Genomic DNA, 72,089 nt, shown 5'->3' on the forward strand with positions numbered 1-72,089 from the left:
AGAACAGTGTGGAGATTCCTTAAAAAACTGGAAATAGAACTGCCTTATGACCCAGCAATCCCACTGCTGGGCATTCACACCGAGGAAACCAGAATAGAAAGAGACACATGTACCCCAATGTTCATTGCAGCACTGTTTATAATAGCTAGGACATGGAAACAACCTAGATGTCCATCAGCAGATGAATGGATAAGAAAGCTGTGGTACATATACACAATGGAGTAGCCATTAAAAAGAATACATTTGAATCAGTTCTAATGAGGTGGATGAAACTGGAGCCAATTATACAGAGTGAAGTAAGCCAGAAAGAAAAACACCAATACAGTATACTAACACATATATATGGAATTTAGAAAGATGGTAATGATAACCCTATATGCAAGACAGCAAAAGAGACACAGATGTGTAGAGCGGAATTTTGGACTCTGTGGGAGAGGGAGAGGGTGGGATGATTTGGGAGAATGGCATTGTAACATGTATACTATCATGTTAGAAAAGTCGCCAGTCTGTGTTCGATGCAGGATACAGGATGCTTGGGGCTGGTGGACGGGGATGATCCAGAGAGATGATATAGGGTGGGAAGTGGGACGGGGGTTCATGTTTGGGAACTCACGTACACCCGTGGTGGATTCATGTCAATGTATGGCAAAACCAATACAGTATTGCAAAGTAAAATAAAGTAAAAATAAAAATTAAAAAATAATAGATTTCAATAATATATCTGTAGGATTAAATGGAGGGATTCTCTTTTTTAACAGTGTACTTCAGGATGAGAAAAATCTGATATTATGCCTTGTTATTTTTACATATGCATATTTAGGCCATATAAATAATAATATATATGTTACTAATTCCATCATATTTCTGTTCTTTCCAAGTGTAAATTTAAAATTTTTCGTTTTGCTTTAATGTTGTATACTTTTCTGCAAAACAGAAGATTTGAGACATGAACTTTTATATGTTAACTACTTACTACAGAGCTTGCAAGAATGTGTGCTGAGTGTTAGTATGGTTATTGGGAAGGAATTTAGAAAGAATTAAGCATTTCATTAATTTAAAACATTTGACAATACCACTTGTATCTTGTTTTGATCAAATATATTTTCTTTCCAATATGGTGAAAATGCAATGGGGTCATAATCAAATCTCCCTCTTTTTTGTTTTTGTTCTTTCCAAAGCTGTGAAACAGATAAGGGGAAAGGAGTGCCAAAGCTGCTCTTAATACTTACTTCAAAATGGCCAATGGGACTGTTGTCAAGCAGTTTCAGAGCTGACTGTCATTTTTGCTCTGGAACCAATGAGAGGGTGTATCTTTCTATTCATTTGCTTTGCTTTTGTTTATTTTTTTAGCAGCTTTATTGAGTTATTTATTCTCATACTATTCAACTCACCAATTTGAATTATGTAATTCAGCATTTTTCAGTATACTCATGAGTTGTGTAACCATCATCAGGATCAGTTTTAGAGCATTTTCATCACCCTTACAAAGACCTGGAACTCACTAGAAGTCACTCTCGACTGCCTCCCTGTCCTTTCCAACTCCCCAGTCCTGGGCAATGTGTAATCGTTCTGTCTTTATGTTTTTTTTTTTTTGTTGTTGTTGTTCTATTGTGGACATTTCATGTAAGCGCAGCTACACAATAAGTAATCTTCTGTGACTTGCTCCTCTCATTTAGAGTAATGCTTTCACAGATCATCTGTGTTGGAGCCTGTATCAAGTTCCTCACTCCTTTTTGTGGCTGAATATACTTCATTATACAGCCATGTCACCTTTGGTTTCTCTGTTCACCAGATGACAGAGATTTGGGTTGTTTCCACTGTTTGCCTATTGTGACTTACACTGCTCTGAACATTCATGTGTGGGTTTTTGGTGTGGGCATTTGTTTTCATTCCTCTAGGATATACACTTAGGAATGGGAATTAAGGGTCTTATGGTTACTCTGTGTCACAGTTTTGAGGAACTGCCAAACTATTTTTCTGAAGTGACTGAATCTGATTTATTTTAAAATTTACCATGATCCACCTTCCAAAAGAGTGAATCAACTTGTGATAGGTACTGGAGTTGGCTCTGCCTTTCTCTGCGTCTTCGAGATAACACATTTCTTCAGCTCATGCTTTATTTTTTCTGCAAAAATACATGATTAAGATAGTTGGAGATTTTGTCTCATCTTAGGGTTATATGCCAGAATTTGACATTGGTGACTTTTAAAAAACGGACTCTGTGGGAGAGGGCAAGGGTGGGATGATATCAGAGAATGGCATTGAAACATGTAAATTATCATATGTGAAACAAATCACCAGTCCAGGTTTGATGCATGATACAGGATGCTCGGGGCTGGTGCACTGGGATAACCCAGAGGGATGGGATAGGGAGGGAGGTGGGAGGGGGGTTCAGGATGGGGAACACATGTACACCCATGGTGGATTCATGTCACTGTATGGCAAAACCAATACAATATTGTAAAGTAAACAAACAAACAAACAAACAAAAAACCCTGAGATTAAAAAAATTTAAAAAAAGACAAAACTTAAAAAAAATGGAAATATAGGTGATTTATAATGTTACATTAGTTTCAGGTGTACAACATGGCAAATAATATTTTTATAGATTGTACTTTGTTTAAAGTTACTATGAAATATTGGTTGTTTTCCATGTGCTGTACATTGCATCCTTTTATCTTATTTAATTTAGGCCTAGTAGCCTGTACCTCTTACTCTGTTCCCTTTCTGTGCCCCTCCCCCACCCTTCATGTGTTACTAACTTGTGTCAAGGTGGTGCCCTAGTTACTGAGATCTTGCCCAAATTTCAATATCTTGTTCTGTTGCCCCCAGTAGTGAGAGTTTGCTTAGTCCAAGCAAGGATTTCAGGCTGAAGAAATGGTTTGTTGCCACAGACTCAGACTTCTGATTCTTCCTTGCAGATTTAATATGAATATTATTTCCTGACAAAGTGTGGGTTATCCAGGGATATGTTTATGGCCTGACTTGCAGGTGTGCTATTTTGCCCTTCAAGGAGATGTATAAGGAGACTGGGGGTTCTGGATAAGTCTTTTGAAGTCCTGAGATGAGACAGACCGAGGCCTTGCACAGAGCTTTCCCTGGACCACACCCTGGAATTCCAGGAGCTGTCCTCCCAGGATGACTGTGGGATGTCAAGAAAGATCATTGAAAGGATTCAAAGCCCTCCAGATGGGGCAGGGCAGCTGGTCTCTGTAGCACGTGTAACTGCTGCTCAGCCTCTCACCTCCACACAGATTTCATTTTTGTAGTGGGATTGTGACAGATTCCTCTCACTGCCGTCATCCAGGAAGCAGGAGAAACCCAGTGACAGCTGTCGCAGACAGCTGGTGAGGGCCCCTGGGGCTGCTGCTGGCAGGAATGGCTGATGGGACAAGTAGCATCTCGGGGGTTGTTTTCTGGGAACTCTGTCCAGAGTTGCTGCCCTTGGCATCTTCTCCTGGGATGAGCAAATTAAGTATCAGTTTGGAGAGGATTCATTTTTCGCTAGTATCTCCCAGACTCTGCCAACTGACATGAATTATTGAAGGGAAAATGTGCTGGGGGTACACTTTGCAATTGCCAAGCTACCCCTGGGTTTTTATTATTTACTGAGACGAAAGAGTTAACAATTTCTAGGAAACATCAAAGGATACTGAGCCTCCCAGAGACACCTGTTTTATGAACCAGTTATCAGATTTCTGGTGATGAATGCACTGCAGAAGGAGAAGAGCACATAAAGAATAAAATACCTGTGTCAAGGCTCCAGAACTTGTTTAAGTGGTTTCAGAAAAGATAAAATAAAATTCTGAGCGCACAGAATAGAAACTTTACACTTCAAATATATGTGTTCTGCATTGATTGGTTTGTCTACCACAGGACAATTTCCTCCAACTTTTTGTCCAGCTGTGCTGCTGTTAGAATGTTTCCTGTTTGTTTGTTTACAATGAGGGCAAAGCACAATATTGCTTCCTGTTATAGTTATCAGGAGGGGCATTAGGATTTGGAGTTAGATCTGAGTTAGAACTCTACTCCAGCACACAATAATTTTAAATGTGGAACAGAACACTTGATTTTCTCTGAACCACACGTTCTTCAGATGTTGAATGTGGAGAATACGTGTAATAGGAACATTTTCATCTGAGCATGTATTCTGATGGTCATGAGCTTTTGTTTTTCACTCAGATCCCCAGCTGAGAGGCCTATTTTTGTGTCCAATGTGGGTTTAGAGCTGTAGTTCCCAGCGGGGGGAGATTCTGCCCCCAGGGTAGAGCGGGTGAGGCCTGGAGACACCTTTGGTTCTGGGCTTGACCTGGGTATGCTGGACTGTGCTTGTGGCATCCAGGGGTATGGGCCAGGGAGACGGCTCCATGTCCTGCACAGGATGACTCCCCTCCCCTCAATACAGATGTGTCTGGCCCAGATGTCAACTGTGTGAGCTAGAGGAGCCCTGCTTAGGGGAGGGGAAGGGACAGAGCTTCTACGGGGCCAAGTCCTGCCTAAAGGGAGACTGTAGGGATGTCTGTGGCAAAATATCCCTCTTCTAAAGGGATGATGGTGAGGAACTGAGAACATGGCATTGTCTCAGTATTGGGTTTTAAGTATCTGAGCTACTTGACCAGATGAGAATTGTTAATATCTAAGAAGAATATATTGTAAATCTATCAAAAGGAATGTCTTGAAATGTGTTTTTGTTTTCATCAAAGAAATTGAGCCTTGTAGATACTGTTATGAGTGGGAAAAACAAAACAAGAACCTAGAAGCCACTCATGACTGGGTTCCATTGCCACTTTTAATATTTTTTTCTGTGTGACCTTGAGGGAGTGGCTAAACCTCTCTGAGCCTTCCATTTCTTCACTGCAAAGTATAAATAATATTCATCTTGGAAGATCATAAATTTTGGATTTTATTAGGATAAATGAAGTGATAAAATGTCTAGTATATCATATAAGATGAACCAGTGTCAATTTCTTCTTTCCAATGATGAAGATTGGGAATTAGAGTTGGTGGATTTGAAGATGTTTTTCATAATAGGAAAAGTTTTATTTGGGGAAGAAAATTGGCAAAGGGTACCAGAACGAGCCAGAAAGATCCAGGGTGGGATGCACAATGCAGTGACCAGTCTGCCTGGAGATGAGTGTGACGTCACTAGCTGGACAAAAGTGAGGAAACACATTTCATGGAAGAGTAATAACGTGGCACAGACACTATCTGGGTGCCCCAGATGGGTCTGGACAGTGTGCTAGAGGCAGGGACACCTATGGGGGGAGATGGAGGTGGCTCAAGCCTGGATGTTGTTATGGGTTTGCCTCAGGAGATAGCAGCGTGATAGCGACGATGAATAAAAATATGTTACGAGTAAAGGATTAACACACATGAATCTGAAGCATGAAGAGGGATTGGGAAGCTAGAGGAGTGGGGAAAAAGAAAAAACACACAACAGATTTCAAGCATGGATGGTGACGTGCCGGGAGCCAGCGTGAGGAATTCCACCCGTGACAAGGTCATGAGGCAAGAGCTCTGATGGCAAGGCTAATCAGACCCCAGGTTTTCCCCCTGGAATTTCCTGAGCATCCACCCCCCAAAAAATAAGAATCTGCCTGCTTTTCCACTTTTCTAATATTCTCTAGAAAAAGTCAACTCAGGGCTTTAGTCTTCTGCATTTGAAAGGGATGTTTCAGTTAACCCCCTCTGATTGCTCTCTAGCTTGCCTAACAGGTTCCCCAGACCTCTTATAGCCTGTGAATTGCTACAGCCCCCAACCTCGAGAGGCACAAAGCTTAAAAGCATCTTAAAGATACAGAGCCTTTTCTAAAGAGTTAAAAATCATATTGGTGACGGGTTTTCACTGTTGACTCAATGACTGCTGCCAGACCTCCATATTCTTTATCTTTTAGGCACCTGGAAGGATGTTACTCAATGTAAGCAGGATGTAGAAAAAGATACATAGTAGTTTTGATGTTAGCAACACTAGACTTTTGAGTTAATTGCTTCTCTTTTGCTGTAAATCACTGTACTCCCTCTACTTGTTATAAGTTGCTGTATCTTTGCTGTGTAAGAATGTAACTTTATTTAGTGCTTTCTGAGAATGGCACCAGACTTTGGGAAGATCAACACAAATAAGTCTTCTGGTTGACAAACCCTTATCAGAAAAAAGGCTGTAAAATGTTAATTGGCCCTTTCGGCTGGAAGATGATGTAAATTATCTAAGACTTGTGTGTACAATTAGGTATGCAGAGAGAAAAGCCTGGTTTTGATAAGAGTCTGGACAGCTAACGCTGCATAACTTTGTGTTACCCATTGATCTCCATGTTTTATCAAAAGTATAAAAGGCCTTCTGAACAATAGAGGCTGGAGCCAGTCGCTGGACTGGTTTCCCCCGTGTCTCTCTCTCTCCTTTTTTCCCTTTCCCTCCCTCTGCTCTTTACTTTAATTTCAGGCTGAATTTCCATCTGGGGCACGGAGGCTCACCAAGTCTACTTACTTGTCCTGGCTGTTAAGACCCACGTGAAAGGGAGCCTAAGGCGAGGCACCCTTAGATATTCAAGCGAGCGCCGGTGGCCCAGCGTAGATGGTGCAAATTCCTTGTCTGGAATTTTATTGGTCTATCGCGTAATCCAAGCTATTCAGCCCTCTTCCTCCACTCAATTCTCCTACTACACTATTTCTTCCTAATCTAATCTTATATTTCTTATATCAATCAATAAATAAGTTTTCCTCGCTGACTCCGTCCACCCTTCGAATTCCCTGGATCCACCAGGGCTGGACTCCGGCAGTGATGGGGAAACACCCTTTGTCTAGAGAATACGGAAGCTGTCTAGACTAAGTTTATTTTGAAAGAGGTTTTATATACCTTACTTGAACGGCTTGTTTCCGCTGATGGGTGGTGAGGTTTCTACAATTAAATTGCATCATGTGTATATGTGTAAGACCTAGAGGTGTTCCTTATGTGGCATGACCTTTGTGTTTTATCCATTTCCTACACTAATAGGTGAGGTCCTTGAAGAAGAGGGCTGTGTATTTCCAACCTGGTCCCCAGGAACATGGCATGGTGCATTGTGTATGCACATGATCAAAGGTTAAATGAACTCGGGTGTGAACAGCACACTCTTAAGTTCAATGATGACTCTTCACTTTTACATGACAAAGCTCTAATATTCATGCTCAGTCTAATCTAACTGATATAACACCATTTTCCCTGGATGTCAGGAAACTTTTTAAAACCAGCTTCTGAGATTTCAAGGGAAAAGGTTTCCTTTATTTAATACTCCTGGACTCTGACCCTGTGTCTCCTCCCTGGAGTGAAGAAGTGGATTCTGGTGGGAAGTGCTCAGCTTCTCTCTTGTCACCTGCTTTTGGGTGACATCTGGTCCTTTGTAAATGAAACCACACAACTCAGACTGGGACTTGAATCCACAGTCTTATAATTGAGATCACACATCTGGTCTCAGGACTTAAGGAAGCTCAAGTTCTTGATGTCTCATCACAGAAAGAATTCAGTGAGAGACAAAGTGATAGGTGAGAAGTGGGTTTATTTAGAGAGAAACATCTCTACAGACAGAGTGCGAGGCATCTCTGAAGAGAGGCCCCCAAATAAGGGGTGGTTAGTTTTGTGGACTGAGTAATTTCATAGGCTAGTGAGTAGGAGGATTATTCCAACCATTCCAGGGATGGGGCAGAATTTTCCAGGAGCCCAGGCTACTGCCTGCATTTTGATCTTTGATGATCAGTCTTGAAACTGTCTTGGTGCCTGTGGGTGTGTCATTTAGCTCATTTATTACAATGAGCTTATCATGAGACTGAAGGAAGTCATATTTTCTGCCATCTTGGACCTAGTTGGTTCTAACCAGTCTTTGTCATGTCCTACTACTTCTTTTAAAGGTTGTGCCTTGCCCGCTTCCCTCCTGTTTCAGAAACACACTCTTGCTTACTGTTCATGCTATGTAAGCCGGCCGTGGTTGTTCAGTGCTGCCTTGGCTGGCTGGGTCAATTTGTCTAATTTTGGCATGTGGAATTTGTAGGCCCTTTAGAATGGTAGTTCCAGGCACTTTAAAATTTAAATATGTTTACCTATTTTCTGACTGCATATATTTCCTTTCTCTATGAACAATGATGCTCTCCTAGTCCATCAGTGGGTTTACATTTAAATGTTTGAAAATTTGTGAAATAATTCTAATTACTTTCTTTAAGAATGAGTAAAACCTTTTTAAAAAAAAATTAATTTTTAAATTTTGGTTAGAGGCTAAGTACTTTGCAATTGTGGTGGTTTTTGCCATACATTGACATGAATCAGCCACGGGTGTACATGTGTTCCATATCCCGAAACCCCTCCCACCTCCTTCCCCATCCCATCCCTCTGGGTTGTCTCAGTGCACTGGCTTTGAGTGCCCTGTTTCATGCCTCGAACTTGGACTGGATATCACATATGCTAATATACATGTTTCGATGCTATTCTCTCAAATCAACCCCCCCTCACCTTCTACCACTGAGTCCAAAAGTTTGTTCTTTATATCTGTGTCTCTTTTGCTGTCTTGCGTATAGGGTCATCGTTACCATCTTTCTAAATTCCATATACATGTGTTAATATACTGTATTGGTGTTTTTCTTTCTGACTTACTTCACTTTGTACAATAGGCTCCAGTTTCATCCACCTCATTAGAACTGATTCAAATGCATTCTTTTTACTAGCTGAGTAATATTCCATTGTGCATATGTACCACAGCTTTCTTATCCATTCATCTGCTGATGTACATATAGATTCCTTCCATGTATCAGCTATTGTAGATAGTGCTGCAATGAACATTGTGGTACATGTGTCTTTCAATTCTGGTTTCCTTAGTGTGTATGCCCATTAGTGGGTTTGTTGGGTCATATGGCAGATCTGTTTTAAGTTTTTTAAGGAATCTCCACACTGTTCTCCATAGTGGCTGTACTAGTTTGCATCTCCACCAACAGTGTAAGAGGGTTCCCTTTTCTTCACACCCTCTCCAGCATTTATTGCTTGTAGACTTTTTGATAGCAGCCATTCTGACTAGCGTGAGATGGTACCTCACTGTGGTTTTGATTTGCATTTCTCTGATAATGAGTGATGTTGAGCATTTTTTCATGTGTTTGTAGCCATCTATATGTCTTCTTTGAAGAAATGTCTGTTTAGTTCTTTGGCCTATTTTTAACTGGGACGTTAATTTTTCTGGTATTGAGTTGCATGAGCTGTTTGTATATTTTTGAGATTAATCTTTTGTCAGTTGCTTCATTTCATTTGGTATTATTTTCTCCCACTCTGAAGGATCTTATAGTTTCCTTTGTTGTGCAAAAGCTTTTAAGTTTAATTAAGTCCCATTTGTTCATTTTTTAAAATATAAATTTATTTTAATTGGAGGTTAATTATTTTACAATATTGTATTGGTTTTGCCATACATCAACATGAATCTGCCACAGGTATACAGTATACCATTTGTTTATTTTTGCTTTTATTTCCATTACTCTGGGAGGTGGGTCATAGAGGATCTTGCTGTGACTTACATCAGAGAATGTTTTGCCTATGTTTTCCTCTAGGAGTTTTATAGTTTCTGGTCTTACATTTAGATCTTTAATCCATTTTGAGTTTATTTTTGTGTATGATGTTAGAAAGTGTTCTTGTTTCATTCTTTTACAGGTGGTTGACCAGTTTTCCCAGCACCACTTGTTAAAGAGATTGTCTATTCTCCATTGTATATTTTTGCCTCCTTTGTCAAAGATAAAGTGTCCATAGGCACGTGGATTTATTTCTGAGATTTCTATTTTGTTCCATTGATCTATACAACCTTTAAAAAAGTAGTTAATTACATCTACATGGTAGCCTCATCAACTTTTTATTAAACTAATTTTTGATTTAGCTCTAACTTTGCTGACATGTATTATATTTTTCTTTCATGTTGTAGAACAGCCTAATGTACTACAAACTATTATGTGATATAGAATGTGAGAGACCCCAAGTGAGCTGTCAGGTACAATTATTTACATCATTTTGTTATTAAGATTGGAAGTTTTCAAAAGTAATTTATTTGACAATTATATAGCCTAATGTTTTCTACCCTATAGGGAAATCAGAAAGCTTTCAGATTTCATCCTTTTCTCTGTCTTGTTCTATTTTCTTTCCTTCATTCTAATAAGCCTCCAGTGAGGTCCCCATTTTCTCTCTTTAGTGGATGTGTATTCTTACTAGTTAATCATCCACAGTCAGCTGTAGGGAGATTGCTGCTTTAAGGTTAAATTCATCAGCTTGGTGGTTGTGGTATTTTGGTGATTTATGGATGTTTATGACTCAAGTATGGATACAAATGAGGGCTGTCACAGCACCATTGTTTTCCTTTCATTTCGCTGTAGTGCTTGACCATCCATGAACCAAACCAAATGGACAAAATCTATAATTGCAAAAGCAGTCACACCTCCAGCAGGAAAGATCCCAAGATAGATTGCTGTTGGCAGCCTTAGGTAAACCAGCAAGCAGGATGGCATAGATGGCTTTGAATTCTGTTGGTTATATAAACAGGAATCAGAGAGCTAGTCAGTCACTCTCGTTACACACGTTTCCATTGTTTGGAGGCATGGTGCCAACTTGGTTTTTCTGGTTTACCTTTTCCAGACTTGGCAAAAGGGGCTGCTCGAGGGAAAGAGAGAGGGAACACAAGCATCTCTACGGGTTGGATGTTTGGCATTAGTTAATGTGTGTGTGTGTGTGTTAGTTGCTCAGTCATGTCTGACTCTTTGTGATCTCATGGGCTGTAGCCCACCAGACTCCTCTGTCCATGCGATTCTCCAGGCAAGAATAGTGGAGTGGGTTGCCGTTTCCTTCTCCAATTAGTTAATGAGGTCAACACTATTGATGGTGTGTGGGTGATGGTGATGTGGCTTGAGAATATCCAGAAAAAGAAATGTTCCCAACTCAGTTGGTGAAACTGTCCCATGGTGACAAGGACATATAAACAGGCTGGAGGGGATATGAAAGAAATTGTCCTTGGCCCATGATGTGTGTACTGTACAGGGAGCATTTAATGATGAAAATTATTGGATGCCATCAGCCTGTTACCTAATCTATTATTTCAGCCCTATTGTTTGGGAGGAGATAAAAATGACTGCTTCTAGATGAAAGAAAAGATGAAAGACAGATGGTAGTGTAGAGTAAATGAAAATATTTTTATGACAAAATCAAATAAGCACCATGTTTTAGAGGAATTAAATACACTCTTAACTGCCAGACTTCTGTCAATCATGTTAAAAATATATAGGAAATGTACATATTTAGAAGACCCAAGGGCTATTATTTAAATAACAAAAGTGATTATAGAATTTCACTCTTTAGAAAAATGTTATATTGAAATTAATTATTTGTATTATAGCTTTATTAATATTGTACTAAATATTTTGCATTTATTTCTAAAATAACATAATAAAATATTACAGCAATTTTAATTTGTGTTATGTAAGAGATGGCCTTCCTTTGGCTGGTTCACATACTTAACTGGTTTAATATATAAGAAAGTCTTCTGTAAATTGTGATATGCAATTAAGCTGTAACCCTTTCTAAAAAATAGAATGAGAATGCTTCAAAAGCTTTAGAAGGCTTCACATACTCTAAAGGTTATCTGGCATTAAAAAAGGACTTGAGAAACACCACCTCCCTACCCGCAAAATAGCAAAGTTGAATGCAATTTTCCAAAATATTGACTCTTAAATGTGAATATATATCCAAGACTTTTAATGCTTAAGAGCTTAATAAAATGATTACAAAATTCTGTTATTTCAAATACACACATGACTTTTTATTTCCAAATTTGCCTTATTGATCATTTCCTTTGGATTTTCCTACTTTCTCCCCTTGTCTTTGGAGATTATACTTTTAAATATGTCCCTCCAGACTTTGCTCATGTCTGTAAAGTGTGGTAATTTTGTATGAACTCAGAGGAAATGAAGAACATTTGACTTAACTAATGTCTGTGCTGTAATAGGACAGGGATGTGTCTGGAGGATTCACCAACACACTTCAAGGATGTAGGGGCCTTGGATGACAAAGAATACTAATGCTCACAAGACATCTAGGCATGCGGGAGACTGTGTAGTAGGGTTCAGATAGCAGGAAGGGGATCACTGGCCCCATGCAGTGTGGAGAACCTCATCTGTCTATAATCACTTCTGCAGGAAGTACAGACCCAGGAGTTGCAGGAAGGTCTGACCTGATGCTCAGGACTTTGTCCTACTGCCCTGGCCTCTCAGGGGACCCTCACCAGAAGGAACAACCTGATGACATCCCCAGAGATGGGAGTTGGTCTAGATGTTTGAGGAGTGAGTATGGTTTCCGAAACTCCACAAAAAAGTGCTACCAGCTGAGTGGCTTAGACAACAGAAATGAACTTTCATAGTTCCAAGGCCAGAAGCCCAAGATCAAAGTGTCTACAGATTGGTTTCTTCTGAGGCTCTGAGACTTTTTTCCCCCATGTGTCCTGTTTTTCTTGTCTTTCAGCAGAATGCCTAATATAGAACATAATTGCAGTATTTGGCTGTGCCAGAGATGGTAGTGCTTAAGTACACATGGGAGATGTGACTTAAAAAATAAATATTTAAACACCGCTTGAGTCCTATGAACACCTGGACCCCAGGTCTGAGGGGTGGAATTGCCTTGCCTGAGGCCCACACATCTGTCACAGGCTCTTCTCTGGCTTCTGGGGCCTTGTTAGCAGTGTCTGGGGTTCCTTTTCTGGAGACACATCACTCAGTCTTTGCCTGTATGTTCACATGTGGTGTTTGCCCCTGTGCATGTCTTTGTCCAAATTTCCCCCTTTTATAAAGACATACTGGATTAGGGGCCCACCCTGTCCCCAGCCTGATGTCCCCTGCATTTTAACTCACCATGTTTGCAATGATCATATTTCCAAACAAGGTTGCCATCTGAGACCCCATGAGTTAGGACTTGAGCATATGAATTTTTGGAAACATGCTTCCATCTGTCACAGAATACCTGGAAGGCCAATGGTTCTGGAAACCACGAATGGGGTGCACTGTGGAGGGTGTAGGGGAAGATGTTGGAGAAATATCAGCCACTAGGTTGTCTAAGGCCTATGAGTCAGTGTAACATCTAAGGTTTTTACTTTGAGGTGTATAGAGTTTTGAATGGCAGGTTGACATGACTAGTCTCAAAAAGACGATCCCACCTGGTTGGCTGAGAATGGACTGTAGGCTGGCAGGGTTAAAGGAGGGGGACTCAGCAGCTGTCATGGGTGCCCAGGGAGAGATGCCAGGGCAGAGAACTGTGATGGTGACTCAGCCAAAGATGGTGGTCAGGTTGCTGGTAGGTGCTTGTCAAGGCAGATGGGGCATGACTTGCTGAGGAGCTGCAAGAGGGGGACAAGAACCAGAGAGTCAGGTGAGATGCCCCTGTTTTGGTCTGAGAAATGGGAAGGAAGGAGAGAGTTGCCATGGAGTGAGGTATGTGGGTGTACCAGGTGCAGAGGGAGTCAGGGGTGGTCTAGGACTCCCGTGTTTACACGTTATTTCTTCTGGACCTCATGGTTTCTACTTCTTTCTGTTTTTCCTCTTTTTTTGTTGTTGATTTTATTTTTTTCCAGTTTTGTTTGAGGTTTGACAAATGAAAATTGCATATACTTGGGTGTGCGCTGTGATGGTTTGATCTAAAAGTGTTGTGGGACAGCCACCATGAAACCAAGCTGATGGACACACCCACCTTTCACATTGTTTCTGTCTGTTCTTTTATGGTGTATATACTTCACATCAGCTGTTTGTATGCAACTCACATGACACACTATTACTGATTGTGGTCAGCTTGCTGTATCTCCAATACTGGCTCATCTGGCGCCACTGAACCTTGTGCCTTTTGAGCAACATCTCCCTATTTTTTCCAATCCTCTCTGTAGTATTTCCTTCCTTAACATTTCAGGACAAAAATCCCAGTCTTGACAGGTTCTTTCTCATCTTTAATTCATTTTTACATCATGCTTTTTTTTGCTTTACAAGATTTTGTTATAGTAGGCACCCCTTTGCAAGAAAGTGATGATTACTTACTACCTTTCACAGAAATATACCTGTTTGATCTTCTGGGTTTTTAAGTCTCTGCTTTTGTCCTCTTTCTTGTCATGGTCCAGCTAAAAAAGGAAAACAATACAGTGTGGTATCATGCATTGAACACACACAAAAGACTTTTGTAGCTGTCTTATTAATATGCTTAGAAGCTTCCCTCTTCCATTTACTTGAATAGTCTTCTTTACAAACAACACACACAAGATGACTCTGCAGGGGATAAAGATAGCCTTCTTTTAAAGTCATTATACCTCTTTGCGGAAAGTAATATTTAGAAACATTCACATTGATAAGATTTTTAATGAGTATATGGATGTTTTTGTGTAGACACTTGAAGCCAGAGTTATTTGTTACATTAAACATCTAACTTATCTTGCATTAATTAATTAGTTTATTGTTCCTTCAATTGAAATTTGTTTTTGAGTTTATACATGTTTCAGAGATTGGAGGATGAACACAAAAGTTATTTTGAGTTGTTTATTTCCCTTGGGAAGCCCTTAAAATGCCTTGGAGAGAAGGCATTTTTAAACAAGACTTTTAAAACAGAACACACTAACTTCCCTGGGGCATTTGGGTATTTAAGGTTGCTTTATCATTGGTATTACAAAGCTTCTGGTCTTTGCCTTTTCTCTCAGCCATTGGTTTTCTGTCTTTTAGTTCTGGTATCTTCATCTGTCTGAGTCCCATCTTTGCTCCGCCTTCCTAGTAGACAAGTGGTGACATCCAGCTAGGAGAGCCTGGAGCCAAATCAAGTGGAGGGAGTATGGGAAGAGTAAATAGCTGAAGTGTGTCATGGATGGAGTTCCGGACAGAGAGGCAGAACCAGTGAATCACATAGAATTACTCATAATTTGGGAGACAAAGATGTACCTAATGAGAGGATATACACGGGCAGCAGACTGAGAGCAGAAGAAAGAGTCGGCAGGCTAGTTTCCACTGAATTACGAGCTAGTTTCCAGAGATGCCTGCTGCTGCTGCTAAGTCGCTTCAGTCGTGTCCGACTCTGTGTGTCCCCATAGACGGCAGCCCACCAGGCTCCTCCGTCCCTGGGATTCTCCAGGCAAGAACACTGGAGTGGGTTGCCATTTCCTTCTCCAATGCATGAAAGTGAAAAGTGAAAGGGAAGTCACTCGTGTCTGACTCTTAGCGACCCCATGGACTGCAGAGGAACTCAAAAATACTGTTATCTGTATCCCTGAGGGGGAACCAGGAACCCAGCCCCAAGGCTACACTATTGTTTCCTGACTGTTCCTTCCTTATCTCTGCCTCTCCTCCCTTCCTTGATCAGAAAGTGTTTGAACCTACCCTTTGAGACAAAGGGAAGATCGAGGAGGCTGAATGAAGCCTATTTCCTGCCAACAAGAAAATGGGAGCCATGGAAAGGCATTTGTGGCCAGGAGAGTCCCTGTTGAGTTACAATATTTTAAAATCAAATAGCAAGATAAAAATTTTTGCTGAACCATGTGTCAATTTAAATTTGATGACAGTCAATAGTGTAAATACTGCAATTTTTTCAAACCACAATTTAAGTATACTTCCCCCTCTCCTTTTTTTCCCAGATGGGACAAGTGGGTTTTTCATTGAGTTTTGAAGTGAATCAGGACTCAGGCAGAACTGGGTGTCAGGCTACAGCAAATTCTGTGTGAATTTTTCTGCCTCAAATGAGGTGATAATGTCTTCACTGTGTTTCATGGTTTTACATAAAGAAGAAGTGTAGGGTGAAATTTATTTTTATTAATAGATTTTTATCTTTGTTGAGATCATATTTTCTTTGAAAACTCCCCCATTTTATACCTTTTTCAGTAAGAAATGTTCTCAACCTGATCGTGTCCCTGAAGATGACTGTAGTGGGGTTGTGGAGAATCAAGAGGATATCAAGGAAGATTCAGTAGAGCTTATCCAAGGATTTAAGGCATTTAAAAATATTCTGAAACTATGTTAAACATCCATCATAGATATTGATATTTGGGGGTGATTAAGTAAAATAATGCTCAAAATTCTCTAAGCCAGGCTTCAGCAATACGTGAACCGTGAACTTCCATATGCTCAAGCTGGTTTTAGAAAAGGCAGAGGAACCAGAGTTCAAATTGCCAACATCCACTGGATCATCGAAAAAGCAAGGGAGTTCCAAAAAACACCTATTTCTGCTTTATTGACTGTGCCAGAGCCTTTGTGTGGATCACAATAAACTGTGGAAAATTCTAAAAGAGATGGGAATACCAGACCACCTGATCTGCCTCTTGAGAAACCTATATGCAGAACAGAAAGCAACAGTTAGAAATCGACATGGAACAATAGACTGGTTCCAAATAGGAAAAGGAGTACATCAAGGCTGTATATTGTCACCCTGCTTATTTAACTTGTACGCAGAGTGCATCATGAGAAACGCTGGGCTGGAAGAAGCACAAGCTGGAATCAAGATTGCTGGGAGAAATATCAATAACCTCAGATATGCAGATGACACCACCCTTATGGCAGAAAGTGAAGAGGAACTAAAAAGCCTCTTGATGAAAGTGAAAGAGGAGAGTGAAAAAGTTGGCTTGAGGTTCAACATTCAGAAGACAAAGATCATGGCATCTGCTCCCATCACTTCATGGGAAATAGATGGGGAAACAGTGGAAACAGCGTCAGACTTTTTTTTTTCTGGGCTCCAAAATCACTGCAGATGGTGATTGCAGCCATGAAATTGAAAGACGCTTACTCCTTGGAAGAAAAATTATAACCAACCTAGATAGCATATTAAAAAGCAGAAACATTAATTTGCTAACTAAGGTCCATCTAGTCAAGGCTATGGTTTTTCCTGTGGTCATGTATGGATGTGAGAGTTGGACTGTGAGGAAAGCTGAGCACCGAAGAATTGATGCTTTTGAACTGTGGTGTTGGAGAAGACTCTTGAGAGTCCCTTGGACTGCAAGGAGGTCCAACCAGTCCATTCTGAAGGAGATCAGTCCTGGGATTTCTTTGGAGGGAACCATGCTAAAGCTGAAAGTCCAGTACTTTGGCCACCTCATGCGAAGAGTTGACTCATTGGAAAAGACTCTGATGCTGGGAGGGATTGGGGGCAGGAGGAGAAGGGGATGACAGAGGATGAGATGGCTGGATGGCATCACTGACTCAATGGACGTGAGTCTGAGTGAACTCCGGGAGTTGCTGATGGACAGGGAGGCCTGGCGTGCTGCAGTTCATGGAGTTGCAAAGAGTCAGATGTGACTGAGTGACTGAACTGAAGGCATTTAAAAATATTCCAAAACTGTGTGAAACATGCATCATAGATATTGATATTTGGGGATGACTGCATTGTCAGTAGACAAAGGTTGTGTCAAAGGATGAGGTTGTAGTCAGCAGACTTTAGCCTGAGCTACTCAGTGCAGAAATCCCACACATTGGTAGCTACAGGGGACTTGTACCTTGCAGTATCTTTGTGGGTTGACCATTTCCTAGTGGAGAATGCCTGAAATTAGCCCCCATTTTTTTGTCTTTTATAGATTTTCAACTCTTCTTCCTTCTGATATATTCTTCTCATCTATTCCCATTCCTAGGCTTTTGAGGACACATACTAGTTTACTTATGTTTTAAAAATGAGAATTGTGACTTAATACATTTTCTAAAGTGACTATGTAAGTTAACAGTTCAGAAACTTCACATGATGGGCTAATAGCTTCCTGCTGACAAAGGACAGGGTTCCAATGGTGCAGCACTATCGCCTTAGCTGCCCAGCAGAGCCCCTTAACAAATGGAAACTTGCAGGGGCTTCCTGATGCAAAGGGAGATGTGTAGATTCTCCCCCAGCCCCTGGAGGGCAGGCTGTCTGTCCTCAACATCTTGTCTAGAGGTGCCAGTGGTCTTCCAGTGTCTTTCTCTCTCTCAGCCCGTGCAGGCTGCTGTAACCAAACACCATCAATTGGGTGACAACACTTGTTCTCATAGCTCTGGAGGCTGGAAGACTAAGATCAAGGTGCTGGTAGATTCAGAGTCTGGTGAAGCCAGCTTCCTGGTTCATAGAAGGCTGTCTTCTCACTGTGTCCTCACTTGGCAGTGGGGGCTGGGAGCGCTTTGGGGTTTCTTTCACAAGGGCATGAATCCTATTTATGAGGCCTCCACCCTTTTGACCCTCACCTCCCAAAGACCCATCTCCAAATACCATCACATGTGAGGGTTAGGTTCCAACCCCTGATTTTATATATAAACAGTCTTCCTTCCAGAAAACAGTTCATGTGAGTAGGGTTGGTATGAAATACAACATTTCCATGGGCACAGTGACCTTCAGGAATTTCTAACCAAACCAAGCTAACCTTTTAAGACTGCAGTGTGAAGGGTTCCAGAATGCTCTGGCTCCAGGTAGGGTTCTTTTGGAATCTCTTCTTTCTGTCCTAAAGGAAATACCATATCTTTTTTCCTAACTAAGACCCGAGTCTCAGTAGGGTGCACAAAACAATCATGGGACTGGAGGAATCCTTTGGAGGGAGTGAGTTTTGTAACTCAAGTCTTTGTTTCCAGATTTTATAGCCACCACATGATATCATTTTCATATACAGAATCTTTAGTGTGAAGTGTGTGAAGTCGCTCAGTTGAGTCTGACTCTTTGCGACCCCATGGGCTGTAGCCTACCAGGCTTCTCCATCCATGGGATTCTCCAGGCAAGAATACCAGAGTGGATTACCATTTCCTTCTCCAGGGGATCATTTAAAGTTGTATATCTATTTCTATGACAAATCTGTTTCAGTGATGCAGGCTCTGCTTTTAGCACAGAAGTTCTGCTGTGCTGTTCAAATGAAATCAAGCCATGTTCTTGCCCAGCCGTCTGTGGCTGCAGAGCCCAGAGCGGCTATTGCTACTCCCCGTCTTGCTGATATGAGTGCTTGTCCCTCAAGAACAGCACCAGAGGGGCCCATGTATATAGCAATCAGCAGAGATTCTCACAGAAAGACAGAAAATATAAATACTAGTCATTTGTTTGCACTCATAAAGGGAAAAGAGTTCCTTTCAAAGCTTACAAGGCCCTTTAGAAAGAAAGGGAAATCATAGAATACAGTGAAAGTGTTAGTCACTCAGTCATGTCCAGCTCTTTGCAACCCCATGGACTGTAGCCTGCCAGGCTCCTTTGTCCATGGGACTCTCCAGGCAAGAATATTGGAGTGGGTTGCTATTCTATTCTCCAGGGGAGCTTCAATCCCAGGACTCCTGCATTGCAGGCAGATTCTTTACCACTGAGCCACCAGGGAAGCCCACAGACAGTAAAATATTTGTATTACATTCAGAACTTTTGACAGGAAGGCAATGGGCACCTCACACGTGAAATTTTTATTCTATTTCCCTCATAAAACAGGTGGAAAGAAGTCTACTGTGTTTATTATTCCAGGAAAGTGGGTTTTGTTCCAAGTCCAACAAAATAGAATCTGTGGGGTCCAGTCTATTCAGTAGATTAATTTAGCTTTTCGATTGTATTTTCTGGTGAGAGCTCCTATGTGAGAAGACGTGAAATTCACTCAACAGTTGCCTCTTCCTTCTATTCTGACCATGGGGAGGGGGGTGGGGGGAGGGAGTCCCAGGCCCTCTTGAGGGTGGTGGATGTGAACTCAGGGCCCCTCCATCCCCATACCACAGTGATCCTGGACATATGGAGGGTTTTGTTTGTTTGTTTGTTTTTTTCCTGCCAAAGTTCCACGAGCGCTTGGGAAGTGCTTGCAGGAGATGCAGAAAATAAGACTGCCTGTCTTCAGGGAGCTCTTAGGCAAGTGCTGAGATGATGCTCTGTGTTCCCAGCACCAAGCAGTGCACTGATACTCAGCAGACATGGACTGAGTGTCCTACAAATGGGATTCGGTTCTAGCACCATCCATGAGGAGCAGCCTCAGGTCTGCAGGGTAAGGGGGCTCAGGCCCACGAGACTGCCCCCCTTTCAGATGCCACTCACAAGTCCAGGCTGTCACCTGTGCTTCTGACCCCCTGGGGACAAATTGGAGATTTCCATGACCCCTTCCTGGGGTTTGATTAATTTGGTCAATTCTCACAGCAGAGAAACATTTACTTACATTATGCTTTTTTTATTCTTTTTAATTTTATTTTAACCTTATTGAAGTATAGTTGACTTATGATTTTCTGTTAATTTATGCTGTACAAAAACATGACTCAGTTATACATATATATTCTTTTTCATATTTTTTTCCATTATGGTTTATCACAGGATACTGGGTGTAGTTCCCTGTGCTATACAGTAGGACTTTGTTTATTTATTCTCTATGTAATAGTTTGAATCTGCTAACCCCAAACTCCTAATCCATCCTCCCCCAACCCCCACCCTCCTTGGCCACCACAAGTCTGTTCTCTGTATCTATGAGTCTGTTTCTGTTTCATAGATAAATTCACTTTGCTGTATTTTAGATTTCACATATAAGGGATATCATATGGTACTTTAAATTGTGGAAAAATCAATAATTTTCAGTATATCAGGGAAATTATTGCTTAAATTTTCATCTAAATCTATGATAAAATAGATCACATAATATGTGAGAAAATACCTCAGATTGAAAAATCTGCAATAGTAATAAATGACTTTTTCTGTATTTTAACTCTACTTTTAGTTATCAGGAGCAGAGTAACATAATCACCTATCAACAAAGTGTGTTGGTTTCCAGCATCCCTTTGTGTACCTTGCTGCCTTCACACACATGCCCACACACATTGCTGATGATAATAGGGAGATGGTCATTCACAGGTGGGTTCTTACCTGCCTGAGAGGAGCAGTCACATAGAGGAGGGTGTGAGGATGGTCTGGGTGGACTGTTCTCAGTGATTGATAAGGCCCATCTAGGCATCCCCATTTTCACTGTCAGAGGTGGGTAAGAGTTCCTATCTTGAAAGCTGAAGCTTGCATAGCTGACCTGGAACATAGCCAGGGCTTCTGTTTCCTGCCAGTTCCCATGGAGCAGAGCACTGTGTGCTGATGGTTTGGACTGGGTGCGTCCTTGTTGTTGGGACTCATCCGCACTTCATAGTAACTTGAGCAGCATGTCTGACCCCTGCTCCCTATATACCACTGGCACCACGCCCCTAGTTACCTCCAGATGTGGCAAAATCACCTCTGGTTGCAAACCATTGTTCTAGAGGGTACAACACACTTTACTATCAATACAGATTGTCTGGGACTGTGATGAAGAGAAGGGGTGCGTCCAGGGTTCTCCACATGTGACAGGTGACCCAAGGATGGTGTGACACAACAGTGTGATGAAGGGTGAGGGCAAAGTTGAAGGCACAGCAATGTGATAAAGGGTGAGGGCAAAGATGAAGGCACAACAGTGTGATGAGGGATGTGGGCAAAGTTGAAGACACACTGATGTGATGAAGGGTGTGGGCAAAGTTGAAGGCACAACAGTGTGATGAAGGGTGTGGGCAAAGTTGAAGACACAGTAGTGCCATGAAGGATGTGTGCAAAGTAGAAGACACAACAGTGTGATGAGGGGTGTGGGAAAAGATGAAGGCACAACAGTGTGATGAAGGGTGTGAGCAAAGATGAAGGCACAACAGTGTCATGAACGGTGTGGGCAAAGATGAAGGCACAAGTGTGATGAAGGGTGTGGGCAAAGTTGAAGACACAATAGTGCCATGAAGGATGTGCGCAAAGTAGAAGACACAACAGTGTGATGAGGGTGTGGGAAAAGATGAAGGCACAACAGTGTGATGAGGGATGTGGGCAAAGTTGAAGACACACTGATGTGATGAAGGGTGTGAGCAAAGATGAAGGCACAACAGTGTGATGAAGTGTGTAGGCAAAGATGAAGGCACAACAGTGTGATGAGGGGTGTGGGCAAAGTTGAAGACACAACAGTGTGATGAAGGGTGTGAGCAAAGATGAAGGCACAACAGTGTGATGAAGGGTGTGAGCAAAGATGAAGGCACAACAGTGTGATGAGGTGTGTAGGCAAAGTTGAAGGCACAATAGTGCCATGAAGGATGAGGGAGGGTGAGGGCAAAGTTGAACATGGCAGATGAGTGAATTCTGGAGGATGGGCTGTTAGAACTTTCACTTAAATTTTCTTTTTGAATTAAACCTAAGTAAGTGCCTTTGAAATCCAACACCTTGCTCTTGAAAACTGCTCCTGAATCTATTTTGATAGCTTTCTATTTTATTCATCTCTCTTTATACATCCTATTTCCCAAGCACTTGATCACGTTGATACTTATCTTTGGATGGTCTCCAGAGTCAGCATGTCTGGGTAAAGTCTCAGGATGCTAAGAAAGGGAAGAAAAGGTTGAGGAAAAAAGGTCATCAGAGAAATTCCTGAGCTAAAGTAAGATATCAAGATATTTTGCTAATAAGTGCAATAAAGATGTGAGGAATTTGGAAGGAACAAGGATAAGACACTGACAGAGGGACCTTCTTATATCTCCTCTTGAATTTTAACAAGATGCAGTAGTGTGACATCATGACTCACAAGTTTTGAGAGTTAGTAAAGAAATAATCTATGAAATAGTATATAATTAACGTGAGCCAGTGTAGTAAGTTAGGAAAAAAATCAGTGTACTGGCATAGTTAAATTACTAATCTGATTTTTCTCTTAAGCAGAGTTTTATTTAGGTTTTGGAGTGAAAGAATTTTATGATTCTTTCATTCTCAGGGAAATGCAGTTTCATGAAGGTGTGTGTTCTCTGTCCCCTGAAATTTGATTCAGCTGTTCTAACATGTTTCTACTCTTTGCAGTGGTGCCACTTTTATGAAACTTCTGTTATTTTCTTTTTAAAAAACATTTTACTGAATATAGCTGATTAACAATGTTGTGTTAATTGTAGGTATACAGCAAAGTGATTCAGTTATACATGTACTCTGAACATACATATATTCAGTTATACATATATGTATATATGAATATACATATATTCATTCTTTTTCATATTCTTTTCCTATGTAGGTCATTACAAAATATTGAGCAGAGTTCTCTGTGCTATATAGTAGGTCCCTGTTGATCATCTATTTTATATATAGCAGTCTGTGTATGTTAACAGTTTGGGTAGTTTCCAGGTCTGGGTAAGAACATCTCAGTGTCATCGTGTTATCTGATTATCATACTTATCTTTTCCCTCTAAATTAGGATTTGTGCCTGTAATGAATTCAGCAACTTGTACTGCAAAATGTTTGCCCTCTAATGAGTTCTCAGATGACATGAAACCCTCATCTTCTGGGTCAGATAAAAATTGGTATGTCTCCACTGGTGAGCTAGTGTAATAACAAGGTTCAATCTGTGATCCCATCAAGGTAACTGGTCAAGTCCCAGAAGCGAGTATTGAGATGAGACTGGGCTTCTGCTGCTGCTGCCTCCTTCCAGCCAACACATGGGCAAGTGGTCTGGGTCTTTTATTATCCACTGTGTGCTGTCACCTGTCTCATCCAAGAGCAGTTTTATGGACTGGGGACTGGACCTGTCAAGCATTTCATTTGTCATAACTTATCTAAGCTTTCAGTGCCTGAAACTCTGCTCTGCTGGCCGAACAGGTACCCTTACACATCCCTTCAGCAGCTCCTCAGTGACTAAGGATTCTAGAAATGCAACATGGAGGGTTTCTTGCTTTCCTCTCCTTTTATTTTGTCCTGCTTTATTTAATTTATTTTTTTTAAGCAGAGGTCAACTGAAGTCATTTGCCTATCAGATATGTCTTCAACCATTTGTCATACAGCCTGTCTATTATTTTTCCTTGACTTTATTAAGAAAGCATTTGCTGTGAAGGTATTTTCTGGAAGTGATACTGAGGAAATGTGTGGTTAGTCAGCTGGTCCAGTTCTGAGGTTCATTACCTCAGCACCCCCATCATCCAATAGTGGGTGTCCCAGAGTCACTGCTCCAGAAATGAACTCAGTGCTGCCCGCCTACTGCATTCATGGAGAACTGGTTTAAATTCAAGCCATGAGGGACTGTTCAAAAAAGTATTCTTGTTTACCTGCCATTTGTATAATCCGCAGCTTTTATAAATGCTCCATGCACTGAGTTGTTATGCATCCTATATCCATTACTCACCAAAATGTTTTTAGGAAAAGCTTAACTGTAAAACAGAACAGCTCATTTCACAGAGAGATCGGCTGACATTTTAGTGACTTGTTGTAAACAGTGCAGGGGACTAAGTAAACTGAGTTTAATGACAAGTTTTACAGGGCAGTTTGTTCCTCCTCCTTCATGGGCTCTGTGTCCTTTTCCCGAGGGACAGGGATTTTGGGAAATCTCCCTCTATTTTATATTCTTCTGAACCTTGGAATCTCTAACTAGAAGCGGAGGAGCCAAGATGAAATAAAACAAACAAACAAAAAATTTGAAGGAGAGAGAGAGAACGCTTTAGCCAAGTGAAAGGAACTGACAGTATCTAGAAGACAGGTTTTCTCTGGGTGGCGTGGGCTGGGGGGATTAGAATCAGAATGTTAGGGATGAGGCGAGTGATGAGCCAGTGGAAAAGGGAGTCTAGATCCACCCACAGCCCTGTGCTCACAGTAAATGGCTCCCATCCTCACTGTTGCTCAGCCCAAAGCCTGTGGTCTCCCTCATCACCCTCTCCTTCACCACCGTCTCCCATCCCCACACTCCACCCCATCTCCCATCTATATCACTGGCTGTTTTCAACCGATCAACTTTCAAAGTCTATCCTATACCCTAGTCCTAATCGCCAGCTCCTTTCACCTATATATTTTTTTTCTTGAACCATCAGAAACCACCTCCCAACTAGGCTCATTGATGCTACTGTGGTCCCCACAGATCATCCTCTGCAGGGCTGCTAGAGGGATCCTTGGAAAGCTAAGTTTTCAGTCACTCCTCTGCCAAAACAATAAATGGCTCAGTTTACCTGGAATAAGAATCTCAAGTCAGTAAACATCAGGATTTATTCTATCACATTATATGGGCATATACTGTATAAATTATATATATATATATATATATATATACACACACACACACACACTGTCATGCATGTTATATACAGAATATCTCATGAGTCCACTATTCATGGGACATCTGATTGTCTAGACATTTTCTATTTCCCAGACATTGCGTGGGAATGAGATCTTATTAAAATATCTTATTATACTTATGAACAGATATGTTAAAATATTTCTTGTAGCATAAGGAGAGACTTTCTTCCTTTCTTCTGATCTTGGCTTGTAAGTGCTTATTCATCTGGTCATTTGAATATTCATTTGAATTTGGAGAAAGCTGGCTATGTGGCAAGAATTTTGCTGGAAGTTGGAATAAAAAGATAATCCTGGATGACAAGGAATCTGGTGTTCAGTGTGGGCATAGCTACAAATAGCAAGTTCTTAGATTTCTATTCAGTCTTATATTTTGATTCTTATTATGACATAGGATGACAAAAATAATAGTAGTTGTCACAGTGTCAGTTAACATATATTCATGGCTTTTTCATCTCTGGCGTTGTATGAAGATCTTTATGTGCTCTGTGTCATTGCATATTCATAGTCACTAATGAACTTATTATTATTGCCATTTTATATGTGGGGAACTGAGTTTTGACAAGTGTGGCCAAAATGGCGTAGTTACAAGGTGCCAGACAGCAATTTGTAGCACAGATTTTTGATAATCTGAAGCCTGACTGTAAACCATCACATAATGGCAAGTGAGAATTAGGAAGATGGGAAAAGAAATGATAACTTTTTACATCTGTACTTCTTATAATATTGCCATAATAGTACTAAAATCACAATGGCCAATCAAAATAAAATAGGATGTTTCTTTAAGGAAAAAACACACATTGAGATTATCTCAGGGAAGTTTTGCCTTGAGAAAGTTGAATCTCCTGTCAGTACATGTGAAAAACTTCACACTGTTCATCATAACCAAGAACTGTGGCACATCCAACAACAGGGCATCATTTGGCTTGCTAGTAAGGTAGAAATGCTTATAAGTAAGGTAGAAATACCTTGCTAGTAAGGTAGAAAAACCTCTCGGGTTTTGTCTTGTGGATTTCTCTTTAGCAAGCAGTAAATAAAGCAGCAAAATAGGAAGCTCTGTTGTAAGACTTTCATAAAGGTAGCTTTTGTGGGATGAGGTAGCAGTATCCTTAACGTAAGTTACATTTTATGCCAAATTTAGCAGGAGAATCACCACTCCAACCATCTTGTTTAGTTGTGTGATAACAGGTGAGCCTCGTGCATGGGATGGAGAAGTACATAGTGCTCTTTCTTTGAGGAACACTGGCTGCTGTCTATGGAAAGAATGCAGGAGGGTCTTTGAGAATTTACCACTGGGTTCATGAACCTTAACATTAATAACCTTTGGGGTTGGATAATTCTTTGTTTCTTTTTGGACATATCCTGTGCATTGTCTATCACTACTTCTGGCCTCTGCCAACTAGATGTCCCTTCCCGTCCATCCACCCCAACCAGGTGACAGCCATATGTGTCTCCACATAGTGAGATCTGCTGATTTACAACTGATTTGTAGACCTGTTGCAGAAAAAGTCATAAATTTATTGCAGGCACGTTTCCCATGGCTTCGTTTTCTGAAATTCGCTTTGAATGTCCTGAAGCAAAGTGCTCAAAGGCAACTGAATTGCACAAGCAAGAACAGTGTGTTATTTGCATGACATTTTTATGATGAGACAGGAGACATCCACCATAAATAGGCTCAATGGCTCACAGGGAGAAAAATGAATTGGCTATTTTGCCATAAATTTACCTGTAAATGCATGGGACTTAAGCAAGGATTTGTTTTAGTCAATAGATTTACCCACAAACACCATTATCAGGTGTATATCTTATATTAATTTACATATCAGTACACCAGAACCTTGTTAATCTGACACCATTACATTTAAAACAATATGCAAATCAAAGTAATTATTGTTTCTCAGGTGACCCAATGCCAACTTATAATCTTGTAAAAATACTAAGTAATCATAGGGCTGGGTGATGTCAATATCATGGCAGCATGGGATGCTCCTTCTGCCCAACACACCAGGATGCCATAGAATTCCATAAGTGTGCATCTAAAGGTGGGTGGGCTGGACTCACAGAGAAGGTAAAGCTAGGGGGCATCAGAGACTGTGCTTGTGGTTCTGGACCCCCTGCTGCAGCAGCTGAGCCCCCAGCTCCAGAGAACCTGGTGACATCAGGGGAGGGCATGCAAATGGCTCAGCCTCCTAGCCACAGCGGTGCCCATGGCCATAGGGCATTGGATAGCAGTGGTAGGAGGGTCCTGCAATTCAATACCTCCAGTTTCAAAGGTGCCAGCAACTCTGGCCTCCACCCCACTCACAGTGGCAACACCTGCAGACCTGACAACCTGAGTCACACAAGAGAGAATCCTGTGACCTGGTTCCCTACTCCATTCTTCTACCATGGTGACAGGAAAGAAAATTGGACCCTGGATGCAGAGGCCCCAGGTGAACACTAGAGCAGCAAGGCCCCAGTGACCCTGGCAGCACAAGTGGTGACAATAAGGACACCAGTGACACCACTGACACAAGGGGAGGAGGGTGGAAATGGGCAGACTCTCAAATAACAACAAGCGGCAGCTCAGTTAAGGCAAGACAAAACTGTGTGCTATAGCATCACTACCAGAAAACAAAAGAAAGGCCTCTAATGATCAGAATCAAGTTTTAAAAAAAGTTTTACCTGAAGAAGGAAGGTGTTCACTACTTTGAATGTCCTGGCGAAGGAACAAAGTTCATCAAGCACCATGAAGAACCATGGCAACTGAATATCACAAAAAAAAAAAAAAAAAAAAAAAAAAAGGCAGTTCTCCAGAAAGCAAGCTTAAAGTCATGGAAATGGTGGTATAAATGGTAGATGATTCAAAATAGCTGTCATGAGGATGTCATAGTTATCAGTGGACTATAAGAAAACTCAGAAAGACAGTTCCATGAGTTCAGGAACAGAATTAAGAAATAGAAGGAATACTTTACTGAAAAAATTGGTTCTTTTTTAGAGTTTAAAGTGAAAGTTCTTGAGCTGAAATCAACAGGGATGAAGAATGAGTTAGGATTTGAAACAGAACAGATCGTATGAAGAGAGAGTTAGTGAGCTTGGAGATAGAGACCTAGAAGTGGTATAAGAGAAGAGAGGGGAATCCAAGGTCAGTGAAGAAATCCTGCAACAGCTATTCCGTTCCATTAGGAAGGGCGACATTAGGGCACTGGGTATCTCAGAGAGTTAAGGGAGGGAAAAGGGGGCATTTAGAGACATTTAAAGAAATAATAGCTGAGAACTTCCCAAGCCTGGGAAAGGAACTGGACATGCACATCCTTAAAGCTAGGAGAAATTCTAATCGACTCAGCGCAAAAGTGAGTAGAATAGCCAATTCTAATTGACTCAGTGTTCTTCAGGACAAAACTGTCAAACGTCAATGACAAAATATTTTAAAGGCGGCCAGGGAAAAAAGAATGGTGACTTCCAAATAAACGTCCGTTAGGCTCTCAGCAGCTCTCTCAGAAACTCTGTAGGCCAGGAGAGAGTGGAATGACATCCTCGAAATATTGAAATATAAAAACTGTTGGCCAAGAATACTCTTAAGACATTCTAGAAATAAATTGAAGAAGACACAAAGAAATGGAAGGTTACTCTGTGTCCATGGATTGGATGAATTAACACTGTTAAAAAGTCCATGATGCATACAACAGCCCACAGATCAATGCAAATCCCTATCAAAATCCCAACAATATTTTTCACTGAATTAGAACAAAAATTCTAGCATTTATATCAAACCACAGAAGACTCTGAATAACCACAGCAACCTTTGGAAAAAAGAACAAAACTATGGTGTGTATCACACTCTGTGATTTCAAACTAGATTACAAAGCTGTAATAATAAAAACTATATGATATTAAAAGCAAAAGAGATACATAGATCAATGGAACAGAGTTAAGAGCTCAGAAGTAAACTCATGCATATATAGACAATTAATTTATGATAAACAAGCAAGTAACACCATGGACAGAGAACAGTCTCATCAATAAGTGGTGTCAGGAAAACTGAACACCACATACAAAGAATGAAACAAGACCACAGTCTCACACCATACAGAAAAACAAATCAAAGTGGATTAAAGACTTGAAACAATAAAATTCTAGAAGGAAACATAGACACTACACTCTTTGACATCAGTTTTAGCAGTACTTTTCTGAATGTGTCTCCACAAAGGACACAAAAGTAAAAATAAAAAATGGAACTACATCAAGTAAAAAAGCTTCTGCACAGCAAAGGAAGCAAAATTTTTGAAAAGACAACTTACCAAGTGAGAGAGGATTTTATTTGCAAATCATAGTTCTGATAAGGGATTAATATAAAATATAAAACTCCTTTATCTCAACAGCAACAAAAAAACCCCAAACAACCTGATTAAAATATGTGGAGAAGAGCTAAATTGATTTTTTTTTTCCAAAGAGAGTATATGGATAGCCACAGATATGTGAAATAAATGTCCTGTCCTATTGGTGGGAAAAAAAAATTGGTACATCCACTATGAAAAACATTATAGATATTTTTCAAATAATTAAGAATAGAACTACTGTATGACCCAGATATTTCACTTCTGGGTGTTTATCTGAATATATGAAAATGCTAACTTGAAAAGACTTATGCACTTCTATGTTCATTGCAGTGTTATTCACAATAACCAAGATATGGAAGCAACCTAAGTGTCCATCAATGGATGAATGGAAAAAGAAAAGGTGGTGTGTGTATATACACACACAATGGCATACTACTCATAGAAAGAAAAATCTTACCATTTTTGACAAGGTAGGTGGACCTTGAGTGTATTATATTAAATGAAATGTGAGATGAATATAGACAAATACCATGTGACTTCACTCATGTGTGGAGTATAAAACCAATCCAAACAATAAATGAACAGACCAGACCAAAACAAACCAAAACAAACAGAGAACAGAGTAGTAGTTACCAGAAGGGAAGTGGGGTAGGGGTATGGGGAGTAAAGGGGGTCAACTGTGTGGTAATAGATGAAACTAAAGGTTTAGCGAGCACACTGCAGTGTACACAGAGGTCTGAATGTATGCTGTACATGTAAAAATTGTGTACTGTTGTAAACCCATAAAATAAATAAAAAAAATAAAATGATCAATTGCAAATTGAAATGCTTTTATCATGTTTATATATTAATTTTATAAGCTATAGTGTTATTTATTAGAATTTTATATTAGTCCATTTTGGGTTTTTAATGTCAGAGTCATTTCAGATGCCATTGAGATTTAGCATATGATGTGCATTTCATTTTTTAAAATTTAAATTTATTTATTTTAATTGGAGGCTAATTACTTTACAATATGATATTGGTTTTGCCACACATCAACATGAACCCGCCACAGGCGTACATGTGTTCCCCATCCTGAACACCCCTCCCACATCCCTCCCCGTAGCATCCCTCCAGGTCATCCCAGTGCACCAGCCCCAAAGATCCTGTATGGAATCTGGATTGGTGATTCGTTCCTTATATGATATTATACATGTTTTCATGACATTCCCCCAAATCATCCCACCCTCTCCCTCTCCCACAGAGTCCAAAAGACTGTTCTATACATCTGTGTCTCTTTTGCTGTCTTGCATACAGGGTTATTGTTACCATCTTTCTAAATTCCATATATATGTGTTAGTATACTGTACTGGTGTTTTTCTTTCTGGCTTACTTCACTCTGTATAATAGGCTCCAATTTCATCCACCTCATTAGAAATGATTCAAATGTATTCTTTTTAATGCCTGAGTAATACTCTGTTGTGTATATGTACCACAGCTTTATTATCCATTCATCTGCTGATGGACATCTAGGTTGCTTCCATGTCCTGGCTGTTATAAACAGTGCTGTGATGAACATTGGGGTACACGTGTCTCTTTCACTTCTGGTTTCCTTGGCATGTATGCCCAGCAGTGGGATTGCTGGGTCATAAGGCAGTTCTATTTCCAGTTTTTTAAGGAATCTCCACACTGTTCTCCATAGTGGCTGTACTAGTTTGCATTCCCACCAACAGTGAAAGAGGGTTCCCTTTTCTCCACATCCTCTCCAGCATTTATTGCTTGTAGACTTTTGGATCACAGCCATTCTGACTGGTGTGAAATGGTACCTCATTGTAGTCTTTATTTGCATTTCTCTGATAATGAGTGATGTTGAGCATCTTTTCATGTGTTTGTTAGCCATCTATATGTCTTCTTTGGAGACATGTCTGTTTAGTTCTTTGGCCCATTTTTTTGATTGGGTCACTTATTTTTCTGGAATTGAGCTGCATAAGTTGTTTGCATATTTTTGAGATTAGTTGAAGCTTTTAAGTTTAATCAGATCCCATTTGTTTATTTTTGCTTTTATTTCCAATATTCTGGGAGGTGGGTCATAGAGGATCCTGCTGTGATTTATGTTGGAGAGTGTTTTGCCTATGTTCCCCTCTAAGAGTTTGATAGTTTCTGGAAACAATTCCATTCACCATTGCAACGAAAATAATAAAATACTTAGGAATATATCTATCTAAAGAAACTAAAGACTATGTATAGAAAACTATAAAACACTGGTGAAATAAATCAAAGAGGACACTAATAGATGGAGAAATATACCATGTTCATGGATCAGAAGAATCAATATAGTGAAAATGAGCATATTACCCAAAGCAATCTACAGATTCAATGCAATCCCTATCAAGTTATCAACGGTATTTTTCACAGACCTTGAACAACTATTTTCACAATTTGTATGGAAATACAAAAAACCTAGAATAGCCAAAGCAATCTTGAGAAAGAAGAATGGAACTGGAGGAATCAACCTGCCTGACTTCAGGTTCTACTACAAAGCCACAGTCATCAAGACAGTATGGTACTGGCACAAAGACAGAAATATAGATCAATGAAACAAAATAGAAAGCCCAGAGATAAATCCACGTACCTATGGATACCTTATCTTTGCCAAAGGAGGCAAGAATATACAATGGAGAAAGGACAATCCCTTTAATAAGTGGTGCTGGGAAAACTGGTCAACCACTTGTAAAAGAATGAAACTAGAACACTTTCTAACACCACATCAAACCCATAGAATGTGCAATGTTGAGCAAACATTAATGTAAACCATGAGCTTTGGAAGATGAAGATGTGTCAGTGTAGGTTCAGCAACTGTTTTACAACTGGATCTTTCTGGTGGTGATGTAGATACTGGGGAAAGCAATGCATTTGTGACAGCAGGGTGTGTATGTATGTAGGAAGTCTCTGTAACTTCTGCTGATTCTGCTGTTAACTTAATACTGATATAAGAAATAAAGACTAGGGAGTTCGCTGGCAATGTAATGGTTAAGACTCCACGCTGTCACTGCCAAGGGCCCAGGTTCAATCCTTGGTCAAGGAACTAAGATCCCACAAGCCGAATGGACAGCTCTCCACCGCCAAAAATAAAAATGAGTCTATTAAAAAGTATACAGTTCTTTGAATTCAGATGGTATACATAGTGATTTTAATATGGCATTGGTGTCTCATCTTGGTTTATTATCACTGTAACCCTTAAAGACCTGTCTGGTAATCTCTCTGTTTTCTAATCTTTACTATAGATAATGTAGACATTGAAGACTATATTTAATGAAACTGTGATCCTGAGGTCATATGTACACTCTTTCCAGGCAATACTGACCTTGTTAATGAAGACTTCTTCAATTACATGATTTATAAATGAGATATTTTTGGTGCTGAGGACTCAAACCATTTTAATCTGTCTTTCAAATCTCAGAATTAAATTTGTGTAGTAGGTAACTTGAATCCTTATTCTTTTCAGTCTAATTTTTTGATTCAAATACAGGCAAAAGGTGAATTTTTTCAGATTTCAAAATTCTTACCAGAGATTGTCAGGGAGTTGATTCATTTTTTACAGTATCCCACCTAATTTGGTCAATCGTGTTGGCTATGGCTATTCTTAATGGCCATGGAAATAACTGTGGAGGTTGTAACGACCTGTCTTTATTGACTGTTTTGATCTTCAGAAGTCACTAAAATAAGCTCACAAAACTTCTGAAAAATTCTGTTCAGCCTGTGATATATTTTTGGAAAAATATGGTGAATCTTAAATTTTCAACTTAATTTAAGTTCTACCACTGAAATCTAAGTACTTGTAAATAGATTTTTATATTCTTTAATCTATTATTCTCAGGGTTTTAGGAATTGCTTTCACGGATGTTTGAAATAGTTACTGTCACAGTGATGAGGTTATTGATGATAGTGACCCTTTGCTGAAAGCTTCTATAACATTTTATTTTTAACAGAACCTCCTTCTTCAAAATTGAATTCATCATTGACTTCCCCTCAAGGTAACTGTTTTTCAAGTCCCTTTTGTCTAGCATGAAATTAGTTTAAAACCTCTGAAACCTTAAGTCTGTTTATTGTTTTTGCGATGGGTTCTCCTTCATTACCTATACCCAATGTCACAGAGTCCTGACAGCTTTACATTCAAGTGCCTCTCAAATAATTAAAACAGTAAGAATAATGTTTTCCCATAGGCCATATTCTAATTCAGGCACTCCTTCTAGTGCCTTTTAATTAATCTCCCTACTTGCATTCTTTGCCCAATTAGACTAATACTTCATACAGTACACAGATTTCTCTAAATATCTGTGTTCATGTTATTCCTATGCTTCTAAAACCTTCAGTCATTCCCTGTCATACACAAGATAAAATCTAAATCCTTTAGTCTAAACTTCAAATAATCTGTCATAATCTGTCCTAGCTACTTTTTCACAAACATTTCCCAAAATATTGAACAGAACTGATTCCTCATTCTTACTGTGTGAAAATTTTAGCTATGCATAAAACACATCATGCTGTCTACTCTCAAAACAATTGACTTCCCCTCTATGATCCTAGAAACTTCTTTTTCTTGTGAAAAATTAGAAAATATTATTGATCTCTTAACTATTTTGTGTTAATAAATTTGTTAAGCATTGTTATGTAGTGAGGCTGTAAAAATTTCAAAAGTACTTTGATATATGATTTTTCAAGGGGATTTTTTTTCAAGTGATGTATAGCTGATTTACAATGTTATGTTAGCTTCAGGTATACAGAAAATATATATATATATATATACATATATATATATATATTCTTTTTCAGATTCTTTTCCCTTAAAAAGGAAAGTCACTCAGTTGTGTCTGACTCTGTGACACTACAGACTATACAGTCCCAGACCTGAATACTGGAGTGGGTAGCCGTTCCTTCCTCCAGGGGATCTTCCTAACCCAAGGATCGAATCCAGGTCTTCCACATTGCAGGAGGATTCTTTACCAGCTGAGCCACCAGGGAAGCCCAAGAATACTGGAGTGGGTAGCCTATCCTTTCTCCAGTGTGTCTTCCTGACCTGGGAATCGAACCAGGGTCTCCTGCGTTGCAGGCAGATTCTTTACAAGCTGAGCTACTAGGGAAGCCCCTTTGCCTTATAGGTTATTATAAAACATTGAATCTAGTTCCCTGTGCTATACCACAGGACCATGTTGATTACCTATTTTATATACTGTAATGTGTATATGTTAATCCCAAACATCTAGTTTATCCCGCTGCACCCATTCCCCTTTGGTAACTATAAATTTGTTTTCTATGTCTGTGGATCTGTTTCTCTTTTTGTAAATAAGTTCATTTGTATAATTTTTTTAGATTCCACATGTAAGTAATGTTATTTGGTATTTGTCTTTGTCTGGATTACTTAGTGTGATTATCCTTAGTATAGTGGGGGTAGTAGGGGAAAATAGAATTGAGCATTCAATGGTCTCCTTCAGTCTGTAAATTTTCAGTAGTTGTAAACATAACTGTCTAATATGTACTTATGTATAATATCTGTTCCTTTTCATTTGCTTGTTTTTTCTTTTAAATTATATTAAGCTCCTGAGAGGACAGGTGCTGTCTTCTAAGTGTGTGAATATGTGGTTTTGTATTTCTTCATAATGTTGAATTAGGTACTTGAGAAAGTGTGTTGCATGAGCTTGTAGAGTTGGGAAGGAGGTGTTTTTTCTTGCCTAATAGCTTAAGCAGATGAGAAATCTTTACTTCTCACAAACAGGCCTTGGAGAATGGCTGGTAACTACAAATGCCCCTAGAAACCAGGCAGTAAGATGAGAGGGTGGGCTTGTAGGTTGGAGAATAAAATTGGGAGGAAGTTGCTTTTTCTGAAGGGTCAGCTGCTGGTCAACAGGACCTGTTGTTGCCACAGTCAAGCCTAGCAGTGCCTGATCTACCTTTTTGAGAGGAGATGGAGATTTGAGTTTTTATGTGAAATAGCCAATTCCCTCCCCCCTCTGGAATTTAACAGGCCATATTTTGCACCAATATAAGTTGCATTTGTCCTGGAGGCCACTGGTTTGCAATATTGGTCTTAGAGAGATGTTCACTGTTCAAAATGATGTGATTATAGTAGAATTCTCTCATCTGACATAATCAAGGCAGGTAGCTGCTCAGTTAGTTAGAAAAGGCAGTTAAAGTAGCAAATCATAGACAAATGACTGACCTGTATTATGAAAGCCATAGGATAATACACCATGGTACTTGTGCCAAACATTTTATGTTAACTTAGAACATATAAATTCATCAATCTTTTCAAGTTGGCATAAGGCTTTTCTCTGGGTATCACCTTACTGATTGTATTATTAAACTTCTTTTCCTGTCCTCCATTTCTAGGTTCCATTTCCTTCAAGCAGAGGGAGGAATATTAATTCTAGCCTGGCAGGCTGAGGGCAGAATCCTTCTAAATTTCTATGATGTTCTTCCAACTTTTACATTGTCTTTTATCCAAATGCTGCTGCTAAGTTGCTTCAGTCATGTTCGACTCTGTGCGACCCCATAGATGGCAGCCCACTAGGCTCCTCTGTCTCTGGGATTCTCCAGGCAAGAATACTGGAGTGGGTTGCCATTTCCTTCTCCAATGCATGAAAGTCAAAAGCAAAAGTAGAGTCGCTTAGTCGTGCCCAACTCTTGGCGACCCCATGGACTGCAGTCTACCAGGCTCCTCTGTCCCTGGGATTTTCCAGGCAAGAGTACTGGAGTGGGGTGCCATTGCCTTCTCTGTTTCCCCAAATAAGACTGCTTTATTATTAGAGAAAGATCTTCATGACCCAGATAATCATGATGGTGTGATCACTCACTTAGAGCCAGACATCCTGGAATGCAAAGTCAAATGGGCTTTAGGAAGCATCACTACGGACAAAACTATTGGAGGTGATAGAATTCCAGTTGAGCTATTTCAAATCCTAAAATATGGTGCTGTGAAAGTGCTGCACTCATATGTTAGCAAATTTGGAAAACTAAGCAGTGGCCACAGGACTGGAAAAGATCAGTTTTCATTCCAATTCCAAAGAAAGGCAAAGCCAAAGAATGCTCAAACTACTACACAATTGCACTCATCTCAAACGTTAGCAAAATAATGCTCAAAATTCTCCAAGCCAAGCTTCAACAGTACATGAATGATGAACTTCCAGATATTTCAACTGGATTTAGGAAAGGCGGAGGAACCAGAGATCAAATTGCCAACATCCAGTGGATCATCAAAAAAGCAAGAAAGTTCCAGAAAAAGATCTGCTGTTTTATTGACTACACCAAAGCCTTTGACTGTGTGGATCACAATAAATTGTGGAAAATTCTGAAAGAGATGAGCATACCAGACAACGTGACCTGCCTCTTGAGAAACCTATATGTAGGTCAGGAGGCAACAATTAGAACTGGACATGGAACAACAGACTGGTTCCAAATAGGAAAAGGAGTACGTCAAGGCTGTATATTGTCACCCTGCTTATTTAACTTATATGCAGAGTACTTCATGAGAAATGCTGGGCTGGATAAAGCACAAGCTGGAATCAAGATTGTCAGGAGAAATATCAATAACCTCAGATATGCAGATGACACTACCCTTATGATAGAAAGTGAAGAGGAACCAAAAAGCCTTTTGACGAATGTGAAAGAGGAGAGTGAAAAAGTTGGCTTAAAACTCAACATTCAGAAAATGAAGATCATGGCATCTGGTCCCATCATTTCATGGCAAATAGATGGGGAAACAGTGGAAACAGCATCAGACTTTATTTTTCTGGGCTCCAAAATCACTGCAGATGGTGACTGCAGTCATGAAATGAAAAGATGCTTGCTTCTTGGAAGGAAAGCTATAACCAACCTAGACAGCATATTAAAAAGCAGAAACATTACTTTTCCAACAAAGGTCCATCTACTGAAAACTATGGGTTTTCCTGTGGTCATGTATGCATGTGAGAGTTGGACTGTAAAGAAAGCTGAGCACCGAAGAATGGATGCTTTTGAACTGTGGTTTTGGAGAAGACTCTTGAGAGTCTCTTGGACAGCAAGGAAATCCAACCAATCCATCCTAAAGGAAATCAGTCCTGGGTGTTCATTGGAAGGACTGATGCTGAAGCTGAAACTCCAATACTTTGGCCACCTGATGTGAAGAAATGACTCATTTGAAAATACCCTCATGCTGGGAAAGATTGAAGGCAGGAGGAGAAGGGGACGACAGAGGATGAGATGGTTGGATGGCATCACTGACTAAATGGACGTGAGTTTGAGTAAACTCCAGGTGTTGGTGATGGACAGGGAGGCCTGGTGTTCCACAGTCCATGGGGTCACAAAGAATCGGACACAACTGAGCGCCTGAACTGAACTGAACTGAACTGACTGATTATTAGTGACTTTATCGGAAGCATTTAAATTAGTTTTCTTAGAAGAAATTCTCTTTTCACATGCCTAGTTCATCAGTTTACACAGTATTTAGTTTATATAATTACAATGTGAAACAAGTCAAGAATGAACACGTTTGGGAACCAGTGAAATGAACTCCTGGAAACCATGCAGTTGAACACATGGCAGCAGAAGGAAACAGGAGAATAAGGATGAGCCTTCCGGTTATGTGATTCAGCAGGTTGTCCATGGAGATCGGTGAGTTTCCGGAGAAGAAGTGAATAAATCCAGTCACTTGATTACAGGAAGGTCTAAGTGAGCAACATGGTGTACATAGTGTTACAATTGATTGTGCTGGTCCCTACTGAAAAGCCCTTAGGCTGGCACAGCATCAGTGCCACCCATGAATCCAAGTGATGCTCCAGAGGTGGGTTACATGGGCTTTGATACGCTTTTGGTGACTCTCATGGGGACAGGGGGTGTTGGTGTTAATTCTCAACCAGTGGCAATATATTTGCTTCTGAGGAGGTTGTCTTGAGTAGGAATCATTTTTCTATTATTGTAACCAAAAGTGCTTGCCACTCAAAAGCCAGTAAAGAGGTGAGGTTGGTGAAAAGGAAATTTTGCTTTATAATGGATGCTAGTATTTGGGATGGGAGATGGTCTCCTATTTAAAGGATAGCTCCACTTTCCACAACCCCCACTGCCAACAATCATTCAGTTCAGTTTAGTTGATCAGTCATGCCCGACTCTTTGCGACCCCATGACCACAGCACACCAGGCCTCCCTGTCCATCACCAACTTCCAGAGTTCACTCAGACTCACGTCCATCGAGTCAGTGATGCCATCCTCGGTCGTCCCCTTCTCCTCCTGCCCCCAATTCCTCCCAGCATCAGAGTCTTTTCCAATGAGTCAACTCTTTGCATGAGGTGGCCAAAGTACTGGAGTTTCAGCTTCCGCATCATTTCCTCCAAAGAAATCCCAGGGCTGATCTCTTTCAGAATGGACTGGTTGGATCTCCTTGCAGTCCAAGGGACTCTCAAGAGTCTTCTCCAACACCACAGTTCAAAAGCAGCAATTCTTTGGCGCTCAGCTTTCTTCACAGTCCAAATCTCACATCCAAACATGACCACTGGAAAAACCATAGCCTTGACTAGAGGGACCTTTGTTGGCAAAGAAATGTGTCTGCTTTTGAATATGCTATCTAGGTTGGTCATAACTTTTCTTCCAAGGAGTAAGCATCTTTTAATTTCATGGCTGCAGTCACCATCTGCAGTGATTTTGGAGCCCAAAAAAATAAAGTCTGACACTGTTTCCATTGTTTTCCCATCTATTTCCCATGAAGTGATGGGACCAGATGCCATGATCTTTGTTTTCTGAATGTTGAGCTTTAAGCCAACTTTTTCACTCTCCTCTTTCACTTTCATCAAGAGGCTTTTTCATTCCTCTTCACTTTCTGCCATAAGGGTGGTGTCATCTGCATATCTGAGGTTATTGATATTTCTCCCGGAAATCTTGATTCCAGCTTGTGCTTCTTCCAGCCCAGCGTTTCTCATGATGTACTCTGCATATAAGTTAAATAAGCAGGGTGACAATATACAGCCTTGACGTACTCCTTTCCCTATTTGGAACCAGTCTGTTGTTCCATGTCCAGTTCTAACTGTTGCTTCGTGACTAGCATATAGGTTTCTCAAGAGGCAGGTCAGGTGGTCTGATATTCCCATCTCTTTCAGAATTTTCCACAGTTTATTGTGATTCACACAGTCAAAGGCTTTGGCATAGTCAATAAAGCAGAAATAGATGTTTTTCTGGAACTCTCTTGCTTTTACCATGATCCAGCAGATGCTGGCAATTTGATCTCTGGTTCCTCTGCCTTTTCTAAAACCAGCTTGAACATCTGGAAGTTCATGGTTCACGTATTGCTGAAGCCTGGCTTGGAAAATTTTGAGCATTACTTTACTAGTGTGTGAGATGAGTGCAACAATCATTACGGTAGAGTTTTACAGGCTGAGGGAGGGGGCTACATGTTAAAACAGCACAGTCAACCTGACGCTCATCTTGAAATCCGTCATCAGTGAATTGTATGTGTTATTTGCTCAGTCATGACTGACTGTGTGGGATCCTGTGCAGTAGCCCACCAGGCTTCTCTGTCTATAGCATTCTCCAGGCAAGAATACTGGAGTGAGTTGCCATTCCCTTCTCCAGAGGATCTTCCTGACCCAGGGACTGAACCCAGGTCTCCTGCATTACAGGCAGATTCTTTCCGTCTGAGCCACCAGGAAAGCCCCAGCAGTGGATTGACCAGCATCAAATTGATTGTTTTAAGTAAAGTTATTCTTCAATTCCAGGGTCGGTTTGCTTCCGTTTCCTGGAGGCCAATTCTTGGAATTGTGACAGCTTATGTCATGGCTACGTTCTGGTCATCATGTAGTTAACTTCTTCCACCTGGTGGGGGTTTCAGACAGCTCACAGGATATGGCTCAGAATATTCTATAGCTCTTGAGGAAGAACTAAAGATCCTCGACTATGCTTAATGACTAAACTATAATTGTTTGGTTTCCTTTGATAGTTTTCCTTTGTTTCTGCACTTTCTCCCTTCTTTGATTAAACTTATTCTTTGACTAAAGTTCTTCCCCAGTCATGTGGCGAAGACATGTGGTGAAGGACCATAGGGTCCTGCTCCACTTCACTATGAGAATGAGAATATTTTAGTGCAACTTTGGTTTTTGCAGGTATAATGAACCATGCTTTGGAAAGAGTATGTAAATGTATTATAAGAGCAAGAAGGAGAATGTTCCAAAGTTTAAGTTGCTTCTCTTGGACAAAATATTCTGTTTTATCACCGAGAATTTTTATCCCATTTTTTCCCCAGTTCTTCCAAAGAGCAATTATTTATGAGTACACACAAAAAATGGTTCACACTCAGATTAGGACTTAGATTTTCTTTGTCCTTGTAAAGCAGTTTGCGTTCCTTGAAGGAATCTAAAATTATACTGTGCACTTCTTCCTTTTTATGCTCATTATTTTTAACCTATTGTGGACGATTGTTTTGTACATAATGCTCTGCATACATTAAATCCTAGAGGGATTGTTTAGGCTTATAGACATTATGTGCATTTACTTTTAAATAAAGGATACTTTTGAATTGCAGAATTGCAAAAACCTTAACATTTAGCTAAAAGACTAATTTTTAAAAATTCTTGTGACAAATTGACCTTTGCCACAGGTTTAATAGTTTCTGATAGCCATGATGGATGGTTAGAGTAGACATTTTAACACTTACCAGCAAACATTTACAAAGCATCTATTAAGTGAGATGTCTTTCCTCAAGGAGATCCAGTGTTTCTCCAAATGATTTGCAAACTCATTTTGAAGTTCGTTCAGCCTCGAGTTTCCTGGAATCCATTCCAGACCCTCAGAGTTGAATCTTAACTGTGAATTCTGGGATCTGCATATTTATCAAAACTCGATGGTTTTGTGAACCAGTATTCTTGGAATTTTCCATCTGTAGAGAAAATGGAAATTTTCTCCTTCCAGGAGAAGGTCCAAAGAGGTGGCTAAAATCTGGCAAGAGGGCAAGTAGCCTTTCGTAAGATGAGAACTCTCCTGGAAGTTTTGCTGCCTTGGCTTTTCTGCTTGTTGAACTTTGGGAATTTGTAGCAGTCATACTGAGAAACGGCTTATAATCAAATAGAATATACCCAGAGTAAAACTAAGCAGGAGGTGGTGACGTGTGTTTAGAAACAAAAGAGATTCAACCTAGAGTGTTTGTTACCCAAGCCCTGGAGAAGCCAAGAAGCAGGCAGGCTCCCTTAGGGCAAGAACCCGATAAAACAGTCCATAGCTGAGTGTTTCTCTGATACATCTCTTAGGGGCATGGAAGATCCTAGACCCACAGACATTGACTTCAGCCTGTAAGAAATTCAGAAATCTGCAAATGAATCCTATTTGTGACTGACTGGCAACCTAGGGGCTGAGAGTGCCACACAGCCTGTCTTGAATCTCAAGATCTGATAGCTCAGCGGCCATCCCCACACTGGGGGGCATTTAGAAGCTGAGCTTTATTGACAATTCATCGTAAGGAGTTTGTGGGCTGTATAAAAGCCATCAATGAAACAACAGTGTAAAGGAATTTTTTGTTTTGTTTATCATATTTTGCTTCAAAAGGAGACTCATGCTCTTTTTTGTCACAGAGAAGAACCACTCTGGAATTGATTAGAGTCCATTAAAACCTTTCAGAGATCTGATTTTTAAACTTAAGAATGACTCATTAGTTATTTGTTCAATATATGTGTGATAGGCAAACCTGTGACTCTGAAAGTTTTATTTGCTCTGAATACCATGAAGTGCTCAAAGACAATATTCTAATTTCTACCTATGTTCACAATACTCTTTTTAGTGAGTCATGCTTTGCTTCATTTCACCTTTTGAAAATGTCATGTGCAGCCTTTTAAGATTAAAGACCAAATGGCTGATAGGAACCTCACACAGCACAGCAGAGGTGAAGGTGTACAGTGTCTTCTGGCTGCCAAGAGAGGCTATGTGGAGTCATACCATAGGTCTTGGAGAGAAGAAAAGGGTGGGTGCTGTTTTCTTGAAATGCTGCCACAGCAAATACTCTCAAAGGAAAAAAAAAACAGTAGTTTTACCTTTGGGATTGGAAGGAAGCAAGATGTTTACTGCATATGGTTTTACACTTCTGGTTTTCTAACCATACAAATATATCGTCTATTTTAAAAATTAAATATTTTTAAATATTTAGAGCAAGTGTCCCAGTGATACACTATAACTTTGATATTTTAAGTGAAAGTGAAAGTCACTCAGTTGTGTTTGACTCTTTTCGACCCAGGCCAGAATTATTCAGGCCAGAATACTGGAGTAGTTAGCCTTTTCCCTTCTCCAGGGGATCTTCCCAATCCAGGGACTGAACCCAGGTCTCCTGCATTGCAGGTGTATTCGTTACCACCTGAGCCACAAGGGAAGCCCAAGAATACTGGAGTGGGTAGCTTATCTCTTCTCCAGCGGATCTTCCTGACCCAGGAATCGAACCAGGGTCTCCTGTGTTGCAGGTGGATTCTTTACCAACTGAGCTATTAACAAACATTTAAATGCATAGAAGAAAAAAAGGAGAGAATCTATCAAAATGTTAAAGAGTGATTGTTATTACTTGATGTTGAGATTATGAGTAATAATTTATTTTCTTATGAACTATTTCTTGGTATTTTCCAAATTTTCAGCAAATACACATGTACATATTGTTGTTGTTTAGGCACTAAGTCATGTCTGACTCTTTGCGACCCCATGCACTGTAGCCCACCAGCCTCCCTTGGTCCATGGAATTTTCCAGGCAAGAGTATTGGAGTGGGTTGCCATTTCCGACTCCAGGGGATCTTCCCAACCCAGGGATCAAACCTAGGTCTCCTACATTGCAGGCAGAGTCTTTACCATATGAGGCACCAGTGAAGCCAGGTGGCTTAGTTTGTGTGTGTGTGTATATATATATATATATATATATATATATATACACACACAACTGGCCCTACTGTCAGCTGCCAGGATTGCTCTTCTCCTCCCCATGGACTGCAGCCTTGTTTTGGGACTCCTGGACACTTCTCCATCTTACCCCTCTCCCCCATTTAACTGCACAGACAATGATGCATTATATGTTTCATATTTTTGAGACATGGTATCTCAGTTTTTCCCAAGGCTGGATGAGTAGAATCTATATCCTTATATCGTCTGGTCCAGGGATTTTAATTTTCAGGAATTTGTTGATTCTTCAAGGTACTGACTTCTTTTTTTTTTTTTTTTCAACTTAGTAATCTTTAGAATCATTTTATTTTATTTTATTTATGATCTTTTTAATGTGTTGTTAAATTCTTTTTTTTTAATTTTTTTTAAATTTAATTTTAAAATCTTTAATTCTTACATGTGTTCCCAAACATGAACCCCCCTCCCACCTCCCTCCCCATAACATCTCTGTGGGTCATCCCCATGCACCAACCCCAAGCATGCTGTATCCTGCGTCAGACATAGACTGGCGATTCAATTCTTACATGATAGTATACATGATAGAATGCCATTCTCCCAAATCATCCCACCCTCTCCCTCTCCCTCTGAGTCCAAAAGTCCGTTATATACCGCTGTGTCTTTGGTGCTAAATTTGAGCACAGAGCTAAAATTAGGACCAAATTAAGTTTAACTCAGGCCAAAGAAATCAATAACCTGAAGGACTAACAAATTCCTGATCATATTTATGTGTCAGGAAATAATATTTTAGTTATTTGCTTGACTCATTTGAAAATTTTGAAGATGTGAAGACTTTGAAAATACACTTTGGTACATCTGTAGTCTAGAAATTTCCCTTAGCTCAGATTATTCTACTTTTCCTTACTCAGTTAAATTTTTTTCCTATTCTTTAGTTGATGTACTTATTTGCATTAAAACAGCCTTAAAATATAGAATTTTCCTTTTGATAAAATAAAGTTGCTTCTGGTTTAATATGAATTAAGTGCCAGTAAACTTAAAGCAAGAAGCTGATGTTAGTATTCCTTGAGCATATGTGATATCATAGAGACTCAGGGGTCTTAACCCTTTAAGAAGGAGATTTCTTAAGAGAAAATGCATACTGGTTCTATTGTCTAGTCTCAACCCTTATGTAGCCAACAGATTTTTGGTTGCTAAGGATTTATTGTACAGCACAGTGAAATATAGTCATTTTATAATAGCTTTAAATGGAGTATAATCTATTAAAAATGCTGAATCACTATGTTGTATACCTGGAATTAATATAATACTGTAAATCAACTATGCTTCAATTATAAAATAAAAATTGCATTTGTACCTGAAATTGATTGCCCATATTTTCAATAGGTGATAGTCCAGAATTTTAAAGGCATGTTTTATGTACTAAATGGTGACTTTGGATATTAGTTTTAGTTTTTATGGTCCCCTCCCTAAAATATAAAAAACATGTACAAATAGTTATTGTAGCAATGAAAAAAAATAGTGGCAAGCTTATTTTTTTCAAGCTGGAAATCTGTCCAGGAAAGCTTTAATATATTTGAAAGTTCTTTACTTTCTATATTATCACTTTACCACAAATGCCATAGAGTCCAAAGAAAATCAATATCCGTAGTATACTTTCACAATGGTGTGTACTTAAAAGTTTGGCATTGGTAGTTCCCTGGTTTCCTAGTGGTTAGTGTCCCAGGCTTCCACTGCCATGCCTGATTGGGAAACTGAGACCCCACAGGAGTATAGCTAACATCATAATGTCATAGTTAAAGGTGAGAAATTAGACACTTTCCCCAAAGATCAGGAACAAGACAAAGATTTCCCCTCTTACCAATCCTACTCAAGGTCTTAGCAATGCAGTAACACAAGAAAAGAAAAGGAGCAGACTTGGAAGGGAGAAATACAATTGTGCTTGTTTGCAGATGACATGATATGTCTATTACTTAGTTGTAAACCTAACAACATATGTGGAGTCTACAGGTGGAAAATTACTCTGATGAACAAAATCAAGGAATACCTAAATAAAAGCAGAGTTATTTCCATGTTCATGGATTGAAAGATTCAGTACTGTCAAGTTTATATGGAGAGGTCAAACACCCCAAATAATCAAAACACATGAAAGAAAGAAGAATAAAGTTGTTGGAGTGACATTACCTGACTTGAAGACTTATTATGAAGCTATAATCATCAAGACTGCATGGTGTTTGTGAACAGACAGACACAAAGATCAAAGGGACAAAACAGAGGGCCCAGAAGTGGACCCAAACACACAGTCATTTAAACAGTGAAGCAAAGGCAGTTCTGTGGACAAAAGACAGTCTTTCAACAAAGGGTGGTGGAGCAATTAGGTTTTTAATGCAAGAAAAAAGTCTAGACCCAGACTTTATTTTACTGAAGTCAACTTAAAATGGATCATAAATCTGAGTGTAAAATGCAAAATTATAAAACTTCTGGAAGAAAACATAGGAGAAAATTTAGATAGCCTGTGATTGGTGGTGAGTTCATAGATATAACACCAAAAGCACAATCCATGGAAGAAAATGGCTAAACTGAACTGTGGCAAAATTAAAAACTTTCCTCATAAAAAAGGATACTATTAAGAGAATGAAGAGATAAGCTGCAGTCTGGGAGAATTTATTTGCAAAACACATGCTTGATAAAGAAATAATCTAAAATATTCAAAGAACTCTTAAAGCCTAACAATAAGAAAACCTACAACCCAATGAATACATAGGGAAGAGGTTCAAAGCCACTTCAGCATAACGTATATAGATGGCAAGTAATCATATGAAAAAACTCTCAAAATCATTTGTTATGGAATTGCATATTGAAATACCATTATGTACTCATTAGAATAGCTCTGATCCAAAAGACTGACAGTACTCAAGGAATACAAGGATGTGGAGCAACAGAAACTCTCATTTGCTGCTGGTGGGGATGCATACTGGTACAGACACTTCAGAAGACAGTTGGCAGTTTCCCAAAAGGCAGTCTTTTCATTGTTGTTGTTGTTCAGTCGTCCTGTTGTGTCTGACTCTTTGTGACCCAATGGACTACAGCACCCCAGGCCTCCCTGTCTCTCACCATCTCCCAAAGTTTGCCCAGGTTCACATCCATTGCATCGGTGATGCTGTCCAGCTATCTCATCCTCTGACACCCTCTTCTCCTTCTGCTCCCTGTATCAAGGACTTTCCCAATGATATTTGAATCAGATAACCAAAATACTGGAATTTCAACTTCAGCATCAGTCCTTCCAGTGAGTATTTAGACTTGATTTCCCTTAAGATTGACTAGTCTGATCTCCTTGCTGTCCAAGGGACTCTCAGGAGTCTTCTCCAGCACCATGGTTGGAAGGCATTAGCCTTATCATATGATCAAGCAGTTAGGCTTCTAGATACTTACCTGACTGAATTGAAAACTTGTGTAACACACAAACGTGCATACAGATTTTTAGAGCAGCTTTATTCATAATTGACAGAAATTGGATGCATCTATTGTCCTTTAGCAGGTGAACTGATCAACCGTGGTCCAGTGGAAAGTTATCGGCAATAAAAAGAAATGAGCTATTAAGCTATAACAAGACATGGAGGATCCATAAATGCATATTGCCAAGTGAAAGAGATTAGTCTGAAAAGGTCCATACTGTGAGATTCCAACTGTATCGCTAAGTCGTGTCCAACTCCTGTGACCCCATGGACTGTAGCCCACCAGACTCCTCTGTCCATGGGATTCTCCAGGCAAGAATACTGGAGTGGGTTGCCGTTTCCTCCTTGAGGGGATTTTTCTGACCCAGTGAGCACACCTGTGTCTCCTGCATTGCAGGTGAATTCTTTACTGTCTGAGCCACCAGGGAAGCAGTCTGATTTTATTACCTTCTGGAAAAGGAAAAGCTATAGAAACAACAAAAACAAAATAAATCAGTGGTAGCCAAGGGTTCAGAGGAGGGGGAGAGGAATGAATAGGTAAAATGCAGGGGATTTTAAGGTACTGAGACTTCTATATGATATGCAGTGGTGATGACATGTTATTATGTGTTTGTCAAAAAGGCACAAGAGGAGGACTGAACCCTAATGTAAACTGAGAGCTTTAGATAATGTATTGACTTATCAATTGTAACAAATATACTAATGCAAGAGGTTAATAATAGGAGAAACTGTGGGGTGGTGGAGAGGGAGTATGTGGGGACTTTCTGTACTTTATATACAATTTTTCTATAAAACAAAAAACTATTCTAAAAGAAAAAGACTTCGTGTAGCTGTTATCAAGCTTCAGTGTTTTTCACTATTTCCCAAATATTTTTACCCACAGACCTGTGCTAGACAGAAGTTGAGAGGGACTTTTAGCACTGGGGTGAGTTGTTGGAAAAATGCCAGAGGGCATCTGGGGAGAGGTTGACCCAAAAGATGTTTGCAGTGACGTCCTCTGTGAGGAGGCCATCAGTGTGAGCAGATTGGTGCCCATGAAGGTTAGACTCCTCCCCTCCCACAGAGCCCTGGGAGACAGGAAATATCTTCACAATCACATTTCAAAGAGATGGCTTCCAAGTTCCAGAGAAAGATGCTCCTAGGTTGCAAAACTAGCAAGAGGGTTTTAAAAAGATTTACACCTCAGAAGAATAGAAAAATAATTTATAACACAAGTGTTCTAAAGTCAGTGTTACAACAGAAGGGAGGTCAGGAGCCTAGAGTTTGAAAGAAGACTTTCTGAAGTTTAGTCCAGCTGAGGGAAAGGCTTAAGGCTGTCTTGATCACTTTCATCTCTTGCTCCTCTTATTCTTAGAAAAATTCCTCTTGTGATTTCTAAGGAACGCAGGTCCTATTTGTGAATATCATTCTTTCACTGGCTTAGCTTCTCACCCTGATTTATGGGTGACTTTTTTTTTTTTTTTTAATTAGAAAACATTTCCACATCAAGACACGGAATGCAGATAAGTAAAAGCATGGGTCGGAGAAGACCTTTGCTGTAGTTCAGTCTCTAAGTTGTGCCTGACTCTTTGTGATCCCATGGACTGCAGCATGCCAGGCTTCTCTGTCCCTCATTATCTCCTGGAGTTTGCCCAAGTTCATGGCCACTGAATCAGTGATGCTATCCAACCATCTCATCCTTGCCGCTCTCTTCTTTTGTCTTCAGTTTCCCAGCATCAGGGTCTTTTCCAGTGAGTTGGCTGTTTGCATCTGGTGGCCAAAGTATTGGAGTCTCAGCTTCAGCATCAGTCTTTCCAATGAATATTAAAAAGTTAATATCCTTTAGGATTCAGTGGTTTGATAAGACTTATTAGGTTCTTAGCTTCCCTGGTGGCCCAGACAGTAAAGAGTCTGCCTGCCATGTGGGAGACTTGGGTGTGATCCCTGGGTTGGGAAGATGCCCTGGAGAGGGAAATGGCAATTCCTTCTGGAATACTGAAATTCTCCAGTATTCTGGCCTGGAGAATCCAATGGACAGAGGAGCCTGGCTGGTACAGTCCATGGGGTTGCACAGAGTCCAGACATGACTGAGTGACTAACACACACATTGGGTTCTTTTTTTTTTTAACTACTGGACCTCCAGGGAAGTCCTAAATAGTTTATTTTATTTTATTTTTTATTTTTATTTTTTTATTAAATCTTTCTTAAGTGAAAGTGAAGTTGCTCAGTCATGTCCGACTCTTTGTGACCCCATAGACTGTAGCCCGCTGGGCTCCTCTGTCCATGGGGATTCTCCAGGCAAGAATACTGGAGTAGGTTGCCATTTCCTTCTACACACTGGGTTCTTAATAAATGTTAAAAATATTATGTAGCCTCAAACTCCTAATATGTAATTTATTTTAAAAATTCTTACTGTGCTGCACCCAGTCATAGATGTGGCGTGTGGAATCTAATTCCTTGACCAGTGACTGAACCTGGGCCTCCTGCATGGGGAGCACAGAGTCTTAGTCATTGGACCATCAGGGAAGTCCTCCCTATGATCTAATAAACAAAAATTTAAAGTTAATCCATAAAATTCATAAGAAATTAGCAAAGTGTTCTGATTTTCCCAGTGATTTCTGTTTCAGTGCTGTTTCTAAACTATTAAATTTCAAATTATTATAAAAAATTGACTTTGGCCCTCTGATTAGTGGACACTTCAGGCCTTGCTGCCTGTGGTGTCTGCACTGGAAACAGTGGCCTGTGGTCTATGTGGGGCCAGCGACCTGGCTGCCTGTGAGTGTCTAACTGAGAAACAGTGTCTATGGTCTATGTGGGGACAATGACCTGGCTGCCTGTGGTGTATGTGAGGCCAGTGACCTGGCTGCCTGTGGGTGTCTAACTGAAAAACAGTATCTGTGGTCTACGTGGGGCCAGCGACCTGGCTGCCGGTGGTGTCTACACTCAGAAAAAGTGGCCCGTGTTCTATGTGGGGCAGTGAGGCTGCCGGTGGGTGTCTACCCTGAGAAACAGTGTCTGTGGTCTATATGGGGCAGTGACCTGGCTACCTGTGGTGTCTACACTGAGAAACACTGTCTGTGGTCTATGTGGGGACAACAACGGGCTGCCTGTGGGTGTCTACACTGAGCAAGAGTGGTCTGTGATCTATGTGGGGCCAGTGACCTGGCTGCCGGTGGTGTCTACACTGAGAACAGTGACTGCGGTCTATGTGGGGATAATGACTTGGCTACCTGTGGGTGTCTACACTGGAATCAGTGGCCTTTGGTCTATATGGGGCAGTGACCTGGGTGCTTGTGGGTGTTTACAAGGAGAAACAGTGTCTGTGGTCTATGTGGGGACAAAGACCTCACTGACTGTGGTGCCTACACTGAAAAACAGTGTCTGTGGTCTGTTTGGGGCAGTGACCTGGCTGCATGTGGGTGTCTACACTGAGAACAGTGTCTGTGGTCTATGTGGGGACAATGACCTGGCTGCCTGTGGTGTCTACACTGGGAAACATGGTCTGTGGTCTATGTGGGTCAGTTAACTTGTTGCCTGTAGTGTCTACACTGAGAAACAGTGGCCTGTGGTCTATGTGGGACAGTGACCTGGCTGCCTTAGGCAGCTACTTATTTGGGTGACACGAATCAGTCACATTAAACCCTGTGTTTTATTTCCAGCCATTTGTACCAAAACTGTTCGCACAACATTACCTTTTCTTTCCTTATAAGAAACTTAGAGTCATGAATGTATTTTCCCCTACTTTCTTTCTTGGGCTGCATACATTATCTTTCAAATGTGCTTTTAATCATCTCGTCTATAACATCCCCAGCAATCAGAACAGATTTGTAATTTGTGAGCCATGTGCACAGACGAGATATCTTGCTTCACTGAGAAAATAGACATTTTTGTGAAATATTGGCCATTTATCTGTCAAAGTGGGCCATTATACATTGAACTACAGTAAGAAGTCACTGTGTACCTTCAATTCTTGTCATTTATGCTTTAATGAAGTTTTTTTATCTGTTATAAGGCCGATCCAAATTCTGCTCTATTTGAAATTCACTTTTGACAAAATGAGGTATATAGAAATGTTAGTTAAGAGGATACAATTGAAGAATAAAATTAGAATGCAGAGTCAGGTGAAATGCACTTTTTTAAAATAAAAAAAACTATCAGTCATCAAGAAAACAATGAGGGAGAAGAGAATAGAAAATAGTGTGGTTATCTGTTTCTCTCCATTGCCTCTGCTTCATAAACTGGGTGTTTTCTAAGACCATAAGCCATGAGGCTGTCCTAGTGTCTGCCTTTCGGATTCATTATTCTGTGTGTAACATTCAAATATTATGTTGAAATAGGCATATAATCAATTGTCAAAAGACCTGTTTTTTAATTCTTGCTCTATCATCTGCAGCACATAAATCATATGACCCTGGATGAATTATTAAATCTTTCTAAGCCCTAATTTCTTCATTTGAAAAATGATAATAAAAAATATTTTCTATGTTACAAAGTTGTAACAGGCAGCAAATAATTTCATGTACATAAAAAAATCATAGTGTAAACTTAAAAGCACCATGAAAGATTATTATTTATGCTTCAATGCATGCATTGCACATGGTCTGTGTAATCTGTATTTTCGGAAACTAACCCTCCATCATGTTGACATTTACTAATTTTAAATCATGCTGCAAATGAGTGATTCAGATTGGAACACCTGCTATCATCATTTTTAAAGAAAATGACTATCATTTGATTTACGACAACATTTTATCTTAATAAGTTCAGTTCAGCATTTATTAGCATGTATTAGCCTGAAATTCCCTTAACAGAATATCATATCTGATTCTTTTCTCAGATATCAGAGAGTAACCATATTATTCTTGAATACTATACTTGGTGGGAAATGCTGGCCTTGATAATTCCCATTATTTTCTCAGGAGTACTTTAAAAATTGTGAGTTTTGAAAATAAATAAAGGAAAAGATCACAGTGTAGCTTAAGAGAATGAAAACCTTTGGACATCATATTTCTGTATTGTGTTCTCTATTATGTAAATAGTTTAATTGCATTCTATATCTGTTTAGAACAAGGCAAGTCTCTGTTTGGGGAAGACACCTGAATACATGTGAGAGCTGGGTTGAAGGTGCACACAAATTGGAAAAGGGAAGAGAAGATAAGTTGCAGAATGGAAGAACCACATACAGCCATTTGGCATCAGAAAGGAAGATTTATGAAGTTCTATTCTTCAAAAACTGTATTGTGACTTGCTATTTACCAAGACTTTATGGTTTCTATCTCTGAAAATATGATTGTGTTAAATTAACACAGGGTTAATTTTTAAACCTCCCTAAAGAAGACCATCCAGCAGTTCATTTTATAGCAAAATGAGTATCATTGCTCCCACAAACACTGGCATTGGACTACATTGAGACATCCTGACCTGTGTATTTTGAAGCTGTTTGCTTTCTTAAATGGAAGCCTCAGAAATTCTGAATGCCTTCTAAAGTTGGTATTGGAATCATGCTATAGTTTGCAAGTTCTTTTGTTTTTTCAAAATAGGTTCTGCTAAAGAGTAGTTCTCAAAAGCTCTGCTGTACAAAAAGTTTAACAAAACCAAAGTCATTTTGGGTCCTTAAAACACTATCCTTTGCAGGGCTTGACACTCTGGAAGACTTTCTTTCTTAGCATCATTAAGCATTCTGAATAGCAGTATCCCTCAGAGGACAGAACCAGCTTCAAATCAGTGGCCCTTTAAGTGGTATCAATAGACTAACACTTCAAGCTTTGTTCCATTTTGTCAAGAATCTCCATGAATCTTTCTGTGCATAGAGCCATGGAGTCAATACATTTAACAGCCTGAGGGCAGGGAGGGTAGGCTGTGTGTGGGACATCTTTGCTACTCAGGACATATTGACATTCTACAAATAGTCTAGACAAGGAGAAGGAACCTTGAGCAATCAGGTTTCTACTCAACTTTTAAGGACATCCTGAAATATAGTACTTTAGGAGTACATGCAGTTCAAGGATAAATAGAGGAATAATTTGCCATTTGTACCAAATTAAATCAGACTTTCAGTTCAATCAAAACAGCTTGCAGCTGGATTCAATAATCTGATTTCCTGACACTCAGAGAAAAATTGAAGGTCTCCAAAAGACCCCTGCTGATCTTCCACATGAAATATAGTTTGCTGGCAATTTTACTCAACTTCTTAATGCCTTCACTTTTTTTTTTATTTTTGCCTTCACTTTTAATAAGCTAAAAAATGCAAATAAAGCGTAAGGTTACCCGGAGATAGCTCTCAGGTAGTCTTTTATTCCAGCTAAGTGAAACACACAGCGCAGTGCCTCTAAAGGATCGTACCCTTGTTCTTCCTCAAAGCAGCTATTTTGTTAAATGTGCCATTAAATGAATCTTTGTATTAGTGTCCTGGGAGTACTGTTTTGACACTGGTTATGTGTTAAAACATAATAAAATTCTTCAGAGAAGAAACACTAGAATTCAGTATGAAGAACTTGATATTTTCTTGAGATGGTAATGAGACAAGTAAAGATAAATCCTCAAGTATTCATTAACTGTTCATTATTCAAGCTAACAAGGAGCCGAACTTACAGATGAATCTAGTCCTGCGTAGTTAGTACAATTCCTAAGAATGTGTATTTATTGAGTTTTGAGTATGTAAATTGGTAAATGTAGATCTTTCAGGATGTTGAATGGGCTTTTTCTGTTGCCCCGGAACTGAAAATTGCTGACTAAAGAACAAGGAGCCTTCTTGCATTTGAAGGCTGAAACTCCCTCTAGGGCTTATGATGAGGTCTCAGAACTGACCCTGATCCATTGTCACAAGTCTATCCCCCTCTTTTTCTAAAAAATGTATTTATTTTTTCTTGGCTATGCTGGGTCTTTGTTATTGCTCTGGCCTCTCTACTGTCAGAGAGTGGGGGCTACTCTCTGGTTGCAGTGCTCGGGTTTCTCAATGTGGTGGCTTCTTTTGTCGTGGAGCATGAGCTCTAAAACACAGGCTCAGTAGTTGCGAATCATGGGCTTATTTGCTCTGCAGCATGTGGAATCTCCTGGAGCAGGGATCCAACCCATGTCTCCTGCATTGGCAGGTGGATTCTTTACCCCTGAGCCACCAGGGAAGCCCTGAAAGTGAAACTGTTAGTCCCTCAGTCATGTCGGACTCTTTGCAGCCCCATGGACTGTAGCCTGCCAGGATCCTCCGTCCATGGGATTCTCCAGGCAAGAATACTGGAGTGGTTTGTCATTCCCTTCTCCAGGGGATTTTCCCAACCCAGGGGCTGAACCCAGGTCTTCCGCATTGCAGGCGGATCCTTTACTGTCTGAGCCACTAGGAAGTCCCCTATCCTCTTCTTAATAAGCACACAGCTTAGGGGAGAGGCAGAGGTCAAAAGAAGGACATTGTTCAGATGATGAGTGCTTAGCATCAGGGGTGCTGGAGTTTTTCCTCCCTTCTTTTCAAGGCAGAAAATGTGCTCATTCCCTTCCCAGTTTGCATCCTAACAGTTATCAGGCAGTTCACTGAGACAGGGCAACCAAGGAGAGGTTGATGAAGGGACCATGTACCAGGTGTGACTGAAGTTGAGCGAAGCCAGCAAGGCATAGGGGAGCGTACTGACCATCATAGAAGGGGAGGCTTGAACCACCACAAACCCAAAGATGCAAGGAGGGGTCGTGGAACCCAGAACTGGAGATGGAGAGGCAGGCAGCTGGTTGGACAGATGGGCTTCTGAAGAACTTAGTCACTGACAATTTCCAGCCCTGCAAGGAAAGAATCTAGCAAGTAAATACCTCAGTATCTTTCTGCAGACTCTTGTCTCCCACCAGCACCTCTCTTTGCCCAATCTGAGCAGAAGCCAGTGAGCAAAAGAGCCCAGTTGAAATTTCATGTGGAAGTCAGCCTCCTGGGCACCCAGAAGAGAGGAGAAGCTGGGTGTGGATCTGGAGGATCAAGCAGGTTACCCAGCAGCTCATGATAGGGCACTCCAAGAGTCAGTCATGGAGCATGGAGGGTCTTGGAGGGAGCATTAGGATTTAACTCTGTGGCTGGAATCTTAGTTCTGGTGCTGGGGGAAGAGTATGAAGAAGATGCTCCCAGCTTTTGCCCCACTCTAAATCCGGTGGACTCAGCCCAGGGTGATGGTGGGGAGGGGGAAGGGAAGACCTCAGTCAGGTGTGATGTTGATACAATATTGTGGTGAAGCTGCATCAAGTTGAATTGGGGTTTTTACCACCTGAAAGTGAATGGGAAAGGTTTGTTTAGGATGCTATTGAGGGGTTAAGGAGAGGTGGTTCGTTAGAGCACAGTCTAGTCAGTGACTGTAGAAAAGCAAAGACCTTACATGTTCGTGCTCCATGGAGATAAGACTCTTCAGTAAGCTGGTTACACTGGGAAGTCTGGGAACAATAGTACAAGTGTACAATTTATATGACAAGTGACAAATTATATAAGTGGCAATTGATGGGTTTCTGATCTCATGTGGTGACATTCCAAAGGTGTAGACTGCCCATTCTTGTTTCTGATTTGTTAGCTGAAAACCTATGACCAACATGGTTTGAGTAAAATCCCATCATGAAAATTTAATTTTTAAATTAAGAATGCTGCCACTTTTCTTAAGAATTACTGAGTCAAATTACCCTTGAGTAGAGAAATTTGTATTAAAATGTATAGCTTCTGATCTTGACTATCTAATTTAAATATTCCTATTTTCCTATGTACTTTCTCATTATAACATATATTATTTATTAATTTTAATTTTGGGCTCCCCAGGTGGCGCTAGTGGTAAAAAACCCACCTGCCAATGCAGGAGACATAAAAGATGCAGGTTCAATCTCTGGGTCAGGAAGATCCTCTGGAGTAGGATCTTGCCACTCCACTATTCTTGCCTGGAGAATTCCATGGACAGAGGAGCCTGGTAGGCTATAGTCCATTGGATCGAGAGTCAGATATGACTGAAGTGACTTAGCATGCATAATTTTAATTATATTTTTTAATACTGCAGGGCCTTAATATTTGTTTTTCCCTTATATTATTTATTTTTAAGCAACAACAAACTGGTGACCATCCGAGAGTCTGAGGGATGAGGTAAGAGGCCCGTATCCTGCTTTAGAGCTTGCTAGCACTCCTAAAGGGCTCTCCCTAGTACGAGGGAAAGTGGTTGATGCTGGCTGGGGTTACTCCTAGGATGTGGTGGTCAGTCAATTTACTCATTGACTCCTCTCCTTCCATACCTTGCGAAGGCTGGACTTACTGCCCTTCGTGTTTAAGCAGGGCCATGAAACCAGTTTGGGTCAGCAAGTTGTCATTTGAGGTGGTATTTCTAAATTTTAGAACAAAGCACCTACTTTGAGAGTTTGGAGTTGTTACTGCCACGTTCATTAGCCTGAGGTACTGGGTGGAGGTAGTGGGGGTGGAGTGGGGTGGCTGCCCAGGTGCTGAGTGTCAAGAAACTGAGGTCTCCATTTCAGAGGTCTGTGCACACAGGCCTTTGGCATGCAGGTGTCTGAAAAGGCTACCTGAGCCCCTCAGCCTGGTTGGGAGCTGTCCCTGTGAAGGGACTTGCAGTGGGATAATAGTTTGACACTTCTGGAGAAAATGTAGTCATGGAATGTTCTATTGGTCCTCTTGGGCTGCCAGAAATCTGTGAGATATATAAAACGTCTTTTGGCAAAAGAGTAGAGCCTTTTATACCATGTTCTGACTCTTAAATAGAGAAGAATCATTTAACTCAGCTTCCTTCCTGGTAGGATTCTGTCAATTCCATTTTCTTGAACTTTTCTTCATTTCTCTTCAGTATGGAAATGGAGGAGGAGCTGTCTGGTTTCAGGATTGCTGACACCAGGGCTGTCAGTTCTCTGACTGATGGTCCCCAGAAGAGACTCTGAGCAGACACCGCTGCTTCCCCTTCTCTAGATCCCCAGTGACAACCAGGCCAGGACAGAAGCTCAGAGACTATGATGGACACCTGCAAAGCTCAATAAACACAGGAAACAGTTTTGGAAAAAAAAATTTTAATTAATTCTTTTGTAAAACTAGTAAGACTTAACAGGCTATTCTGTGTGTCTTGAGCTACTCACAACAATCAGGCCACAGCCTGTTACTAGGTCTTCACAAATTATTTTTTATTTTTATTATACCAATTATGACAGAGACAAATCCTTCTTTAAAACATAGCTCAGTATCATGTTAACTTCCTTATGACCACATCTCTGGTCTGAGACATCTGTTGGCTTTTTCCAGGTGATGGCATGAGGAGTTGAGTATGAAAGGTGAAATTTAACAAGGATCTTTCTTACACAAACCCTTCCTGGATAATGTTCCTGGCCCTCAGTGTTCCCAGTTCATCTGCCCCATTGTTCAGTTTTCTTGAGATCACTTCAGTTCAGTTGCTCAGTCGTGTCCAACTCTTTGTGACCCCATGGACTGCAGCATGCCAGGCCTCCCTGACCATCACCAACTCCCAGAGCTTACTCAAACTCCTATCCATTGAGTTAGTGATGCTATCCAACCATCTCATCCTCTGTTGTCCCCTTTTCCTCCCACCTTCAATCTTTCCCAGCATCAGGGTCTTTTCAAATGAGTCAGTTCTTCACATCAGATGGCCAAAGTACTGGAGTTTCAGCTTCAGCATCAGTCAGTCCAATGAACATTGGACGAAATGTTCAGGACTGATTTCCTTTAGGATTGACTGGTTGGATCTCCTTGCAGTCTAAGAGACTCTCAAGAGTCTTCTCCAACACCACAGATCAAAAGCATCAATTCTTCAGTGCTCAACTTTCTTTATGGCCCAACTCTCACATCCATACATGACTACTGGAAAAACCATATCTTTGAATAGATGGATCTTTATTGGCAAAGTAATATCTCTGTTTTTTAATATCTTGTCTAGGTTGGTCATAACTTTTCTTCCAAGGAGCAAGTGCCTTTAAATTTCACGACTGCAGTCACCATCTGAAGTGATTTTGGAGCCCAAGAAAATCAAGTCTGTCATTGTTTCCATTATTTCCCCATATGCTTGCCATGAAGTGATGGGACTGGATGCCATGATCTTAGTTTTCTGAATGTTGAGCTTTAAGCCAACTTTTTCACTCTCCTCTATTACTTTCATTAAGAGGCTCTTTAGTTCTTTTTCACTTTCTGCCATAAGGGTGGTGTCATCTGCATATCTGAGGTTCTTGATATTTCTTCCAGCAATCTTGATTCCAGCATGTGGTTCATCCAGCCTAGCATTTCCTGTGATGTACTCTGCATATAAGTTAAATAAGCAGGGTAACAGTATACAGCCCTGCTGTACTCTTTTCCCAGTTTGGAACCAGTCTGTTGTTCCCTGTCCTGTTCTAATTGTTGCTTCTTGACCTGCATACAGACTTCTCAGGAGGCAGGTCAGGTGGTCCGGTATTCCCTATCTTTTAGAATTTTCCACAGTTTTTTGTGATCCATAGTCAAAGGCTTTGACATAGTCAATAAAGCAGAAGTAGACGTTTTTCTGGAACTTCCCTGCTTTTTTGATGATTCAGTGAATGTTGGCAATTTGTTCTCTGTCTCCTCTGCCTTTTCTAAATCCAGCTTGAACATCTGGAATTTCATGGTTCATGTACTGTTGAAGACTGGCTTGGAGAATTTTGAGAATTACTTTGCTGCTCTGTGGAGATATCTGGATACATAAATAGAAAGTCATCGTTCCTCTAGAGAAGGAAAAGGCAGAGATGAGTATGATATTTTTGCTTAAATAAGAATTTAAATCAAACATGTTGATGTTTGACAGAAAACAACAAACTCTGTAAAGCAGTTATCCTTCAAATAAAAAATAAGTAAATAAAAAAAAATTCTTTGCTATCCTATAGGTTCTTGAAAAAATTATGTTTACTTACAGTAAAATCAAAATAAAACTTACTTTGCTCAAAACAAAACAAAACAAAAAAGAATTTAGTGTTTTCTGAATCTTGTTTGGTTGTTCCTTGAATTTTCCTTCTTTCTTTGGCTGGGACTCTTCAAAAGTCTACCTGACCTTGGAGCCTCTGCCTCAGAGGGGACTTGGGGTTCCCTTTAAACCATCCTTTTATGGGGGTACCTTAGGGAAGAAAGGGATACACTCAGTTATTCACACAGTTCTAATTCAGTTTCAAGTGCTGATTGCAGTACCTTATCTTTCAGTTGTAACTTTGACTTTAAATTTCAGTTTGACCCTGAATTTCACATCTTCTGTCCCATTGTGTCCTGGCATCTGATCTCATCATTTCATTCTCTTTCTGCCTTGCGCTGTTTCAGCCTGCTTGCTTCCAAGCCAGAAGTCCCAGTCTCTGCTTATGTGTAAATAAACATGAAGGCAAACCCCAAAGTCTTGCCTGGCTCCCTTTTCCTAATCTCTGTTACCTGTCTTATTTCTTTTGCTTGTGCCAGTGTGTACCCCTGTGACATCTGTCCCTAGTGGAAGTTGTTCCTCAAACTTAACTAACTTTCGAGCTGTGACCCTAAATGCACAGTTTCTGTATTGACTAATTTTCCAGGCTTGTTCTTTCTTGGTCTGCTTGCAGCCCTGGTTTTAGAGCTAATACCACAGAAGTTCTGGGATTGTAAGCGGGAAAGGCCAGCTCAGACGAAAACACACTTCTCACTTCAAAAACAGTTAGGAAGTTTTCTCTCAAGGAAAAAATCTACAAAAAGAGAAGGAAAGACTCCTGACCCTTTCTCCCTTTTTCCAAGTTCACTTTTTCCAGTTTAGATTGTCATTACCTCAGCACTGCTAGGAAACATCAAAGCATACATGATAGAAATGAGATTTGTCATGCTGTAAGGAAGTTAGGAATATCTGTATTTAAAAATCGTCCTTTTAACGTAAATTTTGCTATGTGTGAAAGGGATATCTTTTAAGAATGGATTTGCAGTAAGCCAAATGTCTCTGGAGGGTGGTGGATTTCACAGAATATTACATTGAGTTTCTTTTTGTCTAAGATTGGCTTAAATTCACAAAAAAATGTGGATCTCAATGTCATGCTTATGTTGAGCAAAAATCAACAAAGAGCACTTATACAGGAATTTCACAGTGATCTTGTTCAGTTTCTTCAAACCTACACTGTGAACCAGATTTCCTCCTGTCCTTTTAAGTCAGGTTGAGGTTACTCATGGCTTTTCAAACCCACACCTTTTTTTGGGCAGGACTGGGTGTTTTTTGCTTTGCATGGGTTTTCTTTAGCTGTGGCGAGTGGGGTCTTCTCTTCATTGTGGTGCATGGGTTTCTCATTGAGGTGGCTTCTTCTGTTGTGGGGCATAGGTTCTAGGTATATGGGCTTCAGTAGTTGCAGCAGGCTGCTGAGTAGTTGGGACACACAGAGTTAGTTGCTCTGTGGCATGTAAAATCTTCCTGGACTAGGGGTCAAGCCTGTGACCCCAGCATTGGCGGCGGATTCTTATCTGCTGCGCCACCAGGGAAGTCCTCGAGCCCATAACTTTTAAAGTTATCTGGATATGTGATGTTTATCTGGCTGCCCTCTTAGGACACTGAATTGCCTCTTACTGTCAAGAGTCACCATTAGGATTCCCTTCAAAATATCTCTAACATGCTCACCTCCCATTGTGTCTGCTTGACCCCAGGAAGCTCATGTATTTGCCCTACAGTGGTGTTCTCTTGACATCACCTTCATGGGGAGATGGGCCTTTCATTGCATCTCTCTTCATTCTTGCCGGGCTGAGGAATCTCCTGTCTTACCATTCCCTCACCTTGCGGTGACATGCGCTAAACTCCTGATGGGCCTTGTCTGCTGGCTCGTTCATGGGCAGATCCCACTTTAGTTCTGTTTCTCAGTACACGGGAAGAGCACGTCCCAGTGTTTCCTGCAGCAGACTGAAGCTTTGGGGCTGTGTTCCGGCCTTGGGAAGTTGACTGAAGTAACTCAGACTCTGGTGAGCCTGTTGCCTAGAAGCTTCCTGTTCCTCTTTTCTCTCTTCTCTCATGGTGGTGACCCAAGTCCCAGGAGGAGGAGACCTAACTCTTGGAGGCTATGGATGAGGAGAACCTCCACCAATATACACTTGCTTTGTTGTTGTTTACTCACTAAAATGTTGAGTTTGTCTCTTTTAGCAGCAAGCTGAAGGAAGTGAACTCATTTTTTCTTTTCATTACGGTTTGTCCCAGGATATTGAACATTGTTCCCTGTGCTCTGCAGTAGGACCTTGTTGTTTATCCATCCTATATCTGCTAGTTTGCATCTGCTAACCCCAAACTCCCAGTTTGTCCCTCCTCTCTGCACGACTCTCTTCTCTGTGTCTGTGAGTCTGTTTCTGTTCCATAGATAAGTTCAGTTCTGTCATATTTTAGATTCCGCAAAAATAAATGATATCCTATGTTATTTCTCAGAAAGTAGATTTCTTTAACCTCTGTTCTCATACTTTGGGGGCTGATTTGGGTGAACGGCTGCAGATTGCATTTTTGAAGACCTCCTCTGAGAGCGGTGTGCAGCCCGCCCAGCTCCTCCCTCCCAGGTGCAGACGTAATGCCGCAGTGGCTGTGCTCTCATCCTGCTGTGGCCCCGTTCATCCTGCCTCACGTCCTCCATGTCAGCTCTGAAATCACAGTGATTTTTAACATCCTTTGTAAATATTATTATTTATACAATGTCTTTCTTCTCTCCTTTCTTCCCTCAGCTCCTATCTCCCTCTTTAATTTTCTTTATTTTTTTTTCCTACTTTTTCTATTTTCTTTCTCTTTTACCATTTGGCTTTTCACATGCAACACCTTCTGTCTGGAGCTTTATTTCTGCTCTCACCTTGTTACACCTGGTTCAATCTTCAGGACTGAGGTTGGGGTTGGTTTTTCTGAGGAGACTCCTCTGTCCCCCATGGATCATGTCTGCATGACTCTCACCTGCCTCCCTGCAGCTCTTCTCCTGCTGCACAGTTGTCTGCTGTGTCTGTCTCTCCTCTGCGAGAATTCAGGCTCCTTGGGAAGGAATTTCTGCCTTCTCCATGACACTGCTAGAACTTAGTATATGACTGGGACAGAGAGGTGCTGAAAATATTTGTTTAGAATGAAATGTGATGTCTAGAATCCACCAGGTTGCCATCTTTAATTTCAGCATGGAGTTCACTGGAGCCGTGGACTCCAAGATTTGTGTTCATTGAGAGTCCCTTGGACTGCAAGGAGATCCAACCAGGCCATTCTAAAGGAGATCAGCCCTGGGATTTCTTTGGAAAAAGGAATGATGCTAAAGCTGACACTCCAGTACTTTGGCTACATCATGCAAAGAGTTGACTCATTGGAAAAGACCCTGATGCTGGGAGGGATTAGGGGCAGGAGGAGAAGGGGATGACAGAGGATGAGATGGCTGGATGGCATCACCGACTCGATGGACGTGAGTTTGAGTGAACTCCGGGAGTTGGTGATGGACAGGGAGGCCTGATGTGCTGCGACTCATGGGGTCGCAAAGAGTCAGACACAGCTGAGCTACTTAACTGAAATGAATTGAACTGAGCTTGTAGGAGAATTTCAAAAAGTTTCATGTGCTCTCATACATTTTGATGGTGATGTCTAAAAGTTCTAAATATATATTAAAATAGTTTTAAAGAATGTAATACACTGTTGGTGGGAATGCAAACTAGTACAGCCACTATGGAGAACAGTGTGGTGATTCCTTAAAAAACTGGAAATTGAACTGCCTTATGACTCAGCAATCCCACTGCTGGGCATACACACTGAGGAAACCAGAAGTGAAAGAGACACGTGTACGCCAATGTTCATCGCAGCACTGTTTATAATAGCCAGGACATGGAAGCAACCTAAATGTCCATCAGCAGACAAATGGATAAGAAAGCCATAGTACATATACACAATGGAGTATTACTCAGCCATTAAAAAGAATACATTTGAATCCACTCTAATGAGGTGGATGAAACTGGATCCGATTATACAGAGTGAAGTAAGCCAGAAAGAAAAACACCAATACAGTATACTAACACATATATATGGAATTTAGAAAGATGGTAATGAGAACCCTGTATGTGAGACAGCAAAAGAGACACAGATGTATAGAACAGACTTTTGGACTCTGTGGGAGAGGGAGAGGGTGGGATGATTTGGGAGAATGGCATTGAAACATGTATACTATCATGTAAGAAACGAACACCAGTCTAGGTTCAATACACGATACATGATGCTTGGGGCTGGTGCATGGGGATGATCCAGAGAGATGATATGGAGAGAGAGGTGGGAGGGGATTTCAGGATTGGGAACTCATGTACACACGTGGCATATTCATGTCAATGTATGGCAAAACCAATACAGTATTGTAAAGTAAAATAAAAATAAATAAATAAATATATAAATAATGAAACAAATAAAGAATGCAATTTACAGTGCAAGTGAATATTGACATTTTCAAGTGAAACCACTATATCATCCTTTAAATGTATTAGTGGAATATAAATATCATGGTGATTTGATGACCCATCATGGTTTTAAAAATACATGAATAAGCTCATTTTTAAAGTCAAAATTTTACCTTGTTCCTTTCTCTCCTTCCAATTATATTTAATTCCTTTTTCCTTAAAAATTTCTTTACTATATTACATTGTTTTGATTAAATGTGATATTGATAGCCCTATATTGATTTAAAAGAAATATGAAAATCAATAGAGATAGTATAATATATAATATATATTATATACATTATATAGTATTGTATTATATATTATAATATAAAACATATTGTATATATTATAATTATATAATAATATAAAATAAAAATATATATTGTTAACATATATATTTAATTATCTTAACTTATTATATTAAATATATATTGTATATAAAATATAATATATATTTCATAATATATAATACTACAAAATTACACAATATATTATATTCTGTAATATATAATACATGATATATAATAATATATAAACATGATATATAATATTACATATAAATGTAATATATATACACATATATGTATATATATGTGTATATATATACAGACATATATTTGTATACATATATACATGTATACATATATAGGTTCAGTTCAATCGCTCAGTCGTGTCAAACTCTTTGCAACCCCATGAATCGCAGCACGCCAGGCCTCCCTGTCCATCACCAACTCCCAGAGTTCACTCAGACTCATGTCTATTGAGTCCGTGATGCCATCCAGCCATCTCATCCTGGGTCATCCCTTTCTCCTCCTGCCCACAATCTCTCCCAGCATCAGAGTCTTTTCCAAAGAATCAACACGTCGCATGAGGTGTCCAAAGTACTGGAGCTTCAGCTTTAGCATCATTCCTTCCAAGGAAATCCCAGGGTTGATCTCCTTTAGAATGGACTGGTTGGATCTCCCTGCAGTCCAAGGGATTCTCAAGAGGCTTCTCCAACACCACAGTTCAAACGCATCAATTCTTCGGCGCTCAGCCTTCTTCACATTCCAACTCTCACATCCATACATGACCACAGGAAAAAGCATAGCCTTGACTAGGTGGACCTTAGTTGGCAAAGTAATGTCTCTGCTTTTGAATATACTATCTAGGTTGGTCATAACTTTTCTTCCAAAGAGTAAGCGTCTTTTAATTTCATGGCTGCAGTCACCATCTGCAGTGATTTCGGAGCCCCAAAAATAAAGTCTGACACTGTTTCCACTGTTTCCCCATCTATTTCGCATGAAGTGATGGGACTATGTATACAAATATTATATATATGTATATATATAACATAATATATAATATTACATAACATTACATAATATATTATGTAATATACTATATTACATAATATATTACATAACACACTATATTGCATAATATATCATATTACACATATTATACAATGTATATAATATTATATATTATATATTATATATTAAATAATATTATATAATTAATAATAAATATATAATCGTGATATATTATATAATATATATGTATATATATTATATAGTATAATGCATATGATATCTATATATGTATACATATATTATATAATTTATATACATTTATATGTATGCATGCATTACATAATATATAATATTACATTATATTACATAATATATTACATTATATAATATTATTTAATATATAATATATAATAATTATATTTTTATATAATATATAATATATAATATAATGTATAATATATTACATAATATATAATATAATGTATAATATATTATATAATATATAATATAATGTATAATATATTATATAATATATAATATAATGTATAATATATTATATATGTGCATATGATATTGGCAGGCTACACCACTGACTCAGTGATAAGGATTTCACCTTATATTATAATTTATATTATATTATATCTAATATATTGTATATAATTTAATATACTATATAATATATAACATATTATATTATATATATTATAATATGTTAGGTATATTGTTTAGTATATACCTAATATATATAATATATAGGTATTTATATTAGGTATATATAATATATTAGGTATAATATGTTAGATATATTATTATATTTTATATGTTATAATTATTATAAATATTAATATATTATAGTATATGCACTTTATATTATTATGATATATTATATAATTATTATAATATAACATAATATTAGGTTTATTATAATTTTAATATTATAAGTACTAATATATAATATAATTTTATCATATTTTAGTTTATTATAATATATTAATATATAATATATAGAGCTTCCTTGGTGGCTCAGAGGTTAAAGCGTCTGCCTCCAATGCGGGAGACCTGGGTTCGATCCCTGGGTCGGGAAGATCCCCTGGAGAAGGAAATGGCAATCCACTCCAGTATTCTTGACTGGAGAATCCCATGGACGGAGAAGCCTAGTAGGTTACAGTCCACGGAGTCGCAAAGAGTCGACACGACTGAGCGACTTCACCTTACCTAAAGGTGAATATATTTGCTTTATATTATATATTATCTAATATATCAGTTCAGTTCAGTTCAGTTCAGTCACTCAGTCGTGTCCGACTCTTTGCGACCCCATGAATTGCAGCACGCCAGGCCTCCCTGTCCATCACCAACTCCCGGAGTTCACTCAGACTCAGGTCCATCGAGTCAGTGATGCCATCCAGCCATCTCATCCTTTGTCGTCCGCTTCTCCTCCTGCCCCCAATCCCTCCCAGCATCAAAGTCTTTTCCAATGAGTCATCTCTTCACATGAGGTGGCCAAAGTACTGGAGTTTCAGGTTTAGCATCATTTCTTCCAAAGAAATTCCAGGGCTGATCTCCTGCAGAATGGACTGGTTGGATCTCCTTGCAGTCCAAGGGACTCTCAAGAGTCTTCTCCAACACCACAGTTCAAAAGCATTAATTCCTCGCGCTCAGCCTTCTTCACAGTCCGACTCTCACATCCATACATGACTACTGGAAAAACCATAGCCTTGACTAGACGGACGTTAGTCAGCAAATTAATGTCTCTGCTTTTGAATATGCTATCTAGGTTGGTTAAAACTTTTCTTCCAAGGAGTAAGCGTCTTTTAATTTCATGGCTGCAGTCACCATCTGCAGTGATTTTGGAGCCCAAAAAATAAAGTCTGACACTGTTTCCACTGTTTCCCCATCTATTTCCCTTGGAGTGATGGGACTAGATGCCATAATCTTCGTTTTCTTATATTAGATTATATATATATACACTCACACACATACATATGATCTTGGCAAGCTACACCAGTGACTCAGTGGTAAGGATTTCACCTGCAGTGCAGGGGACTCAGGAGATGTGGATTCAATCCCTGGGTCAGGAAGATACCCTGGAGGAGAGCAAGGCAACCCACTCCAATATTCTTGCCTGGAGAATCCCATGGCCAGAGGAGCCTGGCAGGCTACAGATCATGGGATTACGGAGTCAGACATGACTGAAATGACTTAGCACACACATATATATGGTATATATTTATATGTGTGTGAATATTTATGTACACACAGAATTTAATTCACATATGTGTGCAGTATATATATATATATATTCTATTTATCTTGTACATATATAGTACATATGTTTTTAATTTTTCAGTGTTTTATTTATAATTATTACACTCTAGATATTAAATTCACTCTAAATTTTCTCTCTGTTTTTAAGTACAATGTGTATTTTTCAAGATATATCAATTGTGTATAAGTGATAGATTTAATTCATTTAGAGATGGCAGTTTTGACTTGGTATATCTTTAAAAGACTGAGTATAATGGTTGGATGGCATCATTGACTCAATGGACATGAGTTTGAGCAAGCTCTGGGAGTTGGTGATGGACAGGGAAGCCTGGCATGCTGCAGTCCATGGGGTCGCAAAGAGTCAGACATGACTGAGTGACTGAACTGAACTGATACATGCACATAATCATTGGTGCTACAGACTTAGGTCATTTACTTCGTGGAAAATATTTACTCTATACACCAAAGCCATATTCTGTTGTTAAAAGATCTACCAAATCAGACCCAATTTCTGTCAGAAAAGGTTTAACTTTATTTTTTTACTCAAGGAGACGTGTTAACATGTTTTCTCTGAGGCAGAAATCTCACTTCTGAGGCAGGTTGTGTGGTCATGGGTTGTTGTCTGGGTGACGCCATGATGCAGTGTACTCCTCCCAGTTCAGTGTTTCTCATTACTGTCCTCTTCCCTTTGCTCCCACTGGAAGTCCCTCAGGAATGGTGTGCTCTTTGAGAATTACCAAGAGGTGGAGGAGGTGAGGTTATGAAGTGAAAATTGCCATCACTCCCTTATGTATCCAAACTCAAAACATCACCACACAAACCAACACACCAAGTTTCTAAGGCAGCTCTTCCCTTAACAGAAATACATGGGAGTACAAAGACGTTACATGTTTTCTTTTTGTTACTTCTCTGAATTTTCTAAATTTTCAAAAATGATTGTTGTACATTTATTATGAGGAAGCCAGAAATCAAAGAGAATGACTTTCAACCTTTAAATATGACACATTAATATTAGAATAAAAACTGAGTTATTTGGCACTGTACCAATCAGAAATCTCTAAAAACATCTATTATTGACATCTTCAGATTGAAATTCTCAGTTTTCTGTCTAGCTACAGTACAGAATCCCCTAAGGTTAGAGCAGATCAATGCCAATGTTGATTTTCAGAGTGGTTAATGTGGGTGCACTAAATACTCTTTATAAATGAACTTCCAATTAAAGTGGATGATTCAAGTTTTCCCAGAACCACTTTTTGAAGAGACTGTCTTTTTTCCATTGTATATTGTTGCCTCCATTGTCATAGATTAGGTGACCAAAGGTGTGTCGGTTTATCTCTGGACTTTCTATCTTCTTCCATTGGTCTATAGTTCTGTTTTTGTGCAAATACTATACTGTTTTGATTACTGCACTGCTGATGGTAATATAAATTGTTACTCCATTATGGAGAATAGTAGGGCGGTTCCTTAAAAAACTAAAAATAAAACTACCCTATGGTCCAACAATCCTACTTCTGGGCATACATTTGAGAAAACCATAATTTGAAAAGATACATGCACCTCAGTGTTCAGTGCAGCACCATTTATGACAGCCATGACATGGAAGAGATCTAAATGTCCATCAACAGAGGAAACGATAAAGAAGATACAGTACATGTATACAGTGGGGTATTACTCAGCCAAAAAAAGAGTGAAATAATGCCATTTGCAACTATAGATCATAGTGTGGGAAGTAAGTCAGGCAAAGACACATATCACATGATATCCCTTATATATAGAATATGAAAAGGGATACAAAAGAGTCAGATTTAGAAAACAAACCTATGGTTATCAGGGGGTTGAGGTGGGGTGGGATTAATTGGGAGACTGGGACTGACATATACATGCTACTATATGTAAAACAGATAACTTATAAGGATCTGCTGTATGGCACAGGGAACTCCACTCAGTATTCTGCAATGACCTATATGGGCAAGAAAGCTAAAAGAGAGTGGATATGTGTACAACTGTTTTGGGTTTCCCAGGTGGTGCTAGTGGTAAAGAATCTGCCTGCAATGCAGGAGACCCAGCCAATCCCTGAGTCAGGAAGATTCCCCTGGAGGAGGGAATGGTAACCCACTCCAGTATTCTTGCCTAGAGAAGCCCATGGACAAAGGAGCCAGGTGGACTATAGGTCATAGGTCACAAAGAGTCTGGCATGACTAAAATCATTTAAATGAAGTGAAGTGAAAGTCGCTCAGTCATGTCTGACACTTTGCAACCCCATGGACTGTAGCCTGGCAGGCTCCACTGTCCATGGAATTCTCCAGGCAAGAATACTGGAGTGTTTAGCTTTACCCTTCTCCAGGGGATCTTCCAACCCAGGGGTCAAATGGCTTAGCGTGCATGCAAAACTGTTCTACTTTACTGTACAACTGAACATAGTAGAACATTGTAAATGAACTATATTCCAATAAAATTTTTAAAAAGATAAGATGACCACAGAACTTCAGACTTCAATCATGTATACTCTGGAGGATGGAAATGATTGATAGATGCACAGTGGCAGAGGAAAAAAAAATGTATCAAACAAGAAAGTATTAGAACCAGCAGGAGATAACACTTATGAAAATATATACAGAAAACTTAGAAAGGATAAAATTACTAATCAGTCTTCAGTAAACTCAGCAGGCAATAAGTTGCAGAGCTGCTAATGAATTATTAAACTGAAACATAGCCCTGGATTAAGATAAAAAGGAGCTCAAAAATGGAATCTTCCAAATGATATGAAGCAAATGTGACAATCAGCAACTTTGAAAATGTGAGGATGTAAGGGGGTTCTATTTGCTTCACATGTTTTTCTATCAATTACACATTTTTCAAGTAAACCTAAAGAGGTTCCTAATTAAGCTCCTTGTGCAGCTGCCAGAAGACTTTTTTCTTTATTTAGTACCAAGCTCAGAGCCTGTGATAAAAATCCATGATTACAAATATCAGTGAAAGAGCAAATGAATTAAAGATGTGCCCAAGACTGTGAGCACCATTCAGGGAGCTCCTGAGTGGAGTTGTCTACAACACTGCAAACAACTGGAGTAGGAATTTTCCAAGAACTCCTTCTTCTCCTCCATTTATTTCCACACAGACATGTATCTATTGGCACATGATGTTATTGTAAATGGGAAATTACTGGAGCACCAAGAAGGCTTATTACCCACTAATGAAGGAGAGAATAAACCACCCGGAATGGAGAGGTTGTGAGAAGCCATCCGTCAACTTAAAATCTCAGGGCTGATTTTGAGAGATCGCACTCTTGAGACTCAGACTTTGTAAAGAGAGAAAAATTAGAATTTCTCCCTGAATAGATCAAGAGCCATTGTGCTGGAATCAAGCTAAAGAGCTCTCCTTTACTTTCTGGGTAAGAAAGAGTGATCCTCAGGAAGGTGCACCCTCTGACAGGATGAAAGCAGGACAGACAGAAGAAAGACAGGAGGTCAGGGGAACCTACAGAGAAAGCTGGGGTGGGGGCAGAAGGTTGGTTTTGGAAACGCTTGGCTAAGTTGTGGTTGGTAAAACATCCTGATAAGTTAAGGAACAGTCTGGGAACATCTGGATTGGTGGCCCTCTGCTCACTTATTCTACTTTTGGTCATATGTCACCAGGAGAGGACTCGAGAGTCCCTTGGACAGCAAAGAGCTCAAACCAGACAATCCTAAAGGAAATCAATCCTGAATACTCATTGGAAGGACTGATACTAAAGCTGAAGCTCCAATACTTTGGCCACCTGATGTGAAGGGTTGACTCATTGGAAAGGACCATGATAGTTTGAAAGACTGAGGGCAGGAGAAGGAGGGAGAGACAGAGGATGAGATGATTGAATGGGATCACCGACTCAATGGACATGAGTTTGAGCAAGCTCTGGGAGATGGTGAAGGACAGGGAAACTTGGTGTGCTGTAGTCCCTAGGGTTGCAAGGAGTTGGACATGACTGAGTGACTGAACAACACCAGCAGACAAAGGGGCAGAATCAGAGGTTGTAGAAGGCACACAGATCAAAGACTGTAGCTGATTTTCCACAGCCTAAGGAGGTATGCAAGTGAGAATTGGACTGTGAAGAAAGCTGAGTGCCGAAGAATTGATGCTTTTGAACTGTGGTGTTGGAGAAGACTCTTGAGAGTCCCTTGGACTGCAGGGAGATCCAACCAGTCCATTCTGAAGGAGATCAGCCCTGGGATTTCTTTGGAAGAAATGATGCTAAAGCTGAAAGTCCAGTACTTTGGCCACCTCATGCGAAGAGATGACTCATTGGAAAAGACTCTGATGCTGGGAGGTATTGGGGGCAGGAGGAGAAGGGATGACAGAGGATGAGATGGCTGGATGGCATCACCGACTCGATGGAGGTGAATTTGAGTGAACTCCGGAAGTTGGTGATCGACAGCGGGGCCTGGTGTGCTGCGATTCAGGGGGTCACAAAGACTCGAACATGACTGAGCAACTGAACTGAACTGAACGGAAGGAGAGATGGCAGGAAATCCAGGAAGACTCTTGGCGGCAGCCGTGATCAGAGTCCTGGTGAACAGGCAGAGGCCTGGGGTCAGGCTCAGGAGAACGTAGAGGTGAAATGGCTGAGGTCACCCTCAACCAGGAGCAGTGGTTGGTATGTAGACACCTGCAGATAGGGGAGAGGACTTGCTGGGCCCCAGAGAACACAGAGGCTGGTGTCCAGAGAGCATGGTAATGAGGCACCTAGGCCAGAGACAGCAGTGACCAGAGGCGGCACAGAGAAGAGGGCCTTTGGCCACACAGGTGAAGATGCCTGCTTGTTTAGGGGGATCAGATGACATTTTTGGGGAAGTAATGTGGGAGTGAGGAAGGTGCCATGGGTGGCTGAGCGCTGACCCTAAAGAGACTTTGGAGTCTCTTTGAAGTTCCTTTGAAAAAGGCTGACTTGTTTTCAGTAGGCAAGACCCAGTGGGTACTCTGCGTCCCTCTGCGAGAGCCTCCACCGCAGCGTAGTGAGCTTGGTTGCAGAACACAGAGAACTGGGTTTTGGTTTCATTTAACCAAGAATGGAAACTCCTTCTCTTATGTAAAATTCCAGAGGTGTGTGAACAAGGCTGCTCCATGAAGCCATGTTGTGTTATTTCTATGATGTCACATTTTCCTCCTGGTTCAAGGTGGTAGCTGCTTATTCTTTCTCTTTTATTATTTAACACTGACCTACATGCCATCGGAGAAGGCAATGGCAGCCCACTCCAGTACTCTTGCCTGGAAAATCCCATGGACGGAGTAGCCTGGAAGGCTGCAGTCCATGGGGTCGCTGAGGGTTGGACACGACTCAGCGACTTCCCTTTCACTTTTCACTTTCATGCATTGGAGGAGGAAATGGCAACCCACTCCAGTGTTCTTGCCTGGAGAATCCCAGGGATGCGGGAGCCTGGTGGGCTGCTGTCTATGGGGTTGCACAGAGTTGGACAGGACTGAAGTGACTTAGCATAGCATACATGCCCACATGGTTTAACTAAGTAATTTTCAAAGATTCCCATCACTTCTGGTTTGTCCGTGGCATTG

This window comes from Budorcas taxicolor, chromosome 8 (assembly GCF_023091745.1).
Source record: "Budorcas taxicolor isolate Tak-1 chromosome 8, Takin1.1, whole genome shotgun sequence".
Classification (NCBI taxonomy): domain Eukaryota; kingdom Metazoa; phylum Chordata; class Mammalia; order Artiodactyla; family Bovidae; genus Budorcas; species Budorcas taxicolor.